This window comes from Gallinula chloropus (genome assembly GCF_964237585.1).
Source record: "Gallinula chloropus genome assembly, chromosome: 18".
NCBI lineage: Eukaryota > Metazoa > Chordata > Aves > Gruiformes > Rallidae > Gallinula > Gallinula chloropus.
This window is the reverse complement of record NC_140103.1, coordinates 10,549,775-10,619,441: the sequence shown is the minus strand read 5'-3', so window position 1 is coordinate 10,619,441 and position 69,667 is coordinate 10,549,775. Positions and strand designations below refer to the sequence as shown.

Below are 69,667 nucleotides of genomic sequence, written 5' to 3'. Positions count from 1 at the left end.
GCCCCTTTGCCCTTGGGAATCCCATCCCTGCACCAGGAGAGTTGTTTTGGGAGTTACTCACTGATGACTAAAGGCTTTTGAGGGGGCAGTCATGGAGAATTTGTGTGTCCAGAGCTTTCTGTCTGTTCGGTATTATTTTTGAATGATAAAAGTGTGTGGATTTCTTTTGTGTGTGCTGATGTACTAACACATAACGCTGTGTTTCAGAACGTGACCTGCCCCACGACCTCTTTTACGGACCTGGCAGAAATCGTGTCCCGAATCGAGCCTGTGAAAGCACCTGTGGCAGACGGTGAGTCAGGGGACCTGGCCAGTGTTGGGAAGGGAGGTGAGGCACAGAAGGCTGCTCATCCTCCCATGTGCCTGGTCTAAACACCTTCTTTCTGCACCCCGTGCCATAAGCTGGGATGTCTCAGGGCTGGCTGCCGGCTCCGGGGCTGCTGAGCAAAGCCGCTGTGGTGGGCTGCCTCCCCACCCTGTCCGGAGCCTGAGCTTGCCCCAGGCCCAACGTTCTGCATCCCCCTCCTGCTCCCTCCTCCTGGAGAGGGTGGGAGTCGGATGCTCCTGCTGCAGCGAGACATCCACTGCCATGTCCTGGTGTGGACTAATCCCTGCTCCTGTTACCCTAATCTGAGTGAGACCACACATATGCCCACTCAGCAGAGCCAGGTTTCACTCCCTTGTGCTGGGCCTCACCATGGCCTCGCTCTTCTCATGGGTCCATGTCCGTTTGAGGCAGGAGGAGGCCCATTTAAAGCTTCCACTGGAGGGATTTTTTCCTGCTGTCGTGAGTAGGATCCGCAGTGACTCACTGGCTCCGTTGCTTCTCATCCGCATCTGTTCCAGGGAGCACCAGTGAGCTAATGAGGAACAGGTAACAGCTCCTGCACCTTCACATGTGAGTGCCTTGTGCCTCGGCCGTGCCCTGTCCCAAAGCTGCCTTACAGGGGGTCAGAGCTTTGCAGGCCTCAAGTCTCAGAGCGTTTCGCCCGTGCGACAGCTCTTTATAAACAGTCTCTCCCCCTCCTCCTGATTTCTTGTTCTTGCAGAGGGAAGTCTAAAGTTAGCAGCCCTCCCATCTGTGGCTGTTTGTAGAGATGTCCCTGTGGTAATTTGAAATGCTAATTGCAATCATATGCCTTATGAAGAAAATATTAATCAAATGTGGTTGAAACAGCCATTGTGAATAAGAGCAAAGAGTTCACCTAACGTGGTTGTTGGAGGCGTAGGCATCGAGACCGGCTGTGGTTTAACTGGTGTACTGGGATGGATCCTCCTCCCTCGCATGGTTTCTGCTGAGAGTTTCTCTGAACGTGGTGATGCTTTAGTTAATGGGGGGTGTGGAGCTCAGACAGAGGGTGGCTGCTCCCAGCGTGGCCCCCCGGCTGCTGGACTCTTCCTCGTACGTGCTGGTGAGCTTTGGATGTGTCTGCTGGTGGTCTGACGGTGTGAATGCTGCTGTCCCACCTAAGTAAGAAGACACATGGTGCTGGCTGTGAACCGGGGAGGTGAAACCTCTCTTTCTCCCTGGAAATCCCTTCCCGAGTGAGATCTGGGACTGCAGGGATGCAGAAAGCCTCAGTCTGGGGCAGGAATGATGTCAGGAATGTTCAAAAGACATAAAACGGCAGCACTGGCGTTGGGATTGACTGGGAGAAGGATGGTGTCAGTCCATGGGTGACGGGCCCTGACAGGACACCAGAGGAAAGGCAGGCAGGGCTTGTCTTCTCTGCTCTTCAGCAAACAGACAGCAATGAGATGGAAAAGGGGAGACTGTCCCTGAGGAGGGGGCTGGGCAGAGCCCTGTGCTGGAGCTGGGGTTTTCTGTCTTGGTTTGGCTGTAATTGCGTGTTCCACAGTCATGGCAGGGCCAGGGGAGCACAGGCACTGTCAGAGGGTGGCTCAGCCCCATCGCTGGGCACGCTCCCACTCAAAAGAGTCTGACATCGTGCTGGCTCTTCCGTGGGTCACCTCTCTGTCTTGCTGCCCAGGGAGCCCTTTCATCAGAAGGCACTAGTGCCCCTGAGTTGTGATGAACCCCCCATTTATCTCCAGGCAGTGCTACCGAAGCAGAAATCCTCCTGGCACCCAGCACTGATTCTCTTCAGGCACCGTGCTGCCTGCAGAGATCAAGTGTAAGTGAAAGACATGCTGAAAGCTCCCAAATCGCTGATCTTTGGCACAAGACATGTGACCCCCCTGCTGGGACACGCTCCCTGCCCTGACTCTGAGCTTGGGCACCTCTCCACATGTTGGCTCCTCCTTGCTGGCTCATTTTCCAGGTGCCGTGTTTGGGTGTTGGTGTGTTGAGCAGGGCAACAAGGCTGTGGTCCTGCTTGATGCTTCTGGGAGTTTTTGGAGTGTGAAGGAGCCCCTTAAGCCCCAGCAGGAGGCAGGTGCTGGAGACAACCGCTGGGGACCACAGGACCTCCATCCCTCCTTCCCCCTCCAGCACCCAGTGTCGCTGTGTGAAGGATGTGAGGACACCCCGCTCTTGGGTTGTAGTATCCATGTGAGGACCTGTTGAGTGCTGCGGCGTGCCTGGAACATCAAGGAGTTTGGTTTTGGTGGCAGTGAGCTTTATGGGAGCCATAAACTGCTGTAGGTGTGTCTGCTGCTGGCTGGATCAGCTTCTAGCTTCCCTGGTGCATTTTTTCAGACAACCGTAGTGATTTCAGTCTTAAGCCGACGATAATTCTCTGATCCGCATTAAAACCAAACCCTTAACATTAAAATATAAAGATAAAAAAGACCAAATGTCTTTAATCCTAATGTTCTAGCAGTTGGTTGTAGTTACCACGTCAGAAGAAAATGCTGTAGAACAGACTGTGCTGTTGTCTTCAGCACGGAGCAGATGCTATTGACTGTTCCCACAAGGAATACTTAACCAAGAAGCCGCTTGAAACAGAAGCCATCCTCTTCATCAGTGGGCTGAAGCCCAGGTATTGCTCCAGCAGCTCGAAGCACACCTGAATTAACTCATGAACGTGGGGGAAATCCTGGTGTCCCACAGGAATAACTCCCTGCTGTCCTGATGCCCTAACTTGTGTTCTGAAAAGCTGCAAAGTCACAAACTGTGTGGAGGGATGGAAGGGAAGGAAAAGGAAGGTGGCTGTCTGCCACTGGGTTTTGCTGCCTGTGGGCCTTGGTTTGGGGCTGCTGATGGGTGTCTGCCCCAGTGCAGCTCACCCAGTGACGAGCGAGGGTCGGTGCTGTTGGCCAGTGACTCTGACATGGGCCCACGGTGGTCTCCAGGTGCCAGAAGAGGCATCGACTCTGCACAGATGGGTCTCGTTCCTTGGGAGGACATTTTGGTGCTGGGTGTGTGTCCTGCTGGGACAGGCTGCCCAGGGGACGTGGAGTCTCCTTCTCTGGAGAGATTCCACACCCGTCTGGACGCCGCCCTGTGCGACCTGTCCTAGCGACTCTGCTTTGGCAGGGGGTTGGACTCAATGAGCTCTGGAGGTGCCTTCCAACCTCTACAGCTCTGTGAGTCTGTGGTTCTGTGACTGCCCTGCCTCTATCTGCACAGCTCCTGAGCTTCCCTTAGTTAAGGCAATGCGCTGTGCTGACCAGCAGGAGATTGTTCCCTCTGGAAAGGAGGGTCCCCTGCAGACCGGAGGGCTGGGTGGCTGGTTCCCAATGGAATAACCCTGCAGTGTGTTGTCCCTGCTCTAGGCTCTTCAGATTCTGGGGTGCTCCAGGATGCTGGCTCACAGGCAGGACATGGTTTATTTTGCAGGGGCTGCGTTTAAATAGCCCTGGCTCACGGAGCTGCCGAGCTGACCAGCCACACTCCCCCTGTGCCGTGCTCAGCAGAGGCAGCCATCGGTCCTCATCCCATTTTCTCTGCTGGATTGCTGGTTAAATCTGGTGTTTTCTCTCTCCTCTCTTCAGACGAGTCAGATTACCAGACTGAGTATGAGGAAGAAGTTCTGGACAACCAGAAGGACGATTATATCAATTTTGTAAGAAACCAGGAGGAAGAAGACTCCGACTCGGTACGAACCACCCTGGAAGCAGTGGGTGCCTGTGTGGGTGCTGACCCCATGTGAGTGGTGTGAGGTGGAGCTGTCAGGAAGGACACAGAGAGCTGCACCTGGAAGGGCTGTGCAGGATAGGTTTGCTTTTTGTGTAGTACAGACAGGAGACATCACTCATTCACCCAGTTCGGTGCTGCTGTGTGTGGCAAAAGCCTCTCCCACCACTCAGGGGTTTGCCCGTGGTGGGGGGGTCGGGGCTGGGGAACGTAGGGCAGTAGGAGAGGCTGAGCAAGTGAAGAGAGGATCTGGCTGCTCTCTGCAGCTGCCTGCTGCTGGCTGGGGAAGAGATGGCACTAGAGGTGCCTGGCAGAAAGAGGTGACACAGCTTGTGCTAAAGGAAACGCTCACAGCGTGCAGGAGAAAACAGTTCCCAGTAAAGGTGGCTGAGAACTGGAAACTGTCCTTGCAGGTACCTGAAAACCAACTAGATGCCCCAGAGAATCAGAGCTGGTGTTAGACCCAGCCCTGCTTAGAGCAGAAAACTCTGTCACACCCCCCAGAGCTCCCTTCTGCCCGTGTCATTTGATTCTGTGGGGCCTCAGGAGACCCTGTGCTGCAGGGCCAGGCTCCACAAGAAGCAAAGCCCTGGAGGGTCACACCCCCCCTGCTCTTACTCTGGCCAGAGCAGCCACCTGTGTAAGAGGTAGAGCTGCCCATTGTTTTGGACAGGAGCAGTTTGGGAGGGCGCCAGTGGGCAGCTGCCCATGTGAGGGGGTAAGATGGGTTCGTGTTTGGGTGAGGAGCTGGAGTGATGGCATGAAGATCTTGTTTGCTGGGCTGATCTCTGGTGGGTAATGGCTGGTGGGCAGAGAAAGGGTGGAGGGGAAGAGGACAGATTTTATCCAGCTCAGAGAAGATGTTGAGGAATGAATTTGTGCTTGCTTGCTTTTTTTCTCCTCCAGGATGAGGACATGCAGATCAGGAAACGCAGGAATGTCCCCACTGTGGACAGCCAGGCAAGGAGCACAGGAGAGCCAGGCTAGCACTCGAAGAGTCTGACCTTGCTGGCTGAGAGCTACGTCCCCTTCATTGTTATTTATTAAATATTTTAAAAAACCAAAACATCCAGTTGAAATGAAGTAAGCTTTCCTCCTTCTGCAGGCAGGGGCTGGGGCACTCAGCTGCCAGCACTGGGCACAAGCATCTGCATCGTGCCCAAGCCCCCAGAGCTCCCAGGAAGGGCGGCTGGTGGGGGCCGTTAGGAGCAGCCAGTATGAGCAGCCGGGTATTAATCACGCTGAGACTGGCAGGGGGGAATGCAAGAGTAAATCCTGCCTTGATTTCTCACTGCTCTGTGTTGTAGTCACTGTTTTTCCTGTGAAGGCCCCAAGAATGATGGGATGTTCTCCTGCCACGTGCTGAAAAGGCTCCAAGCAGCAGCACTGGAAAGAGGGAGGGTTTTGTGGGTGGCAGCAGCAGCGTTGTTTTCCTTTCACATGGATTAGGTAGCGGTGTAATTAACTCCTTGGTGACTTTCAGCCATGTACTTGGGAGTGGGGCTCTGGCAGGAGCACATCTGAGAGTGCTTCACTTGAAATCTCAACCTAAGAAATTGATTGATGTGGGTGCTAGCTATAGAGCCATACCTTCAGCTGTGGCAGAACATTACTGACAGACCATGGAGCTGACACTTGCTGGGCACTCTGGAATCACTCCCTGGGGGGACTGGCCCTGCGAAATAAAGTTGTTTTGCTGGATTGAAATGTCTGTGTGGTTCTTTGGGTCCCAGAAAGAGAAGGTTGTCAGCAGCTGAGAGCCCAGCTTGACTCTGCACACACAGACCTGCAAAGCAACAGGATTCCTACCCTGGCAGGAGTCACTCGGTGTGTTGCCAGCACCTCCCGTGCTCTTCCCCCCGAGGGCTGCAGCGGTCGATGTGAGTTGGACCGTGTTCAGATGTCCCCCGGTGCTTGCTGCTCTTGTCTCACATCTATCATCGCTGGTAGCTCCACCTGCCTGGAAGATCAAGCTTATTCTTGCTTTGTGTAAACTCTTCTGCTCAGTACCAGCTCTCGGTGCTGTTGCCTTGAGGGGACTTGTCATCAGGCCGGAGCACTGAAGATGCTCCTCGAAGCTGCCTCCTTGCTGTGCTGTCCTGCCCCGGTGATGTGAAGCTGGTGGTGATGCCTCCAGGGCTGAGAGGTAAGAAATGTGTTTGGTGGCACCACTGTGGACTGTGGGGGTTGAAAACGCTGGGAAGTGTGAGGTGTTACTCTGCATTTACCCTCCTCCTGTGGCACTGGCTTTCCTTCTCCATGGGCCCTGCTTTGCATGTCCCCGTCACAGCCATGAACGTGCAGCCGTTCCCAGTGAGGCTGTTCCTCTCACACAATATTGTACTTTCAAGTGTTGCAGCCTCAGGTCAGTGTTTTGTTTGTAGGACTCCAGTCGGACCCCACGAGACCACCCAGCCAGGCTGCTCCTCCAACAAACCCCAGGCCCATCCAGAAGCAAAGGGAGTGACCGGAGACCTTCCCCTGCCAGCATCATCCAGAGCTTTGATGCAGATGTTGGTTAGTGCAGTTGGACAGGAAATGTTGTGGTTGCTGAAGGTTGCTCCTTGCTATTGAAATTAGTTCATTCTTCCCAACAACACTTTAAAAAGGCTCTTGAGGTGGAGCAGCTGGCTTCTGTGAAGGCTACTGAGCTGCAGAGATTTACTGTGAGATTGGTCAAGGGTGGTGGTGGTGACTGTTACGGGGAGCGCTGGGGTGAGTGTCAGTGTCAGCTCGGGCAGAGCTGGGAGGAGACACCGCCTGCTGCACCAGTGCAGGTGGAGCGTTGTTTGTCTGAGGGGGAGAGCAAACCAGATGTGAGTCCCTCCAAGGCCTATTTGCTGGTGGTTGCAGCACAGGAACCTTTCCCTGGGAATCAGAGAGGAGGGTTGGAGTACAGACTAACCCTGGAGATGACTGAGGGTCTCTGGTTGCCCTTACCAAGCCCACCCTGTGCCTTCAAAGGACGCATTTAAAACCCAAAGTGGCTTCAGCAGGGGTCAGCTCAAGCCTCCCGACTGGGGATGGATGTTTGTCAGACCCCCACATAGTGCTGCCCGTGGCAGGGACTGATTCTTCTGGGTCCTGCTGCCCCAGCTGAGCTGTCTGGGGCCGGATGGGCACTGCAGGTTGTTCTCCAGGAAGATGAGGGGCTCTGTCAGCCTGAAGCCAGCATTGTTGTGTCACTCTGTGCTGCTCCTGTTCGAACAGGAAATCACTTTTCAAGGTGTTTGTTCTCCCAGCAACTGGACTCGCTCCTCTGCACTTGTGGCTGCAGAGGCTAAAAGAACACAGAAGAGCAGGCTTCTGGGTGAGCTAATTAGAGCCCCTGTACTCTCTTTGTGCCCTGTTCCGTGGGGAAACAGCACTTAGTTCAGACCTACAACAGCAGAAGATAAACCTTTGCTGGGAGACTGAAAGTCTCTTCTAAATAATTGACCAGGACGTTCCTCCCGCGCTGCCCGTAGCTCAGCCCTGCCCATTGAACAAGCTTTTCTTCCATGCAGAGGAATGTGAAACAATCATTGTACAACTTTAAAAGCAAAACTGGTTTTCCAGCTCACTTCACTGCTGGCTGTGGTCCTGGTCAGGCAGCGCATGGTCCTGTGGGTGGTTCAGCCCCCTCCTGCACAGGGACATCCCAGGGGCCCTGCACTCGCATGGGCAGGTCTGTGCTCAGAGGTTTTAAGCAGCCCCTGCCCGCTCAGACACCCAACCCTGACCCGTGGCTGGCGTGGGGTCACCCAGACTCCACATCCACCATCCCCTGGCTGCCTTGCTAGGGAGGAGCAGGAGAGGGGTAGGCAGGGTCCAAGTCTGCCTGCTTGGCTGGCCTGGCCTGGCCTGGCCTGTGCCGCTGCCCTGCCAGTGGCTGCCGGTGCAGTGGGTGCTGATCCTGGCTGGAAACCGCCTGCTCCCCCTGTGATGGCTTCAGGGGTGTCTGACATCTCCAAAAGGTAAAGACTGACCAGAAGCTGGACACATTTGGCCTTGCTGGAGGAGGCAAAACAACGGCTGAGGCCTGAAGGTTTCACCTCTGGGGAAGAGGACATGGAGCTTGTTCCCACAGCAGCCTGACCAGCCGACACCAACCATGAGGTGCAGGATCAGAGCACAGTCCTGAGGAACCAGTGCCCTGAGCAGTAGCTGCAGTGGAAAAGGATCCCCTCAAGGCCTTTGACTTGATGTGTCTGATGGGTGCTGACTGCTGGGGTGACTCTGAGAGTGAGCCCCATGATGGATTCGCAGCAATGGGTCAAGCACCAGCCTGACTTGGTGCAGCCACTGTGGAGACACGGGGTGGGAAGTGCCCACAGGCGCAGCCGGTGCTTCCCCAGGGCTCTGCCAGTGATCGCAGCTGCTGCACCAAGGGGACACACATGGCCAAGTCAGTGGTTTGGGAACCAGCCTGGTGAGGGGAAGCCGAGGAGGAGGGAGCTGGCTGGCAGGACTCCAGCCCCAGTCCCTTCAGGAGAAGGGCTACAGCACAGCTGCCCCCCATGCCCGGTGAAGGGGTGCCCTCGCATAGCCGGGCTCTCCCAGCCCCTGTGCTGTGAGTGGTGGCTCTCCTGTCCCCTCGGGGCAGCACCTTGGGGCTGACCGACTGCAAATGGCTCCATGTAAGTAAGGAACTTAATTAATTGCTTTGTTAACACAATTTCACGAGCTGTTCAGCTCAGAGACAGCTCCAGTGGGGTTTGGGAAGAGGAAGGAACTCCTGTTGCCCACATGGCAGCTGGAGGCACCTGTCTGAAACCTCCAGGAAGCCTGGCAGGGGCAGGGGCAGAGCTTTGATCTCCTGCCCGCAGCTCTGGCTCCCGCAGGGCTGTTTGCCATGGCTCCTGCTGCGGCTTCTTGGGTTTCTCACCGTGCTTGTGGTGTTGGTGCAGCCCATCCAGGCTTTGCTCCACAGGCAGGAGCGGCCAGGGCCACGCTGGGACCCTGTGATGCTCCTTCTCCAGCAGACGTCATTCTCGCTGCGTGTTGTTCCAAAATTAATCTCATCTTATTTACTCCTGCTCCCCTGACCTCCTCCAACGTGTGATTTTCCTTGCGTGCCGCCTGAGGACTGTGTTTAAGCTGTCAAGATGCGGGGGCTTTGCTGAGCCTCTGGGTTTAATTTACTGTTGCTGTGAGTAAGAGCCAGTAATAAAATCAGCAAACAAGAAATACAGCAAATATTTTCCTCTCCCTCAGGCGCTCCACGAGGCCGGATCAGCGCCCGCTGCTGCCCACCGCGCTGAGAGCCCTGCCCAAGCATGGCCACGGGATGCCAGGAGACTGTGGCTTCCCAGAGGAGCCAGAGCAGGAGGTATTTGGGTTATTAAGATGTTTTTATTTGATGAATGTGATTTTGTGATGTGGCTTTTTCTGGCACTGGGGCACAGCTACCATCAGTGGCCCCTTCCCAGGTGATAGCCGATTCTGCTCCCATTAGGTCTGGTGGAGTTTGTGTCCACGCTCCTTGGTCCCATCCCCTCCTTGGGTCATGTGGGCTCTGACCCCATTTTTCCCTGATAGCTTTAATCTGGATTTTGGTATAAATAGTGCTGAAAAGGTGCTGGGAGCTGGCAGGGCATCCACACCTGTGCCTGCATCCCGCACCAGGGAGCTGCCTTGGGAAGCAGAGATGGGGCAGAGCTGGGAAATGCCAGCATGACATCCACCCTGAGCCAGTTAGTGCTGCCAAAACCCCCCTGACTGACATTGGGGCTTTTTGGGGAAATGGTGGCACTACCAAGAGCCATACAAGTATTTGCCTCTTGTTTCAAAAAATAAATAACAAGGAAAAGTAAAACCAAAGTGGTATTAGTGTGCATCCTGGGTTTAGAGGAGAAAATAACATAAATCTGTATGATTGTGTGTCAGGATTGTTCCTGGATGCTGCAGGAGCAGCCCTGAGCAGTGTTTGGAGCGCTGGGAATGCACCACGTGCCATTTTCACAGGTAATTGGCAGAGCCAGCGTCACTGCTCGCCGCCGCGGCCGGCACCAGCAGAGATGGATCTTAATTAAGCCTCACACCATCAGGGGGTAACGGCCAGGAATCCACTTCCCCTCACGAAGCAGCCAGGCCTCCAGCTCTGGAAATGCAGAGGTTTAGCAGTGAGAAGTGACGGTTGGTCCAACGCGGCCTCGATACAGAGCTGAGCTGTGCTGAGCCCTCCCAGTGACACCGGACCCCGGCACCGGGCAGGAGTTGGTACCCAGGAGGTAGGGATGCTAGCAGAGCTGAGTACTGATTTCTGGCAGTGTTGTCTGCAGTAGTGGTATCTGTTGGGAGCACAGGCTCAGCAGCACAGCTCATACCCTCACAGGGATGAGCACAGCCCCAGGTTACAGCGCTCACGCGGTGGATAATTTGGGACCAGGAAGAACACCAACTGTGCATTAATTTTCAATGCGCCATAAGTGGCACATTTTCCCCTCGAAGAAGGCAGCATGTTAGATGTGCTGCACAGCCCCAGAGGAACATGTCCAACAAGGACATGCTCGAGCAGCCCTGACCTGCCCACGTGTCCCCAGGCAGCACGGGGTGAGCTCTGGGCTGTGCCTGAGCACATTGCTGCTGCCTGGGCCACTATGGGTGGCCCAAAGGCCGTGTGTGCCCTTGGGTCTGCTCCTCCAGCGTGTGCCCAGGCTGTTGCTGCTGTCTCCTGAATGAGCTGGAAGTGGCTGGTGGGTGACTTCGCTCCCTGCTGCAGAGCTGGGGATGCCAGCCCGGCTTGGGACATCCCTCAGGCAGCACTATGTCACCCAGTGTCTGTGAATTCCCTTCCCTCCACTGCTTCCTCATTGGAAATACAAAGCTTTTAATGAAGCAAAGGTTGGAAAAGCTTTTAGAGTGGGGTTAGCAAAGTGGTGCACGCTTGGGATTTTGGGGGTAATGAGATGGGAAAGAGCCAGTGTGGAGGGGCTGTGCTGCCTCGTGGTTCAGTGCCTGGTCTGCAGCCAAGAGCGTTGGTGAGGGGCTGCCTGACCCAGGCACAGCCACCTCCCAGGCTCCTGCTGGGCCGTGTACCTGGTGGTGAAGGAGATTTTGGTCCCTGAAAGCAGAGGGGAGAGCTGAGCCTTGCAGGGGTCGTTGGGGTGAGCCTGCCTCTTGCCACAGCTCCTCTTCAGCCAGCAATGAACCTTCCAGTGCCCCCCAGCTGTGAAGGAAGGGGGTTTTCTAAGTGCCCAAGAGCTGTTCTGTTTGTGGAGGGGGGGTCTGCACTGCTGCCGTTCCTCGGAGCGAAACGGGCAGTGGGAGGAGAGCGCTGCTGCTCCCGTCCCCGCAGTAAAACTGGGACGGCAAGTGGGAACTTTAAAGCGCTGGCAGGGAAAGGATGATTTAAAATAGCACCTGGGAGGTGTGGTTGGCAGCACCCTGCCAGCCCCCATCCCTCAAGCACCAGGGTCGCATGGGCTCGGAGAGCTGAGCCTGCTGTCGAGCCCTCAGCACGGTGGCTGCTCTACGGAAGGACAAGGCAGGGGCATCAGCTGCCCAGCCTGGTCCCTGCTGGAGCCACAGGTGGGGTGGGCACAAGAGCTTGGTCCCTGTCCAGGCATCCGGGCTGCTCCACTCCCCATTGCCAGAGTCGAGCTGGATGGGGCTCTGAGGGGGCTGGCTACACCATCCAGGTGGCCATGCAGTGGAGCTGATGAAGGCAGCTCCCTTGGGGAGCCAAATCTGGGTTGTCTGTGCTGGTCTGGGAGCTGCTGGGTTCTGCACATGAGGCAAGCATAAAGCAGAAGCACAGAGCCCCAGCGAAAAGGTTGCCAGGTCCCCACAGAACAGCGCCCACCCAGGGGTCCTGAACTTGCCCCTGCTGCAGGCAGCCCTGGCTCCCATGGGACCCTTTTGCCCTGCCCCTGCCAAATCTGTCCCTGGGTCAGCTATGCTGACCTGCAGGGAGGCAAAGCACCATGGATCAGGGCCACGGTGCCCCAAGGAGCCGTCGCCGGGGATGCTGGTGTTGCGTGGGGACGCAGCGGGGCGAGCGCTTTGCCTGGCTAAACTGGGTCACACCATGAACTCAGAGATGAGGCAGGCAGAGCTAAAAATACCTGCAGAGCCCAGCACTCCCCCAGCAGCTGTGAAGGGCCACGGCCTCACTGGGTCGGCTTTGGCTGTGAGATGCCCCGATTCTGCCTGGTGCAGGAGGGTCACCGGGGCCGCTGGGCAGCGGGTGACTGAGGAGCCAGTGATGGAAAAGCTCCTCTGGGGCTGCAGGTCCAGAATCTGCCCAAGAAAATGCTGTAAATAAGTCACTGTGAAGCAGGTGCAGCTGGGCTGCTGCTCCTTGCAAACACCCACCCTGAACATTGGATGTCTCATCTCCAGCCTCCACATCTGCCTCCTCAGAAACCCTCCTCAGCTTCCCTTGATTACAGATGTGCTAATGGTTAGTGGCAGAAATAACCGTGTGGGGGGGATGTAACCCAAGCCTGATGCAGTTTTTCTTCTCTTGGGAACCAGGGTGCTTCCCTTTTAGCATCACACTTGAGGACACCAAGAGGATGGGGACGATGAGTGGCCCGGACTGTGCTGCTGGGACGAGCGTGACAGGGTCCCCGCACTGCTCTAAGGTAAAGCTGGTGGCAGGGTGGGGGCTGGAGCCCATCCCCAGCCCCATGGCTTGTGCCAAGCCCATGTAGCCACTGCCTGCCCCTCTTTGGGGCTCTGTCTCCATCAGCCATCCCCTCTCTGGCCACAGCTCCCTGCACAGCCAGGCCAGCCCCACTTTTCTCATCCTCTGCCTCCAATTTCTGTACTCAAGGCCAGCTGGAGTCTTGCAAAAGCAACCACCTCTGACTCACCTTCCCTTGATGATGCCTGGATGTTTTTGCACCCCATCTTTTTTGGATGAACCATTCCCTTGGTTCCTGGTTGAAAGCTGGCCTATTTTAGTACTGCCAAGTGCAAATGGGCTTGTCAGCCTAAAAGATCCCAGTCGCTCTGCACAACTTCCCTGTCATAATTATTCAGCGCCAGTCCTGCTTCCAGCAGCTGTATAATTTATCAGCTGTGTTTTGTGCTCATTTCTCAATCAATGATGAAAACATTGATTAGTGTCAGGCTGGGACCGACTCCTGCTGAATCCCTCTAAATCATCTCTGTTCACTGATGACTCCTTGTTTTCACGATGGGTTTGCAGCTCTCCATCCCTTTAATGGGGGCTTTATTGAGATTGTATAGTGCTAAATTTGTAATTAGGGTGTCATATGATATTAAGTCAAACACGTTGCCAAAAGCTAAGCAAATAATGGCTACGTGGTAACCTTTATCTACAAACTTGTAATTTTCTCTGAGGATGAAACGAGGCTCATTTGACAAGACATTTTCCATTACACCACCCTGACAGGTGTATTTTTAATCCCTGAATTCTGTATTAATCGAATCCTTTGTGTCCTCTCCATTTTTCAACCTGAATGTCACGCTGGACCAACTGACTGTTAACCAGGGCACCCGCTTCGCCCGCCGAGCTCCACGTTAGCATCCTGCCAACCCTGGCGTCTCCCCAGGCTTGGAGCTTTTCAGCAGTGAGTGAAGGCGGCTGGGCTGGGCTGGGCTGGCTGCTGGAGGGCCCTCAGGTGCAGATCACATGGATCTGCTGATTTAGAAACCCCACAGATGTCACCCGAGATGCTCTCGGTTGTTAGCGGAGCGAGTGTTGCAGCATCCTCCTGTCTTGCCTTCCCATCCGCTCCAAATGCAGGAGACACGCTGAGGGCCTTGGCACTAGCAATGAATGCCACAGCTGCTCCATGCTTGGAGATTAAGGATGTGGACCTGTTGGAGTGTGTCCAGAGGAGGCCACAAAAATGGCCCAAGGGCTGGAGCCCCTCTCCTGTGAAGCCAGGCTGGGAGTTGGGCTGGTTCAGCCTGGAGAAGAGAAGGCTGCAGGGGACCTTAAAGCCCCTTCCAGTCCCTGGAAGGTGCCTGTAGGAAGCTGGGCAAGAACTGTTCCTGAGGACATAGAGTGATGGGATGAGGGGGGATGGTTTAAACTAGAAAAGGGGAGATATTAGGAAAAAGTTCTTCCCTCTGAGGGTGGTGAGACACTGGCCCAGGTTGCCCAGTGGAGGCCCCATCCCTGGAGACATCCCAGGTCAGGGTGGATGGGGCTCTGAGTGACCTGCTCTAGTGAAGATGTCCCTGCTCACTGCAGGGTGGGACTGGATGGCCTTTGAAGGTCCCTTCCTACCTCACACATTCTATGATTCTGTGATTTTCAAACTTCCTCAGGGCGATCCCTGAGCACGGTGACGTGGCTTTGACATCCACCCTGCTCCAAGCAGGATGTTGCACTGGGCACACCCAAGGTTGCTCCTCACCAAAATCTTTTTATGCTGCTCTAAGCCTATGCAATGGACCTACAACATCATTAACACTTCTTTTGTTTCTAATTTATTCAGTGAGACGCTTCTACTGGCTGTGGCTTTGCCAGGCATAGATTTTCCACTGTCTGTTTACCCTCACTATCAATATCTCTGCTCCGTAGCTCATTGTGGTGATTGCTGCATATTGATTGGTATCTATTACCTTCTTCTTCCTCATATATATTGTCATTTTGCTTCCAGTGGCTGTTTGCAGGTTACCAATTTACAGGATGTGCTTTCAGCCAAAGTTGTATTTCCTGGACTCGTGATGTTGGCCCTTCTGCCCCTTGCAAGCTCTGCTCAAAGAACTGCTCATGTCCCACCTGACAGGGGCTGGGATTTTTCCCTTTCAATTTTCTTCAGGATTGTCACCAGCTCCATGAAGTCTGGGACACTGCTGGTTTTGTGAGCAGTGATGAGACCAACAAGCTGTACCAGTCCAGGGGAGAGTTACATGAAGCTGCAGCATGTTGGCAAAGCCTGATGAGACCATCCTGCCTGAGGCAGGTTCTGCTCCAGCCGGTCGCACCCGATACAGCACCTGAGCTGCACTCCCCACACTGGAGCATCGCTGCTCTCCCTGGCAGCCTCTTCTGCTTCACTGTCCTTAAGGAGTTTTCCCTTAGGTCTCACCTGAATTCCCCCACCCGCTGATCCCACTGCTTCTTGCCCTGCCCTGCTTTCAGCCTGGTACAGAACTGGAGCCTGTTGCTGTGGCTCCCTCCCCCCAGCCCTTTAATTTGCTGGGGTGAATCAGTTCTGCTTGCAGCCTCTGCTCACAGGCTGCATTTTCGCTCCCCCCAGTCCCTGAGCCCCCTGCACCCAGTTCACATCTCTGCTGAAACACCACAGCCAGAGCTCGGCCAGGTCCTCCGGCCGGTGCCACGACGGGCACATCCCCAGGCTGTGTCACACACCACGTCACCTCTTCTGCTCAAGCACAACACAGCTGGCCCTGGTTCAGCTGAAGCTTTGCAGCAGCATCAATGTCCTTGCCTGCAGAACAGCAACGGATTCAGCGGCCACCCATCCCAAGCTCCCTGCTGAATCTCCCTCAGCACCCATCTGATTCCACCATGAAGCTCAGGAGCTGCTCTTCTTGCTTCCTGAGGGACAGCTTGGAAACAGGGCATGGGCAGGGGCAGCAGAACAGATAACCCCCTCCTAACACACACCCCCCTTGGCCGATGTCTGGGCCCTGGGGTATTTAATGCAGTTATGGAATGTGCTGTCCTTGCCAACGGGTCCAACCTCAAGGCTCTTCTCTGCCTGCGCCCTCCTGCGATGCCCCAGCACCTACACTGCGACACCCCCACGGCGGCAGGAGCTGCAGATGGCCCTGGATGTGGGTGCAGCCCTGCATCACCCTCCCTGCGCTGCCCAGAGCCGGCGATTGTCATTAGCACAGATGCAGGTAGGGACCTCAGGCCGAAGAGAGGAGCCGTGGGAAGCCCTGCCACGCACATGCTCTAGCAAAGCCCAGCTCTCCTCTTATCCTCACCTCCCTTTCAGCTTCTCACTCCTTCTGCCACAACATCGCAAATAGTTCCCTTCCACCCACCAAGAGGGAAAGGCTAAACACATCCCCCCCCATCCTCCAGCGGAGCCTTCTGATTCATCCTCCCCGTACAGCGCTGCCTTGCTCCTTGGCCTCGCTCCGCGCAGGATCAGTCCCCACGCGCACGACTCCCGCTCCCTTGTGCAGCCTCGTGACGGGGAGAAGAGCCGGTGCCAGAGGGACCAGCACCCCCCGTGCCCTGCGCTGCACCCAGCGAGCCTTTTGCCATCAGCAATGGTAAATCCTGACCGGGTTCCATGTCTGTGCCCAGCACCTTCACACCCAGCGAGGGTTGGACGTGGCGTGGGGTAGGGCTGGAGTGAAGCTTCTGGAGGGAGAGGTCTGCAGGGACACAGTCAAACAAGCTTTTTTTTAGCAGCAATGGGTTTCTTTCTTCCATCTGAAACACAACACAGCCACCTCAAACTTCAGTGCTGCTCCTGCTTGCTGCAGGGCACCAATGTCAGGGCAAAGTCAGGCTGTTATTTTGCCAAACAATGAAATAGTGAGAAGAGGATGGAGCAAAACCTGAGTAATCACTGAATCATTGAGCAATGAATTACCACCCGATCTGTTCCTGGAGCTGCTTCGGGAATCCCGACCTTGAGGAACCTCCGTTGCAAAGCCCTGCACCTCCACTGCTCTGGAGTGGTCCCTGCCACTGCTGGGGACCCTGGGAGGGAAACCTGTCTCTGGTAGGTGCAAAATCCTTTTCCCTTCACCAAAAGGGTCCAGCGGTGTGGGAACACATCACCCCAGGGAGGGGGACCCCCCATCCAGCAAGAGTGTCACAACTTGGCCAAGCAAAGTTGCTCTATGGCAGGAGACCCCCAGAGAGCCTTCACACCAGGGCTTCCACGCTTCTGTGGAGGAGTCAAGGAATCCTTTCCCTGTTTGAAATAGTCACAGTGCTGCTTCCTTTGTTAGAGCACTGGGGTTTGTTTATGGTAGTTTATTTGGAGGGACTGGCTTGTGTCACTTTGGTGCCACTACTACAGCCAGGAGGAGTGAAATGATGTTACCCCCCTGCTCAGATCCTCCTCCTGCTGTCACAGCTCTTGTGTTTCCCTCTGCTCACTGTATTATTTGAAGGAAAGAGGAGTAAGATACTGTCATGCAGCTCTAGAAATGCCCACTTCCCTGTCAGCTCTACTGACTCAGAAACACAGTGTCTCACCCAGACTCTTCCTCCCCTGGGCAGAGTGAGTTTCCTTGCAGGGATTTTGGAGCATGGTTTGGAAATGATCCTACCAAAGGATGGCCATAGGCCCCCAGCAATCTCCTGTGCTGGGGCTGTTTCCTTTGTTTGGGCTTGAACCTGACAGGCTTTGTGTACAGTTGTCCCATGTTGGTGCTCAGGCACTCTGGGGCTCAGGAAAAAGCCAGAAAACTGGCCACCTTTTAATGTGGTTTAGTTCAGTGCTTCATGTTTCAAGCCCTCAGTCCTGAGTGGGCTTCCCATTTGCACCACAAATCGATGGCGTGGCTGAGTGGTGAGACCTCTTTGTGGCTTGCATGTGAGCTTATGTCACCTGGCTGTTGTCATGCCAGCAAGACCTGGATGGAGCAGCCTTGCCGGGAAGGCAGCTCCAGATTTCAGCCAGCAGAGTAATAGCTAATTGAGTGTATTTCAATCATGAGATCCACAGAAGGAAAGCAAAGTCCACAGAGTAGAAGGAAATTGCATCTTAGAGTAATCTGAATGTGGGTAGATAATTAGGTCTGTATTTCATGGGAACATTTGCTGGGCAACATAATGAAAAGGCCAGCAACATAATTTTCTTTAAGTAGCATGATGCCTCCCACCAGGGCCAGGCCGGTGCTGCAGTGCAGCGGGAGCTGGGAAAGGCACTGCCTGCCCAGAGGGGCTGCCAGCTTCCCCATCTCACATCTGCTCAGAGAAAGCTGCCACAGCTCTTGCACAGCTCTCAGCAAGAAGATATCCTCCCCCCAAACCCAAAATCCCACAACTTCCCATCTCTCAGAGCAGCAGCCATGGTAAAGTTCAGTCAGGCTGTGCAGGGCTGGACAGACCCAGGCCTGGTGCTGCCGTGGGAGTCTCCCAGTGGGAAGCCGAGCTGCTGCCACTGAACTAGGCTTGGAAGAGCTCCTGTGCTGAGGCCTTGTGTGATCCAGCTTGGAAGGGCAGCAGGGGCTGACAATGCGGACCTGTGGCTGGGGTACAAGGGAAATACTCGGGACCTCCCCTCATGTGAGAGGCCCAGCCCAGGGAGCAGCAGCTTTGCCCTGAGCGGGGGCTGTGCGTGCTGTTAATGGGCCGCTCCTCTCATCCCAAAAGAGTGCCTCAGCCCTTGACCCCCCCCAGCCTACAGCTGTGCATGGGAAGTAAAGCTCCAAGGCCTTTTTCAATGTTGTTTTTCCAAATTTGGGATAGAAAGGCTCTGCTTTTCCATGTCTTCCACCCCCAGCCAAGTGCAGATCCTCCCTTGCAAGTCTGGATCAGGGCTGCTGGCCCTGCCAGGAAACTTGCTGCCTTGTGCAGCACCAGCAGATAATATAAAAGGATAGTTGGCTTCTTCATACTGCTGGTGCGATTAGAAGATTTGGGAAAGTGTGGTGACTTAGAAGGGTGGAGGAGAGGGTTTAATCTTTGAGCACTGGTAACCCTGTGATCCGAGTCTAAAGGGTCTGAATTCTCCTGCACTCGTTAACTCATCGGGGGGACTGGAACATGTCCTGTAGCAGAAGGCTCTGCTGAGAGCTGTATCTGGCCCTGATAATTACTGATTAGGTCTGTTACTAACAATAGCTGGGGGTGAGCTGGCCAAGCACTGGGGCTGATCGCTCCCTGTCCCAGCTGGTTCAGAAGAACCACCCATCCAGGCCTGCCTTGGGGGCTGCCTTGGAACAAGCTCTTGTTTTCTGATGTCAAATGCTTGGCCATTGAAGAACAACTCTGTCCAAATGAATCCACTCAAAGCAAAGCCATAATTCTTGGCTTAGTCCAGCTGGTTAGCTATTGATGTTTCTTCCATGATATATTGCCTAAGTTTAATTATGCCAGCTTTGGGAATGTCATTTTCTTACAGTGCCTCATTAGAGGGAAGTTTCTAATCGATGAATTCAACAGCAACATCTTGAAGTGACTAAATTGGCCAAGCAGGAGGGTGGCTGGATGATATTTGAGTGACCTCCAGGTACCTGGGAGACCTTTGAGCTTCTCAGGGCAGTTGGCCATAACTGTGGTCCTCAAACTTTTTCCAAGCAGACCCACACAGATAAACCCCAACAGCTCCTCCAGCTCTCCCACCATCGTGGCTTTCTCACCAACTCTCAGGGCTGTTGTGACGTGTCAGAAGAGCTGAACTGGGTCACCATACTCATGGACAATGGGCACATCAGTTTGTCTTCTCTTTTCTGTCTGGTTCTGACCCAGTTTTGTGCAAAACAATGTGACCAGAGTGCAGGGGGCTAAAACTGTCATTGCCTGAGCCAGTGCTCTGGGTACTGCTTCTGTGCTCAGCGCTGGGGTGATGTACAGCCCTGGGAGGTGTCCAGGGGAGGGACATCCCACCCCTCCCTCCCCACTGCTAATCCTGTTGCTCTTCCCAGCAACTTTGCTAGACTGTGTTATCTGCAGGGCCACAAAGGATCCTGATCTCAATTTGGACCAAAGAAACTGTGATCATCTTGGGTGGCCAGTTAAACACCCTGCTTTGTCCTGGTTTTCTGGCTGCCATACTGCTGAGCCCCTTCCCTCTGCATCCGGGGTTCGCACTCCCTCCAGAGCCAGCAGCCAGGCTGGGAGGCACAAATGCAGCTAGCATGGGGATGGCATTCAGGTGACCCTGGGAGAAAAGGAGGACATTTCTGAGGAGCAGAGAGTGTTCCTGAGGAACAGAGGGCATTCCTGTGGATAAGGGTAAGCACAGAGCCCCGTGCTGTGCTGCTGAAGTTGGGATTGTTTTTCTCCTGTGTGTGCCTATCTTTATAATTATCTGCTCTGGATGTCCTGAGCCATTTCATTACCCAGTTATTCACGATCATGAGCTCCTTGTACAATTCTTTCCAGCATCTCATGTGTTTATGATCCTGGATACATCAGCATCATCAGCAAGCTTTGTCACCCCTTTTTTCAATTCCTTTTCAAGCTTGTTTCTGGGTATGCTGAAGTGAGCAGACCCCAACACAGGTGCCTGTGGAGCTCCATTCAAGTGCTCCCTCCATTCAGGAGCCTGCCTATTGATCAGTGCTCTCTGAGAAGCCTTTAGCCAGTTATTTATCTATTTCAAGCCTTTTCTGTTAATCCCATAGTAGCTGCATTTCTATAAGAAACTCCCACAACAGACCTTTTGGGAATCCAGGCTTATCAACTCCTTTCAAGGGCTGTAATAGATCTATGAAGCATTCTTTTATTCATGGCAAAACATCTTTTTTTCTTTTTTCCTTCCCAGAATCTCAGCCATATCCAGCTATGCACTAATTGTATCCTTGATTCCAGTTTCAATCAGCCCGCCCAGGAGGGACTGACTTCACCGGCTGTAATAACCCCCAGCCCTTCCCATTTGTCACCTTGAAGCTCTTGGACACCAAGGTTGTGTTCTGCACAGGGATTACATGCTACAATTAAGTAATTAAACCATTTTATCTCTGAGTTCCCCAGCACTGAGGTGCTGAACTGTCTCAGGCTGGTGAATTTGCGTTCTTTGGTTTGGCTATTTATTCCTCAACTTCTTCTGCTGACACTTGAATAGGAGCCAGATCCAATGCCACATCCATATAAAGATGACTTCTGGCACAGGAACTTCTCTGAGCTTTTCCTGACTGGCTACAGATGCAAAATATTCATTGTTTTTCTGTTCTGACCTTATCTCCTACGAATGCTCCTCTTGCACCACGGCCAACTTCTGGATCCTGCCTCCAACAGACTTTCTGCACTTGACACATTTGAAGAAGTATTTATTATTATTTGGCTTTGCAGTTCCTGTAACTGGTTTTGGTTTGCCTTGTTTCTCTTTTTGCCTTTAAATTGTCAGGATACACATTATTGAGTTTGTTTAGACAAAACTGGCTTTTCTAAACATAAAAAAAGACTGCATCCCTGAAGTCTGAGCATCAGCAGGCCATCTCATCTCATCTCAGCCTGCTCCAAGACCTAGACCTAACCAGGTGCAAGGTTCTGTGTTTCCCACCAGGCAGAGATGTGCTGTTTGGTTTGGCAGGATGCTGAGATACCAGATTTTTCAAGTGATGCATTTCTATGGACAAAAATCATCATTGGCCAAGGATGAATTCTCCCTGGCTTGGGCTTCAGGATATTGCCCCTTCACCAGTGGAAGGAGGGAAGCATTTCTCTGACCAGCTTTGATTATTTTGGAAGCTGTTTTGGGGTGTGCTGCCCTAGGATGACAACACCTCAGCACAGAGAGCCCCATGAGTGGGGGCTCAGGCGGAGGGACCGCAGTGCTCCCTGCTTCCCCAGCCTGTTTGCCTACGTGCGTGCGTCTGGAAGGCCTGTTGCCATGGAGAAGCGATGGGGAACAGTCTGCTTGGCTCGCCTGACTTTTTTCCTAGCACGAAGCAAAGGCATCTCTCCAGCTGCAATGAGCTGGAAGCCCACTGCCTCCTCTTCTGTGCCACGCTGAGATAACCCAGAGCCCCGTGTACCTGGGAGAAACCCAAAGGCAGGGAGAAAACTCTAAATGAAGGTTGGGAAGGAGCAGAGAGCAAGAGGGGAAGCGGCAGGGAGATGAGCCAGAGCTTGTGGAGCACTGTGGAGCAATGGAGCCAGGTGCTTCCCAAGGGCACACTCACCAACAGGCAGCAGGCGCTGGTGCAACAAGGGAAATTCCTTTTGGATATATGGGAAAAAAAAATCGTTCCCTGTGAGAGTGGTGCAGCCCTGGGACATGGGCTGGAGTGGCAGTGGCATCTCCATCCTTGGAGGTCTTCAAAACCCATCTGGCCAAGCCCTGAGCAGCCAACGTGCTTCTGAAGTGAGCCCTAAGCTGAGGGGGACCCTCCCCAGCCTCAAAGAGCAAGACCTTGCTGGGGAATGGGCAAGGAGAGGTTTGAAAGAGCTTCAAGAGGCACAAATGTGGCAGAGAGTGGTCTGAAAACATGATGAAGGTGGAATTGCTTTGTAATTTTGGGAACTAACAGTGACTTCACCGAGACCATGTCTGCTTGCACAGCTCAAATTCTCTGCAGTTCCTTTAAGGTGCTCCCTAAAAACAGATGGGTTGTCTCTCCTTGTGTTGTAGAAACTCTTTGGTGACGTGACTGTGCAACAAAACCCGGGGCGGGGGAGAGAGTCATGAGTAGAAGTTTAATGGGAGGCATCATCATCTTCTGTGGGAAGAAATCCAATGCACTGACACTGGGGTTTGTTTTGTACCTGAAAAATGTCACTGCGAGTGACTTTGGGGTGTTTCCAGGTAGATCTGGTGGGGATTATGTGGGGGGATAGTGTAAACCTGTCTGTTAAGTTTGCGTTGGGGTTGGGTTTTTTCACGTTTGAAGAACAGCATTTGCCACAACTGACAAAATATTTAAACCTAGAAATAAAGAACATTTTCCCTTTCTAATAACACAGGGGAAAGCACAGTCAAAAGTCTCAGGCTGACCTCATTTTTTACGTCTTCCCAGGTATTTCTTTTTCCTCCCTTCTTTTGTTTGTGTGGGCACTTTCCCATCCCTGTGGCTCTGTGTTTCTAGTAGTGTGAAGTATGGCTGGGCATTGAATTAGATGAGCATCAGCTCAACTGCACTTGCTTCCAACACCCAGGACAGAGGTGTCCCTGCCCTAACGTCTCTTCATCACTATTACCACATAGGGGATGGCGACCGCACCGCATCAAGAAGCCTTATCGCTCAGTTCAGCTCTGTAACGGCAGAGCTGTGTCCATCCACTCAAGGTCCCAAACCCCAGGGGAAGAGGAGCGACACTCACCTGCAAGAGCAGCTGTGTGGAGCCAGCAGGACACGGAGCGGCAGTGACAGAGCAGCCGATGCCACTTGGCACCTCTCCTTCCCCTCAGCTGGCCTGAGCTAAGCAGCCGGGTGACATCGTTACTCTGCACACGCAGCACTTTGGGGGGTCCCAGCTTGGGTCTAAGTGAAGATACGTTTCTGAAAGGTTGTTATTCACAGTGAATTCCCCAAGGTGAGGTAAAATCCCAGCTGATAAGGGCTTTACATCCTGCTCCTGGTGTCCACACACACCCCAGGAGGGCTGGGGGCTTTAGTCAGCTTCTTTTCTTTTCTGCTCTCTGCATTAATTACTTTATTTTTCAGTTTGTAGATTAATAGACCAAGTAGTTAGACTTAATTTATTCAAATCTTCATATGTTTTCTTGCAGATTGGACTTAGGAGTCTGTGGAGAGAGAGGACAGATGCTTTTCCCAACCTTTCGGTCTCTTCCACGCAGGGTCTGTGAGGGACAGTGAAGATGAGTTCATGCTGCAGCCCATCCCCAGGTACAGCCAAGACAAGGTGTGTCTGTTTGCCTGTCACTCCCTCCTTCAGCTGCTGCTTTTCACAAGGGTTTTACGAAGTTTAATTAAGTGAAAAACTTCTAGCCAGCTTCTGTTGGCTCTGAATACCTGGGATTTGTGCACTCATTTGCAGAGCAGGGGACTAACCAAGTGCTTTTTCTGCATATATATTCTGAATTGTTATAACATTGCTGTCCCCCCTCATTTGGGTGCCCTAAAAGTGGATTTACAAAATACTTTCTCAAGGAAAAGCACTTTCCCAAACCCTCCTAGGGATCAAAACCCACACCCAAGAAACTGAGGCAAGGGCTGGAGCCCATGTGCTGTGAGGAAAGGCTGAAGGAGTCGGGATGGTTCAGATGGAGAAGTGCGGCGGGAGATCTTTGTGCAGCCTCTCAGTAGATAAAGGGGGCTGACAGGAAAGAGGGAGAAAGGCCCTTTGCCAGGGCCTGTAGGGACAGGTGGGTTTGAACTGAAAGAGGGCACATTTAGAAGGGTTTTATGATGAGGGTGGGGAGGCCCTGGCACAGGGTGCCCGGAGAAACTGGGGCTGCGCCTCGACCCCTGACAGGGCTCAAGGCCAGGTTGGGTGGGGCTTGGGGCACCCTGGGCTGGGCAGGGAGTGTCCCTGCCCATGGTAGGGGTGTACTGGGGGGCTCTGAGTGTCCTGCCCCCGCAAACCAGGCTGAAAACCCCCGAGGCTTGGCTGGCGGAGCCGCCGATCGGCTCCATGCGCTGCGCTCCGTTTGCTCTGGCAGCTGACAACGGGGCCGGGAGGTGCCTGAGCATCCAGCCCCGTCTTTAGGACTCCGGCACCTCCCGTGCTGCCCCGAGGCGACGGCTGTGGGCAGGGAGGAGTGGAGGGGGCAAAGCCACGGGAGGAGAACGGCAACTTGTGCCGGTCCTTCAGAGACGCCGCGCTCAACACCCGGGAGCCCCGACCTCCGTGACCGTGTGCAGGCGGCACCGGGGTACCCTCCCACCGTCCCAGCCTCCGCTGAGCGCCCACAAGCCGTGCACAACCCCCTTCTCCGGCCCCGCCACGGGCAGGCTATAGTTCTATGCCAGAACGACTGCTTCTTGCGGCGGCGCGTTTCCTGAAGGGCGCCCGGAGGGAGCATCCTCCCCGCCACCGGCCGTGCCCGGGCAGTCACCTCAGGTGCGGGCAGAAACCGGAGGGCAGGACCGCGGGACCCCATGGCCGCGCCACGGCGCCAGGGCCGGCCGGCCGCCCATCCCCGGGGTCGCCTGCCCGACTCAACCATCCTCCCGCGGCCCCTCAGGCGCGGCCGGCGCCCCCCTCCCGGCCGGCCCGCCATGATGTCAGTCGGGAGGAGGCGGGGGCGGAGGAGGGAGCCGCCGGCCAAATATAGCGACGCTTCCTGGGCGGCGGGCCGCGCCCGGGCCCTCCCTCCTGCCGCAGTCAATGAGGAGGCAGCGGCCGCGGCGGAGCGCGGCACTCGCCGGGGGCAGCGCGGCGGGGCGGGGCGGGGGGCGCCGCGGCATGGCGGGGCGCTGAGGCAGCGCGGCAGCGAGGGGCGGCGGCGGCGCCCCGGCACCCGGCCCCGCCGCGGCATGGGCAGCCGCGGGGTCGTGCGATGAGCGCTCCCCCGGCGGCTCCCCCCCGCGCGAATATGGGCACAGCCGTGTCCAAAAGGAAGACGCTGAGGAACGAGGCCATGTCGTCGGTGGCGGCCAAAGTGAGGTGGGTGCCGGGGGCAGCGGGCCCCGCCGGCGGCGCCTCGGGGAGCCCCGCGGTGCCGGGGACCCTGCCCGTCCCCGGACGTGCTGGGGGCTCTGTCCGCGGGGCGCCGAGTTGGGGGGGAGGGGGGGTGGAAGGCCACGAGCCCCTCGGGACGAGCACGGGCCGCCGGCTGCGGGGTGCGACCCCGGGGCCGGAGCGGCAGCGGCCCGGCCGGCCGCGCAGGGCTGTCGAGGCAGGGTGCCCTTCCCCGGGTCTCGGCAGCGCTCGGAGGGACCCCGGCTTGCACCCGCGGGACGCCCCCGGCGAGTCCCCCTCGCTGGCTGCCGGCTGGTGGCGGCGGGTGACCGGTCACCCCCGCGCACGGCGGACCCGCAGCCTCCAGAGAGGTGGTTGGCGTCCGAAGGTGTCCCTGGGTTTTGCTGCCAGCCTGGCCGGCGTCGTCCGCGGGTTTTATTTGCTGGGCTGCAAGGAGCGGGTCAGAAGTGGATTTGTCGGGGCTGGATCTTCCTAATCTTTGGGAATCGGAAGCGAAGGTCAGTTTGCTCGGAGGTTTCTCATCAGCTGAAATGCCTTCTGCATGCCCGAGGGCAAAGTCAGCAGCCTTCTTCAAGGGATCTCTCCCCTTTGAATGGGAAACCTATGGCGTGAAAATCTGGACCCGCCACACCTGCCCTCTCCAGCAGTGTCCCCAGCCGCTGCGCTGGCCGGTTAAAAGCTTTGGGCTCGATATTGTGCCTGTTACATTGTTATCTCACTTGTCCTATTGTGTAGAATTTCACTTGCCGCCTGGTCCTGGTGCTTTTAGTGTCAAACATGGGAGAGCCTAGAAAATGTGTTTGCTGCGTGATTAGTTTGGGGTTTAAAAGGCTGTCACAGATGAGCTTTGCTACAGCAGCCTTTGCCCGGAGAGATGGAAACGACCCTTCTCCCACGCTGCAGTGCAAGTGTCTCGGCAACCATCCGGTGACTGTTTGGGGGCACTGGCGCAGGTTTGTATCTGCTCCTACAGCCCAGCTGTGTGAAGGAAGGGGTAGGGCTGCCAGCGCTGCTGCCACATCTAGGCTCTTCCTGCTGAAAAGAACGGGAAGGAATAAACTTTTCGGCTACATTATATAACATCTCCTTTGTGTTAGACAAAAGTGCATTCGAATAACCTGGAGTCGTGTGTAGGACTCGATCCGTGCTGCTGAGAGATCTCAGTCACCTCTCTGTGACTGTAGCTCAGTGCTATGGCACCTCTGCTGTGCTGGGAGGAAAGATAGCTGTACGGCTCGAAGCGGCGAGATCCAAAGATGTCTGTGTGTTGCTGCCTGGTTATCTCACTAAGAAATCCATCCTGCAAAGCCTGGAGTGCCTCTGGGGAAAGTGGTCTGGGCAGAACCTGGAACTTTTCCCCATGTTGGGATGTGCCCTGTTCATAACCAGTAAGGAAAACGTGAGTGCTTCCAGCGGTGTTCAGACCTGGGAGTGGGATTCGTATCCGCAGGTGCCAACCAAGTGGGTATGCAGAAACGACACAAAACACACCCTAACTGCTGTGAAGGGGCTCTGGGTGTAGGATTAGAGAACTCTTCGTCCAAACACCACATTCAGAAAGGTTTCAAACATTAGTGCAGGTGTTTCAGGGTGACTGATGGGTTTGGAACGCAACGGCCCTTTAGCCCACATGATGAGCTAAATGATGAGTTAGTATGAGCAGGTGCTACTCAAATGATGAGTTAGGATGAGCAGGTGCTACTCAAGTCCTGTCAATTGTATAGAATTCTGGAGTGTCTCTGGGATTCTGGTTTGCTATGTAGCTGCCAGAACTACTGACAAGCTACTACTGTTACCTGGGAGCTCTGAGGTGTCTCTTGGTGGTGTGAATTATGGTGGTTTGACCAGAAAGGTTACCTGAGAGGACTAGGGCTGGGGAACATAAAGTCCTTGAGGATTGTATGGTCATGTAGACTGGTGCTTTATGGGTCTCCCTGTCCATGTCCTGCGCTAGAAACGCCTAATTGAAAAAGCCTTTGGGGAGGGCAGAGAACTAGTTGAGGAGCTCCCCACATTGTCTCTTTGCATGAAGAAGGTGTGGGGTCAAGCGCTGCTGGTGTGCCTCCATCCTGCTGCTCCAGGCATGTCTCAGCCCTGCCTTGTGCAGTCTCTGCCACCCTCAGAATTTCTACAGTGGTGATCACCCACTTGCTGAAAGGTTTCCTCTGAGCTTCCTGGAGGCATCTCACACAGCTCCTCTGCTCTGCCCAGGGTCCTCCTCCCTGTACCCTGCTGTCCTTACCTTCCTTACCTACAGCGAGGGCTCTGCAGGACAGTAAATAAGGCTATAGGGACCGTTCTGTGCCTCCCAGGAGGGTGGGGGACGTGGATCACCTGTGTGGGTAGCACTGCTGCAATGATCAGGTCCCCTGCGGTTTCATGTAGGCAGCTGTGGGAGCCTGTTCTTGTGCTGCAGGAGATGCCCTGGGATTGTTTCTCTGCACCTCCTGAGCTCTGCCCTGTCCATATTTCTCCTGACTTTTCTTTTTGAAAGAAAAATCATCCTCCAAAATTTGCTGCAAGTCCAAGTGGTTGCTGCTACATATTTATTCTGCGTGGCTGGAGTGTGTGCGTGCTTTTGACTGTCTTGCTGAGCATCATTTGTTTGCTGTTGTGAGTAATGTGATCGAAGCAGAAGGTGCAGGCTCCCTAGATTCTTAAATTAAAACCTCTGCAGAGCGACTCAGGGGAGTCTCCTGTCCCAGGAGAATTAATTAAGCACCATGCAGTTTGTTGTGCACTAGGTCTTTTAAATAGCTTCTCACAAAATAACGGCGTGGTTGCTCTGTGCTAGTGTTGTTGAGAGCATCTGTGATGCTGCCAACTTTGGATTCTGTAGTCCTGTCCTCTCCTGAGAGAGTTGCAGCAAACTGTGTGCTCATCTGTGTGCAGCTCCTGGGAGGTGCCTGGCTGTACCTCAGCACTGTTGCTTTGGTTGGGTTTGAAGCGCTTGCTTGTGACATCTTGCTGTTGTTTGGGGCTTTTTTATGCCTTGCAGCTCCTGGGGCACAAGTGCTGGAGGCAGGGATGACGCAGTTGTCCTTGAGCCATGACCTTGGTGCTGCCCCTCTGCTGACAGATCCCAGCCTGCTGCAGTTTGGGCTTGTGCAGGTTCCCTTCAGGGTCCCGGCTTGCGTGGTGCCTGACACATGCTCCTTGGCTTCCTCAGCACGCTTTCAAGGGTACAGATGAACCAAAGCCTTTAGAAACGGGCTCTCTTTGCCCTTGCTGCCTACAGACCAATACTGGCACCCCAAATACAAACACAAAATGGGTCTTTTCCTGCAGTTCTGCTTTGTACTACTACCTACTGCTTTCCTTTGGGAACGGGCGGTAGTGCAAATGGACACAAGCCTTTCGGAGGCTGTTCCAGAACATCTCTCTGCTGTTGTTAGCACAAGAAGTCTTTGAATCGAGTGGTTCATCTTACCTGATTTCAGGTCTTTGGTGGTCCAAGACACCCATGAGAGGTAAGAATTTGGTCTCGCTACTGACTGGAGAGGGCTAGAGAGGTGGTTTAAACAAGGTCACCAAGTGTTAGGTGCTGTGAAAGAGTCAAATCTTGCACTGACCAAATACCAGGGTGCTTGAACGCGTGCATTTGTTATCCCAGGCTTCTCACTGCCTGAGCAATTTTTGGCTTCGATCAGGGTTCTTCCTGGAGTCCAGAATCCTATTTTCCGCTTGTGAATCTCCTGTGAGTGGTGTGTACCCTCTCATGCTTGGATTACCCTGATGTTCTAACTTCTTCCTGTTCTGCCTTCCCTCCTCCTGTCCAAGCTTTGTGGCTATAAATGTCTCCAGGACTCTGGAGTCTTTGACTTTAAGACCCATTGCTGACATCCAATTTCCCTTTCTCAAGAGTGAGAATTTTAAAATCAAAATTTCCCAGCTCCCATCTCCCTACACAGGTATTTCAGATAACTAGTTTTTGTCAGGGTATTGTTACTATTAGGTTTAAACAACGTAGGTGTTAACAGCCTTACATGCCTGAGCTGTTAACTGTGGGTATGCTGGTGGTGTTCCCCTCTCTGCTGAGTGACAGGAGCGGGATTGCTGCTGTAGGAGGACGTAGGTCCTGATGATGCGGGTGGTCTCTTCAATCCTGTCTTCCTGAGATGCAGCACTGTCAGATGCTGTCAGGACAGATTCCTGCTGCAACTCCTCTGGGCAGTGCTTCTGAAGGAATGTGAGAAGGTGAGGTTATTCTTCCTTTTTCCATGAAAGACTCCAGAATAGTCCGGGTTTTGCTTAGCTTGCTGCTGCGCTCTCAGCGCCGTTATCTGGGGTCTTCCATGTGGCTCTGAGCATTTCAATACAACATTTCTTCACTCGGTTCAGTGTCAGTGTGGTGGATTGCATAAATTTATGTGCATCAATTTCTCATGGCTGCTAGTATGCATTAAGGCCCCTTTTATGCTGTCGATGTGATTATTTCAGAGACATGAAGGCTATTCCATGCTCATCACGTTGTAATTGAAATCTTTGTTATTTGGCGGCTTTCCTCCTTCTAGCAAATGCCTGTCTAGACCATCTTTGCTTCTTTGCAAAATCTCAGTCAGTTTTTCTTCCAGACCTGAGTCCAGCTTTGACATCTAATGCACGGTGAGTACTGAAAAATCCCCTCAGAAGGGCAGCTGCCCCATCCCGCCCTCTCGGTGTCGTTCGGATGGAGAAGAAGCCGGAGAAGGCAGTGATGTTTGCTCTGAGGCAAGGGCAGTCTTGTCTTTCCTGGTTAACCTCAGTAGCACAGTGTACCCAGGCTGTGGTCCCTGGTCGAGGTCCTTTTGTTAAGTCAAGCTGTGTAACATGCAGGTCTGATCTGCCACAAAAATGAAAACCTCTCTCTCTAGATGAGTCAGGGTTAAAGCTGTCGTGTCATCAGCTGATTACCTCTCGGTGCTACCTGCTCATTTGTATGCAGCTTTTGCAGTGTCATAGACTCAGGGTTATAGCTCATGGGCCTGTGTATCTGTAACGCACCTTGTACTTCATCTCATTTGTGTGAAACAAGTTTCTTGCTTTACCTCTTGGCAGTTAAATGAGCCTGAGGTGTCTCTGCTCAGAGCCCAGGCGAAGGGCTTTCTGTCCAGTGCCATCGCTGGGCTTGATGGGACTTGGAACTGCGTTGGGTAGTGGAGGCAAAATTGAGCTCCAAAAAGACTCCGATTGTGTGACATGTATTAATATGGTGTGCTGGAAAAGAAGTAGAGAAGAACAGGGAGGATAGAGCAGCTGTCATCTGTTTGGGTTTTGCTCTGACTCTGTTTTGATCAGGTCCCTGGGTAAGTGGCACGCTGACCATACGGGCAGGTGCTGGTGAGCTGGCGTGACCGCACGTGAGGGCAGCGAAGGCGCGCGGGAGGCTTGGCGAGGGGACACTGGGCATAAGGAGCTAGCGTGGCCGGCAGAGTCCCCTTGGCAAAGGGCACATGGAGACGTCTGTGGGAGATGAGCTGAGGCGCAGCCAAGGAGGAGCCGGTGGCACATGGGAAGCAGGAATGTGCAGGGAAACCACTGAGATAATAGGCCAGAAAATTAGTCCAAAGTTTGTGGTGTAATTGGCTGGAAAACCTCCATTGCACGTCGCACCGTGCAGGCACCGTTGCCTTGTTAGCTGTTGCTAGATGACTCTGCTCAAGTGTCTGCGTCCGCTCGCTCCTAGTTTGGCCTGTAACACCCAAAAACAGTGGCAGTGGAGCAGGACTGACAGAACTGCAGGTTCAGCCTGGCCAAGCAGCAGCTTTATTTAGTAGCTCCATGCTCCTCGGCTGCTTCTGCACTGCAAGGAGAGGTCTGGGTATCACCAGTTCTCTGTGAGCTCTGGCACCTGGGGTTTCACCCTCCTACCTCATCTCCTTGGGGAAGCAGGAGAGTGGGGTTAGCGTCACGCCGAATGAGAGCCCAGATTTAAAGGTGCTGCAGTGTCTCTATTTTCGCCGTGGAACAAGGTGGGGTGGAGGGCAGTGGAGTTTCTATCTGGCTCCATTTTAGCCGTCTGCAGTTTGGGTCTTAGGAAGTGCTTGGTGCTGATTTTTTTGAGCCTGTGGTTTGCAAGCAAAGGCTGAAGCATTGGTTCAGGTTTTAAAGCAGGCAGATCAGCTGCAGGCATTGGCAGAGATGAATGGAGAGGATGATAAATGAGCTAACATCCTCTTGGAGCTTTTGAACTCGTTACAGACTGAATTTTATTGTATTTCAGCCTTTTTTTTTGCATAAATCACCATGTTCTCTCATTGATAATTTACCTGAGGACTTGCTTGTTGTTATTTTTATTATGTGGAAAGGCTGCTGTTGCACAGCCCAGAGCTTCCACATCTTTCCCAAGGGTGTAAGTGCCCTGCTTGTGAATGGTGGTGACGATGCCCTGCAAGGACAGGCATTTCTGTGGGAAGCCTTGGAGTCTCAGAAGTCTTGAAGGAAGAGATCTTGGAAGGCTCGAGCCCAGCCATCTGCTCAGAGCGGGGCTGTTGCCAGTGCTATGTGAGATCAGCCATGGCTCTGGCTGAGCCATTACCACCTCTAAGATGGAGCGCAGGAGGAGCTCAGGAGTGCTCCAGCAGCTGTGTAGTCTGAGTTAAGAGTCATAGATTCACTTATGTTGGAAAAGACCTTTAGGATCGAGTCCAACCGTAAACATAACACTGCCAAGTCCACCACCAAACTGTGTCCCTAACTGCCACATCTACACATCTCTTAGATGCCCCCAGGCGTGGTGACTCAGCTGCTTCTCTGAAGTTGTCACACCCCAGCTCCCAGCATCGCTTTTGTGTGCTGCCCCAGCCCAAGTCCTGCTTTTGGCCCAGGCAAAAAGGTGGTGGGTGCAAGGAACATCCATGAGGTGCTTCCCCTCCTGTATGGGTGAGCCATGCTGGTGGCCATGCCTTTGTTCGATGTCATGGGCACTGCGTGCTAATTGTACAGCCCCTCTGTGTGACAGAGCCGCTGTGTGAGCATCTCGGGGTGCCCTGGCATTGAGGAAGATGCTTTGGGCACCTGCCACCCCAGGATAGAGTCTGAAGGTACAGCCTGGTTCTACACAGGCAAGAATCTAGAGACAGCAGACCCCTCAGCCCAGCCTGTAACATTGCAGAAGGTTGAATCTGGCTTCTCACACAGCTCCAACTGCGCCGCTCCAAAGCGTTTCTACATTTGGCTGTGCTGAAATTTAGTCCAGGGAGATTAAATTGCTCTTTCCTCATCGTTCATATCGATCTCCTGTTGCTGGCTGTGTATGACAAATGGACTTCCCACTCCTTCCAGCCCTGGTTGCGCTGGGAGGGACATTGTAGCTTTGTTAATCTTTTCCCCTTTGGGAGGATGTGTATAAAAGCACTGGGGGGGGGGGGGAGGGGGAAGAGTTGGGTGACCCAAGCTGGGACATGCTGCCACACTGGGGAGCAAAGCAGGTGGTTTGAGGGGTTCAAAGCCATTTTCTGCTTGATATTTAATGGCTATTACAAGTGTAGCCTTTTGTGGCAGCTTGAACTGGACAGGGATGTTCTGAGGTTGAGTGCCTGTGAAGGAGGACCGTGGATGTGGTATGGAAAGTCTTCCCTTTTGTGGCAAGTCTTCATTTCCTCCCCCAGGAAATGCCAGTGTGCTGGTGGGCTGTGAGTGCTTGGCTGCTGGCTTTTGTTGGCTTGGCTTGCTAAGGAGGTGGGTGGCTGTTTGGTCTCACTGCTTGCAAATCTCCACCCTGGACTGTCCATTGGCGACTATGAGATTGACTGTGATGCTACAGAGCTTGGAGAGATTGTTGGACAAACCCAGGGAAAATGATGGATGGCTGGGGAGAGGCTGGTGTGAGCTCTCTTGAGTCACAGGTCTGGCTGGAGGAGAACTTGCACAGCACTAGGAAGTTACAGAAGTCCTAGTGACAGGAGACTGGAGGTTGTGTTTACCATATGCCAGGGAATGCATGCCATGACCATGGATTCCTTTCCTGTGTGGGTTGCAAGCAGAAAGCTTTTCCCAGGGTGGAATATTCATAGGTTTGCTCTCTTATGTAGGCCTTGATGTGTGATAAGGGTTGAGCTCACCCTGCCTGGTTGATAATTTAATGTATTTCAGTAAATTCTGAGTCATCCATAGGACCTGGATCCATCAGAGAGCCAGGAACTGCTATTGTGGGGTGTTTTGGGGGGGGGTGTCTCTCAAATAAGGGTGTCCAGTAATCCAAATACTGACATAGTTTGTGCTTCAGAACTTAGGGTAAAATATGTAAAATGGGCATTAGCATTGACATCTAAGCTGTGATAGCTCTCAGATAGGAGCTTTCCAAACTGGAGTAGAACGCTGGGGTGATGGTTGGGACTGGAGTGGCGATACCTTCTTCCCTGGGCTACCAGAAGAGGTTTATCAGGGTGGTTAGAGACAGTGATCCAGTTCTGTATTAAACTGACAAGGCCCAGTTTAACAGAGGTGCATTTTTTGTTTGGTTGGTATTTGTTTTACCAGAGACCAAAGACCCTTGCTTGTAGTCCAACCCTGTTTTCTCCTTTGGCCAAGGGAAAACCGAGGAAGCCCCCGCTGCTATTGCAGAGTGTTTGAACTGGAGTCACCTGGAGCTGAGGGAAGGGCAGCTGTGGGAAAACAGTGCTGTATCGGTGCTGAACTGTTCCTTCTTTGCTTTTAACCATTCTCCATGTCTTCCTTTCTCTCCTACACTGTCTTCTGTGACACTTGGATATGCAGAGCAGCAAGGGCTTTTGGAGAATATCTTTCACAAAACCATCCTGAAGGTAGAAACGGCTCAGGTAAGAGAACTGCCACACCTTGTTTCTGTCTGTATGTGCATGCACCTATTTATTAATAGGCCTTAACATGAAAGTTCGTTTATTTATCATAAAGAGTTGGTCATCACAAAAGGAGATCTCAGCAGCAGAGAGACAGGAGGAGTCGCTCTCTGGATCTGTGAAGACCTTGAGGAGAGCAGCCAGTTTGGTGCCTGGGGTTGGGTGGGCGGTGGGGACACATCCAGCTTTAGTGGTCAGGTGCCCTGTCATAAATTCACCCCTACAGCTGATGTCTTTGGAAGAAGCTTCAGCTGGGAAGGGAAAGCCTGCACTGTACAAAGCTTCTGTACTGGTGTGTCACTCCTTGCTGTCTCTGGGGAGTAAAGAACCATGAGTTACCGTGTGTTAACCGACATGCTCCATGTATGTGCAGCAATCTGTCTTTGCTGGCAGAGGTAACCTCTGGGTTTATTCCCAGGCTTTGCTTCCACAGGGGTTAAATGAGGTTTGCCTTGTCTAGCTGAGGACACCAGCATGTGCTAGCTAACGTGTTAATTTTTTAGATGCAGAAATTGGCCTTGTCATCTTATGGTGAGATCTGCTTGATGGGCAAAGGAGCATGAGAGAAACTCACTTGACTTCTAACAGGGCTGTGTTTGCTTTGTGATGAAGGAAAACATTTTGCAGAGAATAAATTCCCTAAAAGCCTTTAGAAGATTCTGTGGCATGCATAGAAGACCCCGTGTGAACAAACAGCAGATGTTCTGTAGCACTGAGCTGTTTTGCAGGGGGTAAATTTATTAACTAGAACATAATGTAGAGTGATGTTATCATTAGATGTAAACTCTGAGTGTGTGTGTTTTAAACTTGCTAAATGCCTCTTGCTGAAAGAGCAAGCCCAGTCACAGTAGTGTTTGACAGCCAGCAGAATGAGCCCCAGCCTGTTTTCCTGGATCTGTTCTGATGACCTTCAGGTTGTCCTTGGCTGAATGGTGCTCACTTTGTGAGTGGAAGGGCTTGAAAACAATGTGCTGCAGTTTTTCTTGGGTGTTTGTTTTCAGGCATGAGAAGCTCTGGTGGCACGTTACTTAAAATGTTTGGTCTGAGAATCAACCACTGGTGGTAGGAAGGGAAGGGTGGAAGGAACTGGGGGATAATGCAGCTAAGGAGAACGTGGAAACGGAGCTGATGTGACTCTTGGAGCACATGCTGCTGTCAGGCTCCCCAGACCAGTGCCTAAACCCTCCTCTTACAAATGCTGGTTACATTTTCACACACTCTCCAGGGAAGCCTTCTCATACCCACTGCCCCCTCAGTGTATCAGGCTTCAGATCGTAATTGAATTCAAGCGAATCTAGTCACCACAGATAAGAATCGAGTGGTGAGAGGTGCACTTGGATGGACCACAATCCTTGGGGGATCCTTAAATATTTAACTTGAAAATAAATACAGTTCCCTAGAAATGACTCTCTGTATGGAAGAAGGAAAAAAAAAGGAATCATTTTTTTAAGTCATCGTTTGAAATTCTGAAGGGTATAATTTAACACTGTCTGTAACGTTTCTTATAAATAGCCATGGTGAGGAGCTTGCTGTCCTATAAAAATGTTGAGAGTAGAAAAATTGGCTCCCTTCTGTTCGTGCCAGTAGTCCAATAACAAAGAAGTCAGCTCTCTCCTTCCTACAGAAGTTCTGTATATCTCAGGATCGTTCTCTTATGTTTCTGGACGTGTCGCCTGTGGCTCAGCAGGGTGCTGGAGCTGTACAATCAGCTTTCATCCAGCCACTGCTGAAACACCTGAAGGGCCTCTCCTACATAAGTTGAAGATGTCCCATATATATGAAGTACATAAGCCTGCTCCAACTCATCAGCCTGGCTGGAGAGAGCCGTGAGAGGCTGTGTTACAGCTGCTTGTGCCCACCAGTATCCTGTAGTTAAATTCCTACTGGCATCTCTTGGTGGCTTAGGTCCACAAAGCTCAACACACAGAAGAGTTGAGCCCTTGGAGCATGTGTGTGTCTGTTTGTAGCACTCTGGGATTTCACCATGAGCATCTCTACGTGGTGGGACCAGCCTGCTTTGGGCTGAAATACCCTGGATGTATACATGGGTGCTCCCTGCCCAGCCAGCGGTCTGTGGCTGGGACTAAGGCTCCAGCCTAAATGTGAATGGGAGGAAGCAGGCCTTGACTTCAGTAGTTGATAGTCCAGAAATGAAAGGTTTAAGATCCATGAGCTAGAACCCTCCTTCTTCCCTGCAGAGGACAGCCCTCATGCAGATAATGGGGTGGGTGTGAGTCTTTGGAGTGCTGATTCCGCCCCTCGGCAGAGGGATGGAGCTCTGGAACTCCCCAGGCAGACACAGGAGACCCACCCATGCAGAGATGGAGATGCCAAGTGCACCAAGACTACCCCCGCTGAGTCCCTTTCTGCTGCACCTTCCTCTCTGAGAATCATGTGTTTTGGTTTGACTTTTTTATCTCTGGAGTCCCTCGACTCCCAGGAAAGGAGATGGTGTAACAGCTTTTGCATCCCACCTCTTACTTCACATTCCACAACCGATCAAAGAGCTTATTCTTTGGTGTTAACTTTTACACCCCAGAGTCTATTTCTGGTGGCTCCTGTGGAGAGCTTGCGTGTGTGTGTGTGGCAGAATGTGTTTGGGAAATTGAGGAATGGTAATGACGAACTCCAGAGGGATTGTATATCAGCAGGATGGGCCAGCTGCCACATCCAAGCATTCTAGTGAGGGGTGAGAGATTTGCAAAGCTTCATTTACCTTCTGTCTTCAGCAAGATCTCAGTCTGTCCATGCTCTGCTTCCTTCACGAGGGCAGTGGGTATGGAATGGAACATCAGGAGGTAAAGGGGATTGCAGGGGGCTGCAGGGTAGTGAGAAAAAAAGGTAAGGAAGAGTAAATGGTATTGGCTACAACTTCTGATTCTTCCTGATGTGAGGCCTGAGAACTGCACAGCTCAGAAATACTGTATGACTATCCCTGTGCAACTCTTCAGTGTCTTATTCCAGGTGACTGGGGAGGCACGTTTTCCTCTCCATGTTGCTTGGCACAGAGCACACTGACCATGTTCTGTGAGGTTACAGCAGGGATGATGGCAATTCAGGCTTTGCTTCCCTTTCAGAATAAGGAAGCTGCCTGGTGATGGGGTGTGAGGTGCTGGCAGAGGATGTAGGGATTGTCTCCATGGATTCAGATATTTTTTTTCTCTTGATCTTTGAGATATTCTGAGGAATTAGAAAAAAGGGAGGGTTGGACTGCTGCAGCTGGCAGCGTGCAGATCTGTTAAGGCAGCTGGTGCTGAGGTGGTAATGCATCGCCTGCTCTCTTCCTGCCTCTCTTGATTGCTGGCTGAAGGTCTGGGAAGGTTCCCAAGAAGAGCTCTCGCCCATGTTCAGTGTTCATTCTGACTGCAAGGCTGTTGCCAGAGTCCTGGCTGACTTGTACCTTCCAAAGACTTCACCTTGTCTGTGGCATGGTTTTAGTGTTAGGAGGAGGTGACCCCTGGGACAAACCCAGAGGACAGAGAAGAGGATTGCTGTGTTGTGAAGGGGAAGTATAAAAAGGCTGCAGAGAGAAAGCATAGAGTAATCACTCAGAGTTTGACTAGAGTTCATGGGATAAAGGGTTCTGGACATTCCCAGTCTCCTTCTCCCAGCTTAGCTGTCAGCAGCCCCAGGCTGGGATGCTGCTTTAGATTTCTTACCTCCAAGTACTGGGAACTTTGAGAGGATGAAGATACCCAGGGCATGGGGCAGTGAAATGAGAAGTGACAGCAAGCAGAGCGTTTGAGAAGCTTCCTCATGTCTGGGGAAGCAGTTGTGCATCCCAGTGAGACAGGACTCAGACACAAGGATCCTTTGATGAGGAGAGGGAAGGAGCTGTGCTGGGTTTTTTCCTAGTGTGTTTTCTCCGGCAGCTCCTGCTTTGCTCAGATGGGTTCTGTGTAGGGCAGCTGGTGCTGGGTTGGCTGCTCTGGGCAAGCTGCACACCAAGGGTGCTGGAAGCAAGAGAGAAGGAGAGATCCCAGCAGTGTGAGGTGAGCTTGGTGCTGCAGAGGTGATGGGCCTTGGGCCAGAGCTGCCTGGCAGCCATACAAACCAAAGGGGATAGTTCCCTGAAACTGGAAGAAGCTTCTTTTTAAGCTCCACAGAAGTAATCTATGTGCTTTATTTCCTTTCATGACATTTCAGCTGTCAGTGAAGACAGTGAATGTGTAAGGAGAGGGCATGTGAGCTTCCCCAGGCCAAATGGCAATGGACAGTGCTGGCAGGAGAACAAAGTATTTGCAGAGGCTCCTGTCCCATGCATAGAGACTGCAGTGAAGCACCCGCTTGTGTTTGCACCCTGGGCCTCTGCCCCTTCAGAAGAGGGGTGTGAGCACAGGTGGAGGGCAGCAGCTGTGCAACAGAGGAGTTTCCTGACACTACCAGGAGCTGATGTGGGGCTTGAGAAACTCCAGCGTGAGGCTTTGCGGGTGCTTCAGGCCTAGCAAGTGACCTGCGAGCTTTTTATGAAGCCACAAAGTAAGGGAGCAGCTCTAGAAAGCTCTGAGAGGGACCTTCAGTTAGACCATGTTCAGAGTGTGGAGTTGCCAGTGGAGTCTGACTCAGGGCAAGCACCAAATCTGCCTCTTTTATCTTTCCAGTCCCCAGGACAGACTTCAGCAGGCCATGGGGCCTGGCTGTCCCCGTGTATCCCTGTGCTGATGAGGCGTGGCTGGCCTTGAGCGATGGAGGTGGCCTTGAGCAATGGAGGTGGCCTTCCTAGAAAGAGCCCGTGCTCTGGAGGGGGTTGTGGGCAGCCTGAGTTCAGGGCAGAGCAGAGGTGTAAGATCTCATCACTGAGGCTTTCAGGCTGCTTCCAGGATTGGCTGGCACAGGTATGGTGTGGGTGTATCCTAAAACTTGTGGAGGAGTTTGTTTATAATGTGAATAAAAACACAGGTCACAGCGTTACCATGGGAATGCTGAGGCCAGTGGTAGAGCTGCTACTTGCTTCTTTGGGTTGTGTCCCACAGTCACAATTTCATCTATTCACATTAATGTTACAGGCAAGACTAAAAAGGTTGCTCATCTGTGAGGCACAATGACAACAGCATCTTCACTTTGTTTGCTTTCTAGGCCCATTTCAGCACAGAAAACTAATTGGAATGATTTGGGGATAGACCTTCTGTTGTCTCAGAGCAGCTCCCTTGCTGAAGCAGCCCTTGCCTTTTCTTGGTGGCTTTGCAGAGGCATCTGATGCTCCTTCCTGGGGAGCGGTGGGGTCAGGGTGCCCAATAAAGCCACGGCTCGGTCAGGCTTTGGGGTGATTCCACAGTGAATGTTGTGCTTGTCATTCCCTCACTGGACTCTGAAGCTGCTGCCCGTTTGAAATGCCACCGTGACCTTTGTTTAATTGCTGTGTCTCTGTTTTTGTATCCCCACCTCATGCTATTTTGAACAAATACCCTGGTTTTTAGCGTGCCCATTTCCTGGCTCGTTCTCAGCCCTGCAGAGCAGAGGGATTGGCTGCCAGCCTGTCTCAGGGGGCAGGAGCCCTGTGCTGGCAGGGTCATGCTGGGGTACAGTAGTGTTGGAAGGACAGAACTGACATGGTAGGGAGCTGTGATTATGGCTCTGATGCAGGCTTGGAGAGGGAGCAGAGGAGAACAGGACCTGACAGCCTCGTAGGACATGTGAGGGCCTGTGGCAGGCATACAGGAGGTCTCAGAACTCAAACTGCAAGAGAAACGGCTCAGCTGTGCTGTCTGAAATGATGGTATGGGCACCAGCCAGTGCACCCGTCTGCTCCCCTCACTGAGGGTATCACCTGGACTCCTACTAGTGTGAAATACAAAAAACAAGCATTACTTCATTACTACTGCTACAAGTAATGCTGCAAGTCTACTGTAAACCTAAAATCAGGCTGTTCATCTTCAGTGGCTGAGACAGTTCTTTAAATTAAAGCTGGTACCACAACCATGAGGTCCAGAGAAGTCCAGCTGAGGTGGAGCAGGGAAGAGAGAACTATTCTTAGGAAATTTATTATCCTGAGATGACAGATTCCTTTTTAATAGGGTTTATCTGGATTCCCCTTTGCCACTTTGCTTCTGATGCTGGAGCTGAGGTTTTAAATCTGAGGTGCTTTAATCATCTGCTTGGCTGCTAAATACGGTAATAAATTCAGGAGGGTTTTTTTAAGCTTCTGTCTGTGCCTGGTGGCTATATTCTGCCTTGATTTATAAACTTCTCATCCCGTGGGGTTACAGGCAGTCTGCGTCAGATACACATTCGGTTTGGTGAGTCCCTCAGCTGCTGTGAGTGGGCATCAGTCTGCTGAGGCTCCTCCCAGAAGGTTTCCTCCTCTGGAGAAACATCACGAAGGAAAATGTGAAAGTGCTTTCACAGTTTGTTACCTGGGCAGGAGAAAGTGCTTAAGTTGAGAGTTATTGAACAAGAAAGGATGTATTCTAAGTATCTAGTAGTAATTAGTCCCTAATTATCAGGATCTACTTGGATAGAGAACATGGATTCTTTCTTTCCCAAGATACCACAGACTACCCAGTACAGACATCGCTGTGTCGTGGTTGTGTCTTTGGTGATACGTGTGCCCTAACATGTGTTGGGCAGTGCTGCGTGGAAGCTGAAGAGAGAAGTATCAGAGAGGAGCAAGTGAGGCCAGAGAGACGTGTTCAAGTAACTACCAGGGTGGTGAGGAGTGGGCTGGCCCTTGTGACTGGACTTGTTGAGCCCCCGGGCTCTAGACAGGCTGCTAGGACTTGGATGTCCCTCCTACCAGCGGACACATGATCTACAGATCAAGCACGACCATCCTCTTCCCTTCATCTTGCTGCTGAATCTCTCAGGCACAAGAAATCCATGTAGCACACATACCTAGGCGAAAGGAAATCCATTGGAGGAGCCTGACAGGCCTGCTCCCAGGTAGCTCTGCTGCTGTGTGAGACAGGCAGGAGAGCAGAGCTGATAGCAGGTCAGCTTTATCAGAGTGGCTGGAGAGGAGGGCACTGTGCCAGGCATAGTCACGCTGTCCTGGGCTGGCCATGGCAGTTTGATGGAGCAGCTGGTTGTGGGAGAGGTGGCAAGAGCAGTGTGAGGATGAAATGAAATGGAGTGGCAGTGCCCAGCCTGCTTCAGCTGGCTCTGAGGTGACTGCAGTTTCAGCTGAAGGGCCCAGTTACTGTTTCTCAGCTCTCTTCACGGAACATCCCTGTGGCTCGGATTTAATTCAGTATCGATTTCTGGACCAACTTGACTTCTTTCCTAGCAGAAGCTATTAACCTAAAATGCCATAGTGGAAGCACATGCAGTGCTTTGGCACCCAAATCCAGTTCACTGCACAGACAAAGGAACCAGTCACTGGTAACATCCCTGGGCTACTGCTGTACACCAACATGTGTGTGTGTGTGTGTGTGTGTGTGTGCTGGCACAGGATTGCTCCCTGAAATGTGGCAGGTTTCTTTTTTACAAGCCAATAATTCATTGTGATGGATGTTTGAATCTCTTTCCCTTCCACACTGACTTCCACTAGAAGTCACGAGTAAAGCTTCATATTCCCTTTGCATGTGAAGCTTTTCCTCCAATATGTAGTTACTGAAGGTGCTAAATTGAATGCAAAGAAATAATCGACCAGTTGTTAGAGGAAGTGTGTTGGTGGGGAGGCAGGTCTTTGTGTTGTAGACCATGAAAACTTCTAAGCTAAGATCCTAAGATATACCTCCTAAGGTTAAGTACCACTGAAAACACCTTGAGTAAGGGTCAACTAACGTAAAAAGAAAGGACAATCCTCACATTTTTTGTGCTAGACAGGTAGTTTATGTGAAGAATTGTCACCCTGCCATGATTTCAGTGAAAAGATGACTCTTACTTGAAACAAGTCATGTCCCACATACACGTCTGTAAGTTCTGAACAGACCTCAGTGCTTATTAGAGGCTGGTATTGGTCTCTCTGCACTTGTGATCACCAGCATTTTCAGACATGCTGTGCTTTGGGCGCTGTGTTTTGCTGTTTACCCACAGATACCAGGGTTCAGAGATTCTCAGACCTCTGGGTTGCGGCGCTGTCGGTGCGTGGGAAAGGTGCACAATCCTGTGTGTTGGCTCTAATGATGCTCTACGCCTTCCACACAAGTATTCATTTCAGGAGGAGCAGGGGCAGCTGTCAGCCAGTATTTTGCGGTGTCTTAAGAAATGTGTAGTGTCATTGTGCCCACACAGATTAGTAAGTTTGACAAGCTGAGACGAGTACTTAGAGCTGGCCTTTGTTTTTAATATAAAAAATGGTGTGCTTGGCTCTGTTACCCAGCACAGATCTTGGCAGCTCGTGAAGAGTCATTTGGTGGTGTTTTCCCAAGCCATGCCCACTCTTGAGCACAGTCAGTCTTGGAACTGGAGAGGGTCTGAGTCACTGGAGAACAAATATGGTGGCCTGTTGCCTCTTCAGTGGTGACAAGCAGTTTTGGAGGCTTTGGAGCCAGTGAGCACTTTGAGCACCAGTTGGTCCATGAGTCCTGCAGCTGGTAGGATTTGGTGGACAAGCTGTTGAATGACAGCTATGAAGCAGCTTCTTCCACTTGCAGTTGTTCTGGTGGTGACCCTTGTAGTCTGCTGCAGGGGGTGCAGATGTCTGTTGCTGTCTGTGCTGATGACCACAGGTGGAGTTAGACCACTGCCTGTCTTTTGTGTTCTACCTGGACCACATCAGTGAGGAGCGTGGCTCCAAGGCATGCATTTTGGGCTTCATGGGAAGGCTGGAAAGACAGGGGAAGGCTTAGCTCTTTCTTCAGGGCTCCTACAGGCAGCTCAAGGAATCAGATTCAGAAGCTTTGGGGGCAATTTGCAGAGGGGCACAAGAGCACTTCACAGGAAGTAGAACGTGGCACTGGTGAAGAGTCGGTGTTGCATACATACGTCATCAGCCCTGAGGCAGATCTCTTCCTCCTTCATCTCTCCATGGCCAGTTGCAAGGTAGCCAAGGTTCACATTGTTGCTCTGTTCTTCCAGGCCGTGGCTCAGTAACTAAAGAAAAGATGTTCATTAAATAGTGAAATTAAGGCTGGGGTTTACTCTCCGCCCCTCTGTAAAGTGCTGCTGCCTGTGCTGGACACTAATGATTTTATTTTTTCTGGGGTAGTAGTGGCATGAATAATGCATTCCCTGCTGAGCTCTTCTTAACGGTCCCCTGAGCTGCTTCCATCTGAAGGGAAGTGTAAGAGGTAATTAACAGCCACTTGAAAAAAAGATTAGCAGGTGGGTGGGAGCTACGGCTGGGTTCATGCATGGAATTGCCATGGAAATGCTGAGATTTCCTGGCACTTCATCCAGTGTGTGGGCTCCAAAGATAGTTGCACTCATGGGCCTTTCTCCTTTCGATCTCCCTACCCTACAAAGGCAGCGGCTGTATTCCCTTCAGGGCAGCTTCCGCAGGCTGTGCCCTCGCCATCTGCCTGCGCAGTGAGGCGGGCTGAGCAGGGTGCTGCAGGGCTGGATGCTGTGCTGCAGCTGTCAGCTGAAGTCTTTTTGTGTTTCTTTCATGTCAGAGCAATTGGTAGAATATCCAGGGGGAGGGGGCACGGAATGGGACACCAAACCCCAGCGTGTGCTCTTTCCTTTAGTTCTATAAAATAACAACTTGGTGCACAAAACACACGGAGTTGGTCACTTTAGAGAAGTTGGTGCTGGTCCTTGTCCTGCAGACTCTGGCCTGAGCTGAACTTGCCTGGCTGAAGGTGCTGAAGGGACAGCCCTGCGCAGCTGGCCAGGGCTGTTTGGCTTGTAAGCATTTTCAGGTGGTGCAGTGAGACCCTTGTTTGCTTCTAGCCTGGTTTGGTGGCCATACACACTTAAAATATTGAGCATATTTGTGAGAAATGTTCCTCATGTCAGGACCAGCTCTGGAGGTTTAAAAGCCTGTGGGAGCACACGGATCTGAAAAGGTTTCTGGGGGAACCTCTCCTCCTTCCTCTTCCTGCATCAGTAACAGAGCCTCCTGAATTTGTCAGGGTGTGGGATGCTTTGGTTTTAAGGAAAGCATGCCCTTTGTTTCAGATCACCTATTAGCAGACTCCTACATCGGACAGGAGGACTCCCCTGAGATGCAGCAGGCGGCACAGAACAAGCGCAGGCTCTCCGTCATCTCAGACGGCAAGTTTGAGAGGAGCTTCTCCGAGGAGCAGCCGGAGAAGATGCCAAGCGAGGGCCCGAAGCCGCGAGTCTACACGATCTCTGGCGAGAGGCCGATGCTGTCGGACCATGAGAATGACAGTATGGAACTGGTGGTGATGAAGGGGGCTGCCCAGGAGGAGTGCCACCACGGCCACCAAGCGCACGGTGCCAGTGGCTCTCACGGCGTTAGCAGGCATTGCAAGGGCTGGCCAGGCAGCCGGCCGGGCTCCAAGGAGTGTCCAAACTGCACCCGGCTGGCTGCCCCTTCCCAGCATTCCTTTGACCTGGAGCAGCATCAATCCGGCGAGACTGGGTGGCACAGGAAAAGGCTGGAGAGGATGTACAGTGTCGATCGGGTGTCTGGTAAGTAAGGGTGACCCGGGGTGGTTGTCATGCCAGCTTTGTGTGGTTGATCTCTGTGGGTTCCCAGAGCGAGAAAGCAGAGGCAGCGTCAAAGCACCTGCACCAGTGCTCATCCAGGAGGCAGATCAGAGCCAGACCCTCTCTCATAGAGTCATAGAATCATAGAATGGTCTGGGTTGGAAGGGACCCCAAGGATCACAGAGCTCCAACCCCCTGCCACAGGCAGGGACACCAACCTCCAGGCCTGGAGCTACACAAGGTTGCCCAGGGCCCCATCCAACCTGGCCTTGAACACCCCCAGAGACGGGGCACCCACCCCCTTTCTGGGCAGCCTGTTCCAGCCCCTCACCACTCTCTCTGTAAAGAACTTGCCCCTAATATCTAATTTAAACCTTCCTTCCTTTACCTTTAATCCATGCCCCTTGTCCTGCCATTATGTACCCGTTTAAAAAGTTGATTCCCCTCTTCTCTGTCTCATTCTGCAGCTGAGGCAGGTGAAATCTTTGTGAAGGTGCTGGAGTGCTCCGAGCCTCACCTCAGGAATGGTGCATCCTGAAAATGCTCATCTGTGTGGTTGGAAGCTGTTTAGCAGGGTTCCTCACGTAGTGCCACCTCATGATCTTTTTATAAATACAAACAATATTGGACTTTCTTCCCCACTCACTATCCATTTGCTCAACATTTTCAGGGAACAGGGCTTGTAATTACTCAATTACGTTAAAAAATTCCTCATGGTCTTAAAAAATCTTAACTGTTCATCAAATATATGTGACAATCTGTGTGCTTCAAATTGCAAGGTAGTGTGCAGTCAGTCTCTGCCTGTCAGCTCTATTTGTGGCTGGCAAAGAGTCTGACCTAATTTATCTGTGGTTTTGGTTCTTGTAAACACGCATTGAGGCTTCTACAGCAGAGTGTCCAGCAAGGAAAGGTCAGGGTTTTCTCCTTGAAAATAAATTGAGTATAAGGACTGTGGAGATCAAACTGTGCATCTCTCCTGGGTTTGTAGTTTTCTAGCAGATATCACGGTGATATTTACAGGACGTAAAATCACAGAAAGGTTGGGTTCTGAACCATGGTTCATGAGCAGATACTTCAAATTCTGTGACTAAATTAATACATGGACTAATAGTAAAGAATAATAATTAGAAAATAACTGATTATCAAGTGTCCCTGCTAATTCCTGTGCATAGTTTTTATGGATTGCTTCTCTGATTTTGGGGCTTCACATCAGACACTACATGTGCAAGTTTTTCATTGCTCAAGTGCAAGAAAAAGAGCAGGAAGTGTTTTCCTGTATGGAAACCTTTTATTGTTTTATGATCATCCATGTTTTACCTACTAAGAGATGGCTCTGTATGTGATGGCACAGCCAGAAAACTTGGGTGAAGTTAGAAAAAGCAAGCCATTTCTGTCCCAGCCTTGCAGGAGAGGAGATCACCAACCCCAGGGACTTGGTCCGATGGAGATCAGAGTTCTGAAGTGAATCAGTTGCAGCCACATGGTGTGTACAGAATTAAGGGAGTGAAGATTTCCAGGTTTAATGCTGATGGATTTGTGTTAAATGCTTTCCTGAGCCAATCAGAATTGTACTATGCACTGTGGGACTGAAGCAGTTCCTTGATGCAGAACCAAAGGAAAGCTCAAGATTACTAATGGAAGAGTTTAACTCCTCAGAGCTGGAGCGAAAGGCTTCTTTCTGCTGGGAAACATGTCCTAGCAAGTGCTCTAGAGATCATGGAATGCGTTAGGTTGGAAGGGACCTTCAAAGGCCATCTAGTCCCACCCCTGCAGTGAGCAGGGACATCTTCACGAGGTCAGGTCGCTCAGAGCCCCATCAAGCCTGACCTTGATTACATGCCATGTTCTGGGCCTTGGGATTTATGTGTTTCCAACTAGGCAGCAGTTTTTGTCAGGGCCAGTTACCGATGTGAAACGGGGATCTGCCTTACCGGAAATATCCTGTAGTAGTTACTGAAGTGGGAACAGAGTTGACAGCGCTGATCCTGCAGATGCTGCCTTGAGTATTTTGTGTTCTGTACAAGCAGACAGCAGCTGCCCTCAGTGCGTGTCTCAAGCCTCTGCCTGCCTGCTCGTGTGGCTGCACAGGCAGCACTGTGCCTCAGAACAAATCCCGGCCTAGCACCGGCCTCACGGAATGGAGGTTCTCTCGGCCTGGTCTCGTTTGTGCTCTCTGGCCAACATGTTACTCAGAGAAACACAGAACACTGCATGGCCCGACTGCCACAGGCTGCAAGAAGTATTTCTTGGGATGCCCTTCATGCATGGCTAGTGGGGAAAACACAGCAGAGATGAATGGAGGCAAGAGACAGAGACTGATTTCCCCAGAGGTTCGCCACGAAATGCTGCTTCCTCTGGATTCACATGGCGAGCTGTTGCTGCAAGGCAACGCTCATGCAGTTAGGCCAGACTGGCATAATTTAATATGGGTTTTTATGCTGAGTTTGTGATGCCTAACACTGTTCCAGAGAAGCACAAGCTGTTGTCTCCTGTGCTGCTCCCAGCAGCTGATACAAACACCTCCACTCCCAGCCAGGGGTGCTGAGATACGGGTGCAGCCGGGCAAGTAGCCAGAGCTGCTGAACATGGTGGTGGCAGCGTTCCTCCAGCCTTACCCAGGCCCTAGACTATTTCATCACAGTTGATGGTAACAGGAAAGGAGAACAAGATGCTCTGCCTGGCATCTTGTAGCAAAAGGAGCGTGCTACTTGCTCCTGGAAGCAAGAAAGTCATATCGTAATCTGAATTTTAATCAGTTGGAGGACCTCTGGAGCTGAGCTGTGCTCCCCAGTCCCAGCTGTGCTCCTCTGCTACTGGTCTGCCTCTGGTTGGGAAGGAGGCACTGCTAAAGGGCCCCAAATCCTTTGCTCTCCATTGAGTGCTATGGGTAGGGGAGTGATATCTCTCCTATGTTGACTCCTCTCTGTCACAAAAGGAGGGGAGGCTTCCACCATTGCCCAGGCAAAGCCACGTATGCAGCTGTTGTCATAAACTCTGCTTTGAATCAAAGCTGGTGGCTTAAAAGCTGTGAAATGTATTAGGAGATTGCCAGTCCTTAGAGATGTGCAGTCCCTGTGAAGTCTTTGTGGAACTGTTGGCCAGAAAGCAATTTGTACAGCTTCTCCTCCTTCACCCCTTCTGCGGGCTGGAGGCTTCAAACCAGCAATTCGTTTACAGCCTGAGCTGGTTTGCATTTCTTCCCTGTCTCTTTGGAGGACAGCAGACAGAGGCACTTCCTATTAAGCATTTAGCATACTAGAATGCAATTTTCATTTAACATATAGATTTCCTTGGGGTGCCTTTATACAAGGCTTGACATAAACTCTTAGCTGAGAAGGAGTGTCTGGTACAGCTTGCTGGGAGGCTTCACTTCAAAGGAAGCCTCCCTGGTTGCATTCAGCATTTTTTGCATCTGTAATTATAGCCGGTTTTTGTACTTCCAGGGAACAGCAGGATCAGTCTGTAGTAGATGATGATCTGTACAAAACATTTGGTAGGAGATCTGGACTGGAGTAACTTTGTTTGTAGTCGGCACACAGGGTTTGATTGGGTTTTGTCCAATAAAAGTGAATAAATAAAAGAAATACTTTCAACAATGCCAGAATGCTAATGACTAAGATACCGTAGGTGCTAATGATCTTAAAACTTGAATGAGTGAAGCACTGATGAGCAACATGCAGCAAGGCATTGAGCAAAGAAGCCACAAATTGAGAGTGAAAAATCTGGTACCACCAAATCCCTAGGATCTGATCCATTGAGATCTCACATGTGTTGTGTCAGTGGGTTTGATGCACCTCTGACTCCCTCCTGACCCACTTCAGCATGAGAGTCCTCAGGAGGAGCTGCTTCTTGGTCAGGTCCCTGTTCCTGATTGCCACCGTCCCACGTGCATCGTTCATGACTGACTTTACTGCCCGTTTTTTGTCTTAGTGGTCATTACATGAAGGTGATGTGGGGTCCTAGGAAAGAGTCTGTGGTCGGTTCAGGTAGGGCAGCTTGTGAACAATGGGGACCACATAAGCAGTGTTCTGCAGATTGTCTGGGTTCTAAAACCAGAAAAGCTCACAAAGGTGGATCATCAGGAGCAGGGATATGAGGGGTTTATTGGACCTTCAGTGGCAGAAAGAGAGAATCTGTCTCTGACCTGTGAAGGGAGGCAGGTGGACGCTCTTCCTCTCCCACAGGAAGCTGTGTCAGAGAACCAGATGAACCCCTTCAGACCAGGGGTACTAAAGAAAAAGCAGAGGCTGGAAAATGCTTTTAATGAGAAATGTTTCTTTCCCCTGATTTATTTTCTTGTTTAAATGTTTATTCTGCAATTCCCAGATAATTCTGATCTTCCACACTTAGGACAGAGCTTTCCTTCTTCGTTTAGTGACCTGAGAGCCTGGCTTTGCACAAATCTATGAAACACTAGGTGGCTGTGTGCCTGTGTGAGGAGGATGGGACCTTCCTGGTTAGTACAGGACAGGATGCTGAGCAAAAGTACTGAGAGAAGGAGCCTGGGAAGTCTGAAGGATGTCTCTGCCTGCTGGATTCTCAGGTTTTGCTCTCTCTCTTCCAGATGATGTCCCCATACGAACCTGGTTCCCAAAGGAGAACCTCTTCAGTTTTCAAACTGCTACCACAACTATGCAAGCGTAAGTGCAACTACTGCTGTAGCTTTTATTGTGTATTTTAAAGTTTGAGGCCCACTCAAAGCTGTATCTGAGAGCCTGGAGCAATCAAGTTGTATATTTGACACCACAGTCCACTAGTTAGAGACACAACCTTGTCTCCTTGTTAATTTCCTTTCTGTGCTTGGTAATTCCCTTTCCTACTTACTCCCACCTGTGTGGCGTTACCACCTTTAACTCCTTGGGCTGCCCAGCTCTTCTCTGCTCCCTGTGTTTTCTCTGTGACCCTGTGCCCCATCCCTGGCTGCCTCTGCAGAGCAAGGGTCCTGTGGAAGCACCAGCTGAGACCCTCCACCGCTTGCTTCTGCAGCAGCCACTGCCCCAAGGGAACGTTATGCCAGGCTTGCCCTGCATCCCTCACTCCAGAGCACATCTCGCTGGGATGAGATGCAGCCCTACAGCTTCTGTGTTAGTCTGGCTGTCTGAAGAAGGTGTCAGTACAATCTCTGCACAGTGTGGGCAGATGTGAGTTAGGGACAGTTTCACCCTCCACACTCCATGCAGGTTCAGGTGCCCCTGGGTGCTGGGAGAGGTGGTTCTTGAAGTAAGGGGAGCCTCATTTCACAGGTGTACCCAGCTTGTCAGGAAATGCTATCTTCCTGGTTTCAGGTATTTCCTGCCTGGCTGGAAAGCTGAAGCAGGAGATGAGGGAAATGAGAGACTGGTCTGTCTTCTAGGGCAGCCTCAGCACCTCTTTCCTGTCCTCCTTCCACTGTCTGTGTCACCCTCAGCTCTGCTGCTGTCTTTATTTCTGCTTACCTAACCCAGTGTCCATTTATAATCTCTTTCTCTGCCACTTCTTCTTTCTTCTTTCCCTCCCCAAATCCCTGAGAGAGGCTGACTGAGGATGTTGGGATGTCCCAGACTGGATCAGGCCTCAAAGGACTGATGGAGGAAGGGCTGGATCCAGCATTGGGTAGATGTGTAGCTGAGAGACTACTGGAAGGGATCTGCATCCCCCAGAAAAAGCACTATGTCTTCACACCCTGTCCTTCCAGCTCAGCTGGAGCCATGACCCACGCTCCCAGCATTTCCCTGGTGCCAGTCTGCAGAATCCGATGGGTTGTGGTGGGGTGCCACACTGACAGTGGTCTTCTGCTCCCTCTGTATTGTCCTAGTGCTTCTTCTACCTCTGTGTCCCTCTGCCTCTTCTTCAGGGACTGTAAATCCAGTGGCACCCCAGTTGGTTAACGCTCCTGGGACCAGGCTGATGGGGCCTGCGGGTGTCTGAGGGCAATTTGACAGATGCTTTGCCCTTGAGAAATGTTGTCTGGTAACACTGAATGGTATTTTACAGTTCTGGTCTGACACACCAAACCACACACAGAATCAGCATGTGTCCTTCGTCTTCAGGCACTATCTGAAGTCATCTTTGCTGTGCACAGGATGTGGCCCGTGGCAGGGCTTACAAGGCTGTTGGAGGCAAAAGGGAGGTTGGTTTGGGAATGGTGCCCTCAGGAAACCCTTGAGGAGCACAGCTCCCTTGGTTAGTGTAGCTCCCTGGATAACATTCCTGGAGATTCCTTGCTGCCTTTGGAACTGGCACAGAAATATCTCCATAAGTTCAGGGCGTTTCCTGAAGCTGGTTGGAATGGTCCTCCCAAGGTGTCCCTGTCCTCCTGAACTGTGCTCTGGTGTTTTCAGCCCACCGTGCTCACTTCCTTCATAGACCAGGCAGCATGAGCTGACTTCATGAGTCTTTGTCACTGTGGGAGAAGGTCCCCCTGGTCCAGGAGCCCATGATGCCGAGCTGCTGCTGTAGCCTGGTGGGCCCCATTCAGCCATCAGTTGTACCTCTGCGTGCTCTCTGGGCCTGCACAGAGCGTAATTTGCATCCAAGACACATGCCAACACTGCCCTAGGGAGGATTTAGCTCGGTCAAGTAGGAGTCTTAGCACTGAAAAATGTTTAATTTAAAAAGCAATTTCCTTCCACCTAACAAGAAATAATTCCTTCTGGAGTGAGAATTCCCTCAGAACGCTGGCCGGGGCTGAGCACTAATGAATTCCTCTTCTCTCTCTTACTGCCTGCATCTCCTGGAATCTCTAGCATCTCGTAAGTATAATCTTCTTTTCTTTTTCTTTATTTCCTTGTCTGTTGGTGTCCTGGATAAACTCTCCTCTCCTCTCCTGTCCCTTATACCCCCTGTGGTAGGGCTGTTTCTCAGCCGGTGAGGGGTTAGCTGGCTGCATCTGGGTAGGCCTACATGGATCACACCACAACCATCCTCATCTTCGAAACGGACGCTACAGTTGCTCGCATGCTTTTGTCCCTCTTGATCCTGGTGTACAGAGGTTTTGTGTCTGCAGTCTCCTAGGTCCATTCCTCCGTAGCAGGGACGATGGCGGCTCGCCCCCATTCGTTGGGCCGTGCTCTGGCCACTCCTGTGTTTGCTTTAGGAACAGCTGCTTGTCCAGCCACCTACCCTAGAGAGTTGAGGACCTTTGGTTTGGTGAGTCTTTCGTCTGGCCCGTGACTCGCACGCAGTCCTGCAAGGGCTGTCTGTCTTCCTCGGTCAGCCTGATCTCTCTGTGTTGTCTGGTGAGAGCTTTCCTGTCTGTGTTTCGTGTCCTCTCCACCTCAAAGCTGTGAGGTTGGTTAATGGCTTAAAAATGGTTTCCCAGGGCGTTCAGGGGCTACGCAGAGAGGAAGAGACGGAAACGAGAGAATGATTCTGCAGCTGTTATCCAGAGGTAGGGCCCCTTTTCTCCCATAGCCATAACCCTGCCTGGTGTTGCATGGGCCCTTTGGGTGTCATTAGTGACGCTGGGTGACGTTGAACGTGGTTGTCCCTGTCTGTGTTGCTGTTTGTAGGGACACTAACAGTGGCTGTGGTGGTAGTGTGGAGGGGAGTGATGCTGCAGCGCTCAGGATAGCTGATCTCCATCTTCTTAAAGAAACGCTGTCAAGTTTCTTTTAAGCTTCCAAATATAATCTACAGGATCTGTGTCTCAGGCAGAAAAATACGTAATATAGGAAAAAAACCACCAAGAAAAGCAATTTCCCAAGCCTTCTCCCAAATATTTGGAAGTTGAGGATAGCTGAATACTTCTAGGTGCTATTGCTGCATCTACAAATGCAAGTCTGAGACAAAATTAACATCTCTAGTGACCAGAAGTCTAATAATAATTTACTTATTTTTTAACAGACAGGAGAACAGAGGGGATGGGGACTGATTCCTCCTCCGGGTGCTGCAGAAGGACCCCGGTTTCCCTCTACTGGCTTCCCAGGGCATGTCACCACTGCTCTGGTTCATTACACGTGCCAAGGCTGGGGTATTTTGGCAGCCTACTAAGAAGGATAACGCAGCACTTTGTGTCACTGGTTAAAAACTGCCACGATCGCTTCAGCACTGTTCAAACCAAGTGGGAGAATAACATCAGGTTTTATTAACTGGGAAATTGACAGGAAGATGTTTCTTTCTTTATTTATTTATTAGCACTTAAGGGTGGTGGCTTTTTCCATCAATAATGAAGAGAAATAAGACTCAAAACTAAGAGTCTGGTATGTAAATAGACAGTGTATCTTTAAAAAGAAAGAGATTTCTCAGGATTTTTAAACAGAGGCAAGTCTTTGTTAGGAAAGGGCTTGTTCACATGTCTTACAAGTCCAGGTTACATGTAGGAGTTGTGTACCTCGGAGATGCTGAGTAGTCAGGATAGAGGCCAGAGTTGTGGCATCCTTGTGTTGTGCAGCCAACACGTCCCTTCACTTCCTATGGACACTGAAGGTCTGGGCAGGATTGTACAGCAGGAGCCTGGTGCATTTATCTCCTGATAAGGAGGAGAAGTGTCAGCTCTTGTCAGTGTGCCATGCAAGCAGACCCTGGCCAGCTGTAAGGATGGCTGGCAGTTAGCATTCAGCTCTTCTCCAGGGAGTGAGGAGGACCCCAGCTCCACTGCTGTTTTTGGGGACAGCCCTTCACGGCCTTGGGTGCTTCAGGAGTTGAGTCATTATCACACAGCACCTTCAGTGCTTGGCCCTGTGTGAGTGGTGCACAGGGAGGCTGCTTTGTGTGGCATGGCACGTGTGCTGGTGCAATGGATGGTGCCCTGAGACAGAGTGATGCCCAGTGGTTTGCTGGCCCTTGTAACCACTGCAGGGAGGAGAACAGGAGCGGTGCTGTTGGGGGTTTGGCAGAGCATTGATAGCTGTCAGTACTTGTGCCATTGAAAATGCTCCTCTCTAGAGTGTAAATGAACCACAGCAGGCAGAGCTGAGTGTGTGGAGTGGGACTGCTGGGTGTCAGAGACCCCCTGGCTGGGTTGGATACTGTGGAGGTGGCATAGGGTGGTGTGGACTGTGTGGTGAGCTGGAGCCTGTCAGGACAAGCACCATTCAGAAGGGGAAGGAGGTTTTATCACTGTAACATGAGGAATTGCTGATGGAATTTTGATGGATGAAGAGGTCCTGCTAGTAGTGATGAGATGACACTGGTTTTCCTGGGTGTGATTGCAGGAGCCAGGCAGGAAGACCCAGCAGGTTTATGCAACCCCACTACTCACAGAGCAGATTGTGGACCCCCCCAGGGGTGCTGTGTACTCTCACACTAGCATGCCAGCACAGAGGGGCTGAGCACCAGTGCAGCTGCACAAAGCCCTCAACAAGGATCTGGGTGACCACAGGATGCCCTCATCAAGAGGCAGCCCCAGGCCTGTGCCTCTTTTCCAAAGTGCTTCTTTTCCTAGAGGAGCTGAGGGGGAAGAAGGCCTTTGTCCCCCTGTCCAAGCACTGAGTGCACTGCTTAACCCTGCACTGCTGGGTTCTCCCTGGAGCTGCTCTCCCCAGTATTTAGGAGATGTATCTAGACAGCTTCCATCAACTCGCACTCAGGGGAGAGACCCAGCTGTCGGGGCAGCTGGGAGCAGCACTCTTCTCTGCCTCCCCCAGGGTTTGAAGAGGCTCCTCTGCAGAGAGAACAACTGAGCATTGAACAGAACAATGGATTTAGCTCCAAAATGCTGAAAGCCCCAAGGATGGTGGCCTTGGCAGTTAACATCAGTGCTCAGTGTCTGGCATGATTTTGGTCTCACAGCGACCGTAAAGATTTTCATTCTGATGAGTTACAGCATATGGCCAAGACCTTTCTGTGTAAAGACAGACATTGGCTTCCTTCAAACCCAAATAAATGTGATATTTTAATCTAATACATGGTAAAACAGCCCATGTTCTCAGTCCCCAGGCACCCCAGAAGGCTTTGTACATACAGCCATGTGGTAGTGGAGCAGATTGTTCCAGTTGCTTGTCTGAACAGGGCCCTTGTCTGATCCACAGTGGTGGATCTTCACGTACCAAGTAGAGCTAAAGTAAAGCTTTGTAAAAGCACATTAACAGCCCAAGAGCAGATGGAAATTTGTTATGCAGTAACAATTTGTTGCTCCTGGTTTCGCTGCCCAGCTGCTAGCTTTCCTCCTTGAGTTGCTGAATCTGGATCCTGATGATAGCGCGGAGGCCCCAGAGCAGAAGTGGTGTGGGTTAAGTGCTCTCCCACCGCGAGGGCTGTGTTTGGGCTGACCTCTCTGTTGGAGTAGATGTATCTGACTTGCTCTGAACAACTTGGTGTCAGTGTCTTCTAGTCCAATTAGTTTGTAAAAGCATCTGCATGGTTGTAACATGTCTTACTCATCCCACTAACTCGCGTGTGAGCCAGGCGATGCGTCATTTCACCCGTCTCACCAGCAGTAGTCCCTGTTGCTTGATGTCTGCTGTGTGTGTTGGTGGGAGGAGGGGATCTAGGAAGGGTCCCCCACTCCACGCAGGTGGCTGGCACACAGGCCAGCTGGCACTCCTGGGGACACGGGCTGCAGGGCCAAGTCAGCCCAAGTAGAATTCACGGAGGGGTGATGGATAGTCCACATGGCGTTCCTTCCCTATGTCTCCTCTGTCCTGTTTGGTTCCTGTCCTGCCTGTTGAGTGATGAGGAACTAAGGGAAGCAGGTCCCTTGTGCTCGGAGGGGCTGAGCGAAGACTCCTGTTGACATGGTCAGTGTGTTCTACACAGACCTGACTGTCAGGTGTAGCTGGTCCCCAGGCCTACTAGAGGTCCCCAGGTCCCCATGGGTGGACTTCCCTCTGGAGCTGTGTACTCTACAGCCCCACTGAACTCTGCCTGTGAGTGCTGGGCAGGGAAGCACGTGGTTCTGCGGATCACCCGAGAGCAGGTCCATGGTGAGGGCAGGCAGCCCTGCTGAACAGTGCTCTCCAAGAAGGAAGAACCTGCTTCAAGCTTTCTCAGCCCTGTGCCCTGGGGAGCAGCACAGGCCGTGTGGTTGGGATCTTAGCAGGGACGGTGGCTGTGTGTGGGACTGAGCACAGCCAGGAGCGGGGTATATGTGTGCTGCCTGGCAGCATGGAGCCTGGGCACCCTATTTCCCCGCTGGCATGTGTGTGGAGGAGAGGAGAGAGTGGAGCAGTTACTGCTGCTTACCAGGAGGCCAGGGAGCATTGCCAGTGCAGGCAGCAGCTTCAGCACTGTTACAGCACGGGGAGGCTTAGTCAGGGGGAAGAAAGCCGTGGGAAGGGCACTGCCCCATAGGATCTGACTTACCCTTTACCACCAGCCCAGGGAGAAGAAACAGCCATGCTCGACAAACAGGACCACCCCCAGCACTGAGTAGGTGCAGGCTGGGAACCTGGACTCCAGCTGTCGAATGGCCAGAAGGAAATACTCTGTCTTCCTAATTTTATTGTTTTTCCTCCCAGTTTTTTCAGTCCTGCTGGGCCCAGGTGTTGCTCTGTGTTACCTTTCTCAGAGGTTGTGTTTGGCCTTTCTTTCAGGAATTTTCGGAAGCACCTCCGCATGGTGGGGAGCCGAAGGGTTAAAGCACAAAGTAAGTGAGCACCTGCAAGATGTGGCTGTGAGGAGTTGGGGTTTGTGCTGGTGGGACACAGGGAACCCTTGTTGAATGTAGATGTGGGTAGAAAGGACCTAGCGCTGGGATGGAGAAAGGATTTCACCTGCTGATGCCGTTCTACCCAACCAAGGGAAGGCCAGGCTGTTGCAAGTCTCCAGGACACACAGAGGTCTGCAAGCTGCCTTTAAGCAATTTCCAAGGACCTTCTGCCTTGATCATGGGAGATCTCTGTGGCCTGAGTGGAAGGAGAGCTGCAGCGTCCTCGTCCCATATGTGTGGTTTTCGGGGATCACCAGCATAGACACTTGTGGGGAGACCCAGCACTGAGAGCTCAGCAGAGCTGGTGAGGGCTGAAGATGCAGATCAGCTGGGGCTCCCTGGGGACAGTCCGTGCTTCATGTGCCACACAGACCGGCGGCTTTCTCTTTTCTCCTCCCCTGTCCCACCGTCATCTCTGCAGCAGGACCTGGTGGGAAGCTATCCCATGGGAGCTGAGAGAACAGCAGAAGGGAGAAAGAAGAGGAACAGGGAAGAGATTGGAGCAAGAGGGATATAAGGGATTATTATACCTCACTGGGGAAGAAATCACCTCTTTGGCCTGAGAAGTGGCAGTTCTCTTTCCCTGAGGAAGGCTCCTCTGTAGCTTGGTTGGGGCAGTTCCCTTATGTGAAATGGGCTGACAAGGGTGTAACCAGCTCCTGAGAGCTGAGGATTGCTCCAGAAGAGGAAACAGCTTGTTCTTCCCACCCCCTGGCCAGGCATTGTGTACAGACTGCCCACAGCAAAGCATTGCTGAGCTGAATTTGCATTCTTTTCTGTCTTTTCTCATATGCTACGGGAGGCACAGAGCAAACAGTGTTGCCCTTTCAAGAGCCTTTATTGGCATCTGAGTTAGCACTGCCTGAAAGGAATAGGGCTCACCTCCTCCGACAGCTGTCAGGAAGTTCTGGCATGCCTCTGCCTTGGTAACTCTTGGGTCATGTTTTCAAAGCTCTCTTGGTGTGCACAACAGCTAAATGCTTGGTTTCAAGTGAAGACTGAGGATGGAGATCACCTGAAGAACTTCCCGTGTGATTTGTCTCCCTGGACACCCACACTTGGACGTGCTGCAGCAGAGGACAGGTTGCTTCTCAGCCCTTGTCATGCAGATCTGCACTGAATTCCTGTGCTGCTGAGATGAGGTGCTGTGACTAGATACTCTGCAACAAGCGTGCTCCCTCTGCCACCAGAAGTAGGTATCGGTGGCCAGAAGTGGCTGGTAATCTGGGCACAGTGGCTCTCACATGGGCTTGCCAAGTCAGACGCTGTGGTTGGCAGTTCCCAGGAATTTGCCTGTGGTGCAGCCAGCTGGGCCCAGCTCCACTTGGGAAATGCCAGTCCAAGCAATGTAATGCCCGTTGGAATGAAAACAAACAAACAACAAGAAGCCGACAGAGCCCGGAGGGAGCGCTCACAGGAGCGCAGCGAGTGAGAACTGAAGGATTTCATCTTAAAAGCATGAGCTTTCCAGAGGGCCCCGTTCTGTTCGGTGCAGCTCGGATTCGGATGTCTCTCCAACGTGAAGGGAGACCTGGCTGGAGAACCACTGCCACCTTATGGTCATGTGTGTGTCATTGGCTGTAGAGTACATCTCCCTGCGAGGCCTTTGAGTCGGAGTGTGATGCTGGGACACTGGAGTAGCCTTGATTAAGTTGAGGTTTGAGCAGTGTGCGTTTGAGGAGAGACCATCAGGTGTCCTCCTCTTTGTGTTACACACCCTGTAATGGTCCTGCTCAGAAAGTGGGCGCTTTGTCTTCTGCTCTCCAGAAGATAGACCCTTGTTTGTGGTGTGGAAAGGACTCGCGTTTGGCAAGTGGAAGAACAAGCCCAGGGGAGTCCGTGATGTGTGGCTTTGGTGGAAATCTGCTGGATGTTTTGTTTTGCTGGCAGCAACAGAGGTGGCTTTGGAGTCTGTTAATGTGGTGCTTTGGTTTTATCCTAGCATTTGCCGAACGGCGTGAGAGGAGCTTCAGCAGGTCCTGGAGTGACCCGACTCCCATCAAAGCTGATTCCTTCCATGACTCTCGAGAAAGTGAGTTCTGAGTCCTTTGAGCTTCCTCCTGTGGCCAAACCCTCCAGCTGAGGTGTTGACTGGAGTCCCACTGGAGTAACTCCTCCCTGCCCTTTTGTCCCATCTGTGATCCTTTTAGTTCCATGAGATCTGAGTGAGTTACACGCCAGGTATATACACCTGTTCATCTGTGTGTACCTGGACTGATTTTTAGCGCTCAGCACATCTAACCTCCTGTCACTGTGCAGTCACTGAAGGATACCCTGTGGTTCAGCGCTCTTAGCCTGGTGGCTCAGCCCTGTGTTCCCATCATCCCTTACTCGCTTGGGACCAGAACAACCTACCTGGAAGCACACCAGCCCAAGGCTACATTCACCATAGTGGGGCTCAGCTGCCTGGCTCCCCGTGCACGAGCCCCTTTGGAGCTCTTTCCTAGGCTAGAATAGCTCAAGAGCAAAGCTGTAGTGCTCTGTGAGATGTAGCTTTGATTTCCTGGTGGTGCTAGCTGCGCAGATGATAGCTTGGGGCAATCTGATCTTCGTATGGGCTGCTAGGAATTCCTTCAGGAATCCCCAGTGATGCTGTGATGTTCTGCTTGTGGGGACTGAGATGCTGTTGTGTTAATTTACAGGAGGAAATGCCAGCATCTTCCCACTGTCTTTTTATAAAGGGAGCGTCTGTTTTACCCAGATTTTATTGAAGTCCTGTAGGCAAGGACTCGGTGGATGTGAGTTTGCCCGTGTTGAAATGGGTTGTATTATAAATGAATGTCACTGATGAAATGAACTGACCTACCAGGTAAGCACAAGATCCAGCCCTCCTAGCTGTAGAAGACACCGTACTGGGTTGTAGGGGGAGAGGTATGAAAGGCCACATTCAGAACATGACCCGATGGTTCCTTTGCAGTCCGATTCCTCCCCACCTCCTCAGCTAACTCAGAGGCAAATGGAAAAAGACATGGTTCAGACAGGCTCCAGGCACTGCCCAGTGACACTCGGACGTCCCAAAAGGCACAAATAGAGGCATCTCGGTTCTCTTTCCTCAGTCCCTGGCTTCGGGGAACCATCTCTATTTTTAACCTTTAACGGTCAATTATATTCCTTCCAGATGTTTTTTTCCCCAGGAGGCATTGAAGGCCAACAGGTAAGGTTGTTTGGAGAGCAAATTCAAGCATACTGTTGCAATACTACTGTGTTTGCCACGGCTGTCCTCACGCTCTGGGACTTCTCTGCCAGGACCAGTTTGACCAACAAGGCGGAGTTTCTTTATAACCACTCTGAAGACGTAGTCAGAGCAGTAATTATTACAAGGAGACCAGCTTTGAAGCCGTTGGACTCTTTGCTCATCAGCTTGGCAATGTTACAGTGTAGAGAGTCTGTCTGCGTTCTGTCTCCTCCTCCATGGAATGACGGGGGTGCCTCCTGTGGCTCAGCTGAACTGGGTGACTGTGAGAGCGATGGAGTGTGACGTGACCTGTGGTATCGGGCTCTGTGTGTGCGCTGGTCATTCGTTCAGTGTCTGTCTGTTCCGAGACGCCAGCCCCAGAGTGTGGTGTCTGTCTCTCTGTGGAAGAAAGGAGGGCACGAGGCTCGGGGCTTGCGGTCCCTCTCGCGAGGTAGCTGCCGGACGGGAGCGAGCGGGGCAGGCGAGCTGTTCCCTCCTGTTAATGCACGCTGTGTTCTGGCAGGCCATGACCTTCAGGATTCCTGCGGCACTTTGGATGGCGACTTTGACTTGAACTGGGAAGCAGAAAAGGAACTTGAAGCCATGGCATGTGATGGAGAAGACTTTATTCCACCAAAAATAATGGTGAGAGTTTCCACCTCAGCTGCCTGTACCTACTCAGGGTCTGTGTGTCCTTTCAGAGGTGTTGAGTTAAATTCAGTCTTCATGGAAAGAGGCTTTTATGGAAGCAGGTCTTCAGGGGTGAGTGATGGTCACTCAGAGGTCAGCCAAGACATGGCATCTGTTATTGTTTGGGATGATGTGATGAAAGAAAACTAGAAGTAGCTGTAGTTCAACCCTAAATCAAAGCAGGACTGTCAACAACACCAAATCAAGTTAGCCTGGGTCTTGATAATCCTGGTAAGAGACCCAGGTCTCCAGTCCCAGTGGTCCCTCCTTCCTGTGGTTAGTTGCCCAGTTTGCTTTGGAGCTGATGTCACCCCTTGAAATGCTTTCTGCTTGTGTCTTTCCTTGAGGCTGAGCTGCCCCCTGTGCTCCCCCTGCTCTGCTCTATGGGGTTATGCAGATGGGACCAGGTTCTCACACATCCCTTCTTTGGCCACAGGCACAAGTACTTGAGCAACGTAGGATCTCAAGCTTCTGGATTGTTCTCAGGGCAGCGTTGCCAGTCTGGCACAGCAGGACTGGGTATGAATGGGTCCTGCTTAGTCTTGGGAAGAGATGGTCTGCTTGTACATGTACAGTATTAGTATGCTGGCTGTGCAGTCTCAGCCTGGAAGTGCTCTCAGGGCAGTGACCAGGTGAAACCCACACACTAGGAACCCAACCCAGGAGTTTGCTCAGCCCTTGGTACCCCAGCGTGTCTCCCCAGGGGGTGTATGTGAGGAGTGGCCATCCCTGGACTCTGCACCATGTGCCTCTGCAGAAACTGTACATTAACTCCTATGTGGCCAAAGGGGTGACAGGGAGCCCTCTAGGTGAGCTGGGACCCAGGCTGCCCTTTCAGGCACCCCCATTCACTGCTGTAATCACAGCACAGCCAGACTGCCTGGGTTCCCAAAGCCCTATGGCTGGTGCTGATGGCAGGCCCATCCTCAGGGTGTCTTGTGCTGGTGGAGCCAGCTGAAGCTTCAGCTGGAGTTGCCAGGCATCCTGTGTTCGCCTGACATCCTGTGGCTGTGTGCCACCAGTGCCTGATGCCATTGCAGCCCTTGGCTGGTTCCCACCCAGGCACACAGCCCTCCCACCCTGGCCAGCTGAGCTGCAGCCCGAAGCACAGACCCCACCGCAGAGGAAGGCTGTGCAGAAGCTGTGTGGTGACACACAAGCTTCTTCATCCCCTGCACACACCAGTCCCCCATTTACAAACCGGTCCCTCCGACTCAGTCCTGCTCTTTAGGCAGAGCTGTGTGCTCATCTGTGGGGTCAGGGAGTCTGTGGCACTGGGGGTGTGTGGGAGGCCTGGGGGTGTTCCACAGTGAACTGAAGGCTTGGAGGACCTTCCACAGGGATGCAGATAGGCTGGGTTGGTTTGGGTAACACCTGAGAGCACCTGAGTAAAACACTGTTGTGATGGCTTCTGTGCCTCTGTCCAGATTCCACTGGCTTCTCCTCATGCTCTTGCACTCCTTCCCTCTTCCAGCTCATTTCTTCCAAGGTGCCCAAAGCTGAGTATGTCCCAACAATTATCCGCAGGGACGATTCCTCTATCATCCCCATTCTCTACGTAAGTATGTCACTCCTGCTGTGTCTGGATGTGTGGGAGCTTCGTGCAAAGGTTGGTTGGTTGGTTGGTTGGTTGGTTGGTGGAGGTTTTTTTTGTCCCTACCCCTTGTTTTTGTCCCTTTGTCTTGTTATGGTGGTGCTGAAACACTGATGTGATGTGGCAGAGCTGTTGGGAAGGGGCTGGAGAGCGTGCTGAAGATTTGGGGTTTGGGGGAGCTCTGCAGTGGTGCAATGGTGCACCCCTGTCAGCTGTTCATTTAACCTGGATTTCTCACTCAGTGTCCTGCCTAAGCAGGTATCTGAAATGCCAGCCAGGAGTCACAGGTCACCTCTTCCACATCACTTTATATTCTCATAGTTTGAAAGGGAAGGATGGGGCTGGCAGCCTGGAGAGCTCTGTGTGCTGCAGGCAATGCTGCTGGGGGGCTGAGCTGTCCCTCTGAGAGCTGCACCCTTGTCCTGATGACCCTGCCAGGCCAGAGGCAGATGTGTTTGTCAGCCAGCTCAGACGTGTAAAGCTGGAGGCTGGCTACAAACCATGGGCTGAGGCAGGTACACCTTGCTGATGCTGACTGCATTGGACTTGCCTGCAGGATTCATCTGCAGGCCTTTGGGTGGGCTTGGTCTTCATGGACCATTCAGTCTTGGGCGTCTTGGCTGATCTGTGTGTCAGAGTGGCAGTTACTGTGTGACTGGAGCCATTGGGTGGTAGGATCTTGCTCTTAGAGCATGTGTTTGCCTGTGAATGGGATTGTGTACAAGATTAGAGACTACAGTGATGTCATGGGAGCTGCTGTAGTGACAGTGAACCTTGACATGCCTTCTCTCTTGGTTTCCAGGACCATGAACATGCCACCTTTGATGACATTCTAGGTACGTGAGCATTATTTCCTTAACTCCTGCCCGTTGCAAATGTGACTGACCAGTGTGTTAAAGTCACTCACTGCCCCGTGCCTCAGCTGCCACTTCTGAAGGTGTTTTTATCACTCCAGTGACCCCTGCCAGTCAGTCAGCTGCTGCTGGATGTGCCACAGCAATAAAACTTCACTTCTGCAGCCAATCTTCCTGCCAAGCTCTGGGTTTATGAAGGGGAAGCTGAGGCACAGGGCAGCAAAGGTGCCTGTTTGTTGTAGACAAGTAGGAACATTAACAGAGGGTCAGGATGGAGAGCAGGGGCTGGAGCTGCACTGTGCCTGTGCCTGCTCTGCCCTGGGACCTGATGTGGTTTCCTGCTTTCCACAGCCTGAAGGAAAAGGGTTTACTTTGACATCGGTGGGAATGCAGGTGCTGAGCACCTCTCAGAGCTCAGCCTCCTGCCTCTGGCACTCAAGGGAGAAGAAGTAAGATTAATTTTTAGCTTTCTGCAGGGTTCATCTTTTCCAACATGTTTTTTTTTCAGAGGAAATAGAGAAGAAGCTCAACATTTATCGGAAAGGCTGCAAAATCTGGAAGATGCTGATATTTTGCCAGGTACATGAGAATTGTGAAGCGCTTGGGTGGTGTGTTACCTGCTTGTCATGTTCTAGAGGGAAAATTACACCGAGGAACCAGATAGTCCAAAGTCAGGTCCTGTTAAAGGAACTGCATGTGTACAGCTTTCACTTTGCACTTCCCCAGACAATGAGCAGCCTCAAGTTGCTGTGACAGCAGGAAATAAAACCTGATTTAGTGTGGCCAGCTCCCAGGTTGGGCTGTTTCTCTGCTGCTTTCAAGGAAACCCAGGCAAAGCAGCATGAGTGCAGCCTCGGGAGGAGGGTGCTGGAGAAAGGAAGGAGCATTGCTGGTTGTGGGTTTTGTGTAGGTTCAATATGATGGTGTCAGTGGTGTGTTGGGGTCAGGCTGAAGAATGGCACAGCGCAGAGCTGGAGGCCAGCGAACACAGGACAAGGGTCAGGGTACAGGCTTGCTGAGCTGGGGGTGGGACAGACTCAGGCCCTGCTGGATCTGAGACTTGCCAGGGATTTCCTTCCCGAGCCTCTTGTTCCTCAGAGCAGTCAGCTGTGGATTTCCCCAGCAGCTGTGTGAGGAACCTCGAAAGGAGAAGTCAGGAAGGTGATTGTCAGGGTTTAGCCCCAGCCAAAGCTGGGCTGAGCTCCACACAGCCACTCGCTCGCTGCCCCTCCACTGGGGACATGGGGGGAAAGGGAGGGAAGACAAAGGCAGAGCTCATGGGTTGGGGAAAGGACAGTTTACTGGGAGAGCCAAGGGGGAGGGAGCAATAGCAACAACAGGACTTGACAGCAAAATGTACAAAACTGGTGATGGACAATGCAATTTCTCACTGACCTGCACAGCTCAGAGCCCATCCAAAGCTGGACTGTCCCTGAACTGCACATCATAGAGCCACACGTTCCTCCCCCCACCAGCCCCCTTTATGCTGAGCATGATGTAATTAGCACAGAATACCCTTTTTGGCTGGTTTGGGTCACCTGTCCTGGCTGTGTCCCCTCCCAGCTCCCTGGGTGCCCCTCTTCTCATTAGCAGGGCAGCATGGAGAACTGAGAAGTCCCTGGCTGCTTGGCAACACCTAAACCTAGAGTCTTATCAGCCCTGCTCCCATCCCAGCTCCCAAACATGGCATTCTACCTACTGCTAGAAAGGAAATTAACTCCCTCCTGGCCAGACCCAGGACAGTAATGGAACTCGCACTCCCTCGCAGGTGCCCGATGCTGGAAACCAGCAGGGTTTGCACCATGCTGACCTGGAGATTGTGACTTCATTTCCCTGATGTTGTGCTCAATCCTTTTATGCTGGCTGCTGCCAAAGTCCTGTTCTACACTGTTCTTCCCTGCTGTGCTCAGCTTCTCATCAGCCTACCACGGCAAGTCCCCCAGCATCCCCAAATGAAAGGGACTTTCTTGTCTTCCCCATTGCTCTCCAGCCACCCAGGAGGAAGATTTTTGTCTGTTATTGTGCCTTTCTAGAGTGAGGTGGGCATATAACAGTAAAAACCAGGGAACTCATCCCCTGTATGGGAATGTTTCCCTGAGCAAGTGCCTGTGGTGTCTGCCAGGGAGGTGGCAGCAGCCGTGCCAGCCCGGTGTGCCTGCTCTGCTCCCTCGTGGCACTCCTGGGTATGACTCTGCAGGACCAGAAACGTCCCCAGGGCTGGTTTCCTCAGGCCTGTGTGAAGTTCCATCTCTCTCTCTCTCTCTCTCTCTCTGTATCTCTTGCAGGGAGGTCCCGGTCACTTATACCTGTTAAAGAACAAAGTCGCCACTTTCGCCAAAGTGGAGAAGGAGGAAGATATGATCCTGTGAGTGGCTGCGCTGTTCTGGGCTCAAGTAGCATCTTTCTGCTCAGTTTGCTCAGTGTTTGTGGCCCAACAGGAGAGGGGAGGAGGGGGGTCACAGGAAGAGGAAGCTGAGGAGGAACCTTGTAGCAGCTACAGCTCCTTCAGGAAGGGTTACGAAGACGATGGAGCCGAGCTCGTCCCAAGGGTGCAGCCCTGGGATAGGTCATCAGGAGGTTTAGTATCTCTAGTCCAGAGAGACTATCAAAAGAGGGGGAAAAAAACCTGTCATTTGCTCTAGCAAAGGCTTTGCTAACCAGAACATGCACTTCGTGCCTCTGCTGTGCAGGAGTGGCTGATGCAGCATTCCTAAGCAGGCAGCTAGTGGCAGAAATCCAACTGTTCCCGTTCCCCCCACCCCCAGCTGCCTCCAGTAACTGCCCTCCTGATTGCAGGGGGAAATGGAATTTGTCTCTGCAGAGTCTGCCCAAAGTCCAGCACGTTGCTGAGGAGGATTTTCCTGAGCACGCCAGCCTCTCTGCAGGGATTGCTCAGGCAGTTTTGCTTCTCCTTGCAGAGAGTTGAAGCTTTGCCTGTTTTGCTGCCTGCTCCTTTGTGTGCTGGCTCAGTCTGGCTTGGCGAGCAGTGCTCACTGTGGGGGAGAGGACATACATCAACCTGCTCCTACACAACTTTGTGCTGGCAGGAGAGCTGAGCATTAAAATCCACATCTGTTCAGCACACTCCTGTTCTGGCACAAACACTGTCAATAACATCCTCCAGCATGTGTGTGTGTGTACAGGCTTCTGAGAGTGTAGCAGGCATAACTGGGCCGATGCTGGTAATTCAGGGGCGTTCAGAAAGCTGCGACCACACAGCTGAAAACTTGGATGCTTGGAAGTGAGTGTCTCCATCCAGGCTGTATGCCCCTGGGAGGCATTCCAGAGAAAAGCTGAGGCTGCAAGCTGATTGCAGACCCCACAGAGGAACTGTGGGGCTTGAGAGCCTGTGAGAAGGCTGCTCTAACCCCCTGCACTGGGCAGGCAGTTGTATTTCATGTCCCTTGGGCGCTGAGTGCCTGGTCAGCAGGCTCAAAATGTAAAGCAGGTCTGGCTGGTGAGCAGCCCCGAGCACTGCCTAGGATGGAGAGCTGGGTTTGGTGGTGTCTCTTGAGCTGTTTCTGCTGATTCCATGCCCTGGAAATGAACCAGAGCACTGGTAACACTCATATTGAGAAAAGATAGTTGTTGCTAGAAATGGGAGAGAAACTTGGAGGGAACTACTACAGAAAGAGGATGCTTAGTGAAACTCTAAGGCTGAAAGCACTCCTGGTGAACTTTGCTTCTTTCTCTTTGCCTTGGAGCTGCCCTGACTCGATGAGCTTCTTCCTCCTCCTCTAGCACGTGGCCTGAGCCTGCTCCTCAGGCCCTTGCTCTGCCCTGTCTGTGAACCAAGGGCCCTTCCTGAGCACCTCGCTCCTCAGGCTCCAGGCCCCAGGCCCCTCTGAGCAGCGTGTGCACACGTGTCCTTGTGCTTGCTCATGTTATGAGGATGTCGACTTCTTTTTTTAATTACTCATTCTGCTTTCTCCTTGTTTCTTCAGCTTCTGGAAGAGGTTGAGCCGGCTGATGAGTAAAGTCAATCCTGAACCAAATATCATCCACATCATGGGCTGCTATGTTCTTGGAAACCCCAATGGGGAGAAGGTGAGAGCGCCCTGTGTCGACTGTCTGGGAATGGCTGCTGAGCAGCACCGAGCCCAGGGAGTCAGCAGGCACACTGTGAACTCTAAACCCGCCCCTGCTGCTGTGGGGAAACACGCTGCCACCCTGTCCCGTGGAACACGCTGCCACCCTGTCCCGTGAAACACGCTGCCACCCTGTCCCGTGAAACACGCTGCCACCCTGTCCCACAAGCGGCTGCAACTGAGCAACCCACCCTGTGCCCTCCCCAGAGAGCAGGGAGGGAAGGGACAGGAACTGCAGCCTTTGGGGGATACAGTCCTTCAGAGCGCTTACTGCTGAGCTTGGGGTTTTAAAGGCCGTGTAGGGGAGGGTTTTCTAGAGGTGGGGAACAAGGATGGGCAATTCAAGGTGCCCTGGAGCTCTTCTTTCCTTTCAGCTTCTAACTCTCCATATGTTTTCCTTTCAGCTATTTCAGAATCTGAAAAACTTAATGAATCCTTATAGGGTTGCCTTTGAGTCTCCACTTGAACTATCAGCTCAAGGTAAGTTATCTTCTGTACCAAGACACGCGTCACCTTGATCAGCCTGCCTCCTTCAGTGGGCAGCTTTATGAAGAAGCAATTTTAAGCTCCCTTAAGCCCTGCCACAGTCATCCTTTTGCTTGTAAGCCCCATGTGTGGTTAGCTTGGGTTTTCCCTTGCAGTTCCTCCATGCTCACATCTTCACACAGCCTGGGAGGAGGCTGTGTGGCTTCAGGCACAGCCGGTAGCCTTGCTGTGCTGCTGGCTGTGCCTGAAGCTGCAGAGCCTTCTCCCACTGCTGCTGCCACTAGCAGAGTCCTCCTAAATAATCAGCTGCTTTCTAGGCAGAGTTTAGGAGATGAATCATGTCACTAGAGCACATCAAGTCCAGGGAGCAGATCCCTCTCTGTCACCAGGCGTGCAGGGATCTCTTACTGTGTCTGGTGGTCTTACTGAAGGACTGGTGCCATCAGTGACTGGGAAGTAGCCCATTACAGCCATTCTGCATCCCAGTCTGCTTTGCTTTTTTCTGCCTGTAGCTCAGGGCACTACAAGGCACTACAGAATCCTTCCTGTTCTGTGGTCAATGGAAGTAGTAATTGTGGGTGCAGTTTCACCAGCGACATGGAGTTGCCTCATTCCAAAGTTGCCCTTGTTATTTTATCTTCCCTGTGGCCCTCAGTACTTTGTTCTCTGGGGAGATAAACGGGGGCAGCATTAGGCTGTAAGCACTGTTGTTATGTATAGAATACCAGACTCTGTGAGGTTGGAAGGGACCTACAAAGGCCATCTAGTCCCACCCCTGTAGTGAGCAGGGACACCTTTCACTAGACCGGGTCACTCAGAGCCCCGAGCCTGACCTTGAATGTCTCCAGGGATGGGGCCTCCACTGGGCAACCTGGGCCAGTGTCTCACCACCCTCAGAGCGAAGAACTTTATCCTAAGGTCTCATCTAAACCTGCTTTGCTCTAGTTTAAAACCATCACCCCTAAACCATGGTCCTATCGCTCTGTGCCCTTACAAACAATCCTTCCCAGCTTTCCTTCAAGTCCTTCAGTGACTGGAAGGGGCTCTGAAGCCTCCCTGCAGCCTTCTCTTCTCCAGGCTGAACCAGCCCAACTCTCTCAGCCTGGCTTCACAGGAGAGGAGCTCCAGCCCTGCGATCATCCTCATGGCCTCCTTTGGACCTGCTCCAACAGGTCCATGTCCTTCTTGTGCTGAGGGCTCCAGAGCTGGACACAGCACTACAGGGGGTCTCCCCAGAGCAGATCAGAGCAGAGGGGGAGAATCCTCTTTCTTGATCTGCTGGCCACACGTCTGAGGATGCAGCCCAGTATTCCATTGGCCTCCTGGGCTTCCAGTGCCCATTGTTGGCTCTTGTCCAGCTTTGTGTGCATCAGTAGCCCCAAGCTGTCATATTCCTCTGCTGCTCACAGCTGCTGTCAGCACTGACAGGTCATTCTTTACTCCTACTCCCTGTCGTAGCAATGTCTGGGAGTTGAGCACACCAGAGCTGCACAGGGATCTGTGTGTGTGTCCTGCTGAGGTCTGGAGCAGAGTGCACAGACCCCTCAGCGAGCACGTTCACACACACGTGCCAGGAAGCACCGTGCAGGGCAATTCCCTGCAGGGATTACACAGGGTGCAGCAGGTGAGGCAGCAGGATCGGTGCATGTGCCTGTGAGCAGCTGATTGGGCAGGGCTGGGCTGAAGAACACGTCTGGATTTATCTCCCTGGCCAGTCTGGGAAGCACTTATAGTGTGACCTGACTAATCCTTTGCAAGGTCGTCACAGAGGCCAAGGGTGTTTGCCCCTGTGTTTACACACACACACACACACACATCCCAGGGCTCCCTCACCCTCACTGAGAAGAAGTTCTTCTGCATATTGGTGGGGAAAGCACTCCCTGGGAAGCTCCTGGCCATGAGAAGGGATGGGTCTGCAGCACAGAGACAGCAACCTGCTGATGTAAAGCAGGGAAAAAAGTAATTTGTGTTTTCAATGTTAATTGTTTTTAATGTTTCCCACAAATCTTTGCTGTGAGGTTACTCATGATGGGCAACTTCCTGACGTCCCCATGGCCTCACACAGGCTGCTGGAGCCCTTGCCTGATCCTCACAGCCCCCATGGCCAGCACTGGGAGGTCAAAGTCTGGGGCCAGACTGTGTTTGGCTCCCGCCCCCACAGACAAACCCTGCCAGGGGATTATTAAGGAGCCTTTCATGGTTTGAGGAGATCTAAAAGAGGCGTTTGCTGCTCACAGGCACCTGGCTGAATGTCAGTGCTCCCCAAGCAAGGCGTGGGTACGGGTTCTCCTGAGTGGGTGGGTTGGGGTCCTTTGGGGTCTCCCCCTTGCACTGCAGGGTGTAACCCCTCTGCTTTGTTCCACTTCTAGGTAAGCAAATGATCGAGACTTACTTTGACTTCCGCCTTTACCGCCTCTGGAAGACCCGCCAGCACTCTAAACTATTGGATTACGATGACATTTTATGAGCTGGAGAAGACTTTGCAAGAGGAAGCTGATCACCGGTGTCCAAGAAGTCATGCTTACTGCAGAGAGACTTTTTTATTGGCACAGGGAGCCCTTCAAAGCCCGACGGGAGCCAGCAGTGCTGAGGGGAGGGAAGAAGGAGCCCTCGGAAGTGTGTCGGGAGGAAAGTCTCCTGGGTCAAGAGAGACTGGAGGGAAAGGGTTTGACACCTCGCTCGTCTCAGGTCAGAGCCGTGGTGTCTCAGGAGGAGCTGTGTGAGAGGAGGACAGGATGGAGTTCCTTGCAGAA

At 52.3% G+C, this 69,667-nt stretch overlaps 2 protein-coding genes across 2 annotated transcripts in view; both read left to right on the top strand.

The window, feature by feature from the left end:
• The window catches only part of PNPLA7 (patatin like domain 7, lysophospholipase), a gene marked incomplete at its 5' end in the record, with an annotated part of 140,736 nt that extends 134,996 nt beyond the window's left edge, over positions 1 to 5,740 (top strand). The window contains 3 exons of the mRNA XM_084272739.1: positions 208 to 292; positions 3,898 to 4,001; positions 4,946 to 5,740. Of these exons, the coding sequence (XP_084128865.1) occupies positions 208 to 292; positions 3,898 to 4,001; positions 4,946 to 5,026 (270 nt within the window). The 3' untranslated portion in view covers positions 5,027 to 5,740. The remainder of the gene's footprint in view (positions 1 to 207; positions 293 to 3,897; positions 4,002 to 4,945) is intronic.
• Positions 5,741 to 25,017: 19,277 nt separating this feature from the next.
• Positions 25,018 to 69,381, top strand: NSMF (NMDA receptor synaptonuclear signaling and neuronal migration factor; the record flags this gene model as incomplete). The annotated part of the gene is made up of 15 exons (XM_084272618.1): positions 25,018 to 25,124; positions 33,858 to 33,919; positions 43,961 to 44,440; positions 49,023 to 49,098; positions 51,759 to 51,827; positions 55,912 to 55,964; positions 57,970 to 58,059; positions 59,726 to 59,847; positions 61,367 to 61,450; positions 62,289 to 62,322; positions 62,849 to 62,919; positions 64,626 to 64,705; positions 66,285 to 66,387; positions 66,833 to 66,908; positions 69,284 to 69,381. The coding sequence occupies 15 exons, from the start codon at positions 25,018 to 25,020 to the stop codon at positions 69,379 to 69,381; spliced, it is 1,605 nt and encodes a 534-aa protein (XP_084128744.1).
• Between the last annotated feature and the right edge of the window lie 286 nt (positions 69,382 to 69,667).